This window comes from Brachyhypopomus gauderio, unplaced genomic scaffold (assembly GCF_052324685.1).
Source record: "Brachyhypopomus gauderio isolate BG-103 unplaced genomic scaffold, BGAUD_0.2 sc34, whole genome shotgun sequence".
In the NCBI taxonomy this organism is placed as follows: Eukaryota; Metazoa; Chordata; class Actinopteri; order Gymnotiformes; family Hypopomidae; genus Brachyhypopomus; species Brachyhypopomus gauderio.
In genome coordinates, this window is record NW_027506866.1 from 1,885,029 (window position 1) to 1,957,117 (window position 72,089).

The following is a 72,089-nucleotide window of genomic DNA, read 5'->3' on the forward strand; positions in this document are numbered from 1 at the left end:
TGGAATGCCACACACTGCTCTACAGCAGTAGTCTACTGTGATATGCATTCCATCACTATCCTCGTCTTCAGTTACGTAGTCACCTAGGTAATTTGGTGCCCTTCTATCTCTAGTTGGATACCGCCTACTCTCAGGATATAAAGTTACACAGGTCTAATAATTAGGAACAAACTAAAATACAAATTATTTATAATAAATACTTTTTATATATTATATTTTTTTATAATAAATTATTTTTGTTATCATTAAAAGTCAGTTTCCAGTCATTCAATTTCCCATGATGTAATTTATTGACATGAGACAGTACTCATGCATTTACTCACTACTTGAGTAGCTTTTTATCAAAGTGCTTTTTTACTTTTACTCAAGTAAATTTTTGGATGCATACTTTTACTTTTACTTGAGTAACATTTGGTTCAAGTAACAGTATTTTAACTTGAGTAAAATTGTTGAATACTCTACCCACCTCTGTCAGTGTGTGATGTTCATACATGCAGCCCTAATCCTGTAATTAGGCTTGTTGACGCAGCTCTAGTTAGTGATGCGCGGATCGATAATGAAATATCCATTCCATCGATACCAGGTCTTTATGTTGTAAAATCGATTTTCAAATCAAAATATCCATACTTTTGATACTTCAGTCATTTGAGGTAATGCAAAGCACTAACAGGAACACTGTGGAAGTAACAAAAATATTGAGATCTTGTCTAAATGATATGCGGTTGGTGGGAACTACTTTTTCTTCCGCCTGGGTCAGTGCATAATGCGTAAGTACTGCGGCACGCTCACACACACACACACACACACAGACGCTCACTCAGTGTACTAGGGCGCTGTACGTACGCTATGGCGGAACGCAAGAGAAGTCATGTGTGGAGCTATTTCAGCCCCACAAAGAGCCAAGATGCTGTTTGTGATTTGTGTAAAAAAAAAAACTATAAGGAGTTGTGGCAACACAAGAAATCTTGTTAAACACCTTAGGGTAAACCCAAAGGTCCAATATGAGGCTTTCATGCTTAGGCGGACAAAATAGGAGAGCACTGTGTCAGGTGGTGCTAAAGGTTGTAAAAAAAAATCGGTTGCAGGTCACTAGGAGCCCTTCATCCCTTCAATCGCATGCCATTACCATACGATTCCTTTCCAAGGGAGCGCAACATCTAGTGCTTCCTAACAACACATTTAATGTTGGCCATTTGTACAATATATATACCACTACACATTCGTATATGTCTCGATGACGGTATGCCAAAAAATATATTACCCTAAATATATATTAGGAAACAGAATAGTTCTATATTACATATATTTTAGTTCTACATTAACTGTTCAAACGTTATTTTATTTTTTCCCTGTGCAAAATAAGATTTCGCTACCAGAATGCGTTACTATTTTGCATATTGAGGCTACTAAACCAATCAGCTTGAAGTCGCCATATTACGCCCTCTGACGTTTCTAGAAAGTAAACAGGAAACTAACGAGCTAACTGTGATGACCGCTGTTCGTTTACAGAAGGCCACGCAGTTATAATTCAGCTCAATACCAGTTTCAAATGACAGCTAAATTGACTAATCATATCTTCCGTCTTAATGGGCGAGCTTAACTGTAGCCCGCTGTGGCGACGCTAGCTGTCGTTAGCGTACCACCGTTAGATAGTTTCCACTCGCGTTGTTTACATATTCCGCTCCCGAGGAACACGGAGCTGTGAACCTTATTTTGTTGGTACCTTATTTTTGCTTATCTAGTACATATGTTATTGGTTTATTGCGTTTTTAAAGCTGTAATGTCGTCTCAATTTTTATTATTTATTATTTTTTAATGGCTTAGGTGCACGCACCACTTCGTCGTTTGGTGTAAGGATGGTACCATATTTCCGGTTGGTATGCGGAAGTGCAGATGTTTATGGCCGAGTCTATGAAATTCACAAGGTGCCTCTTGGAGTTACCGAAATTTACCGTCAACGATGTGCGTCGTATTGTCAGAGCATCAAGTACAACGCCACAGAGTAAACTTGAAAAGGGTTTCAAGTTCTACGTTTCATCCTACCTCTGCAATTTTGAAGGTAAGTGGCTGACGCTAGTTAGCTAGCTAGCCTGAGGTGGCAGTCTAATGAAGTGATGTTGTTTTTAGTAACGAACCGACCTGTCCTAGTACTAGAAATGCCTTTTAAAAACATGTTTGTATTTCTGATGGAAGTATCAGGCAAAAGTAAGGCTAACGAGATAACAGTGAGGGCTCACTGCTACAGATCTATGAAGAAAACAGATACACCACACCAGCTGAGAGTTGGACTGGTTAAAATGACACGAGTTCTGTTCAGTGTCACGTTCAAAGTTCTGTTGAACAAGTTCAAAAGTTAGTTCAACACAAGTTCAATCTTTTATCCTTGCTCTTACTTCACGTAAGCTGTGATAGCCATAGGCATTGGTTTTCAAAGCTTACAATGGTAGCCAAATGCAGAGTAGCTGAGTGGGAATCATTAGCAGTCTGTTTTGCCTATAGTAAACAAATGGGAGTTTATTTTACAGTTCGAGCTATTGTTATCTACCTCTATGACTCAAAAGCAGAATATAGTCCACCTCAGCTATTCTTCAAACTGCATTTTCTAAAATCTGTCAATCTGTCTTTCATGTTAACATATGGCTTCAACACTTACACCTATTAACATATTCTGATAACACTCTTCAAGAAGCAGTTGAAGTAAAACCTGCACTGTTCTGTTGTTGGTGGTGGAAACAACAAAATAATATAAATATAAGTAGGCCTGTTTCACTCCTATGTGTAAGCATTTCATCTGGAGTGAAAATGAAGTTTAAATCTAAAATATATTTTATAGTTTATAGTTGCTCAGTGAACTAGTAGATTGAACCATGCACAACACTGTAGAATAGAACGACAGTATAGCCAAGTGTTTTAAGAGTGATGCAAAACAGCACAAACGTTACATGAGACAATAGACAAGTGACATTCACCACTAACAACATGATGGGACAGAAATTGCGCCTATTGACATTGCTCAAGTCTTCTTTTCAAGATATTACATTTTGCCTCTTGTGTATTTCAGATGACATTACGTGATTCAATGCCAGTTGTGCTCATTAACAGCAACTGCTCTTGTGTTGCTGGTTGCGGAATCTGCAACCACTTGGTTGCATTGCTTTTCCAGACTGCTCATTATTCTGAATCTGGCATGTCTGTCGTGCCTCCTGTCCTTTCATGCACACAGACAGAACAGAAGTGGCATAAACCACCAACAATGGTTTGTCTTATTTCATTATTTAATGTTAGTTAATGTATCACAGTCACTTTACTAACACCATCTTTTAAATTAATAGGGGGTGAAGCCTGGATCCGTGGTGGATGCCATGGTTGTCCTAAAGCCAAAACCAGGTGCTACTACAGCCAGTGGAGTTAGGTATGTAGTACCAAATTTAATAGGCAGATTACAGTGTGTGGTAAAAAAAATAAATGCTTTTGATCATCTGATAAGACCCTGTTCTCTTCAAAATTTAATTTAGCCTCGTTGTACTTCAGATGACATGTGATATGTGATTCACAATCAGTTGTGCTGGTGAACAGATTACAATGTGTAAAAATAAATGTTATTCACTCTTCTTTTAGTACAGTTTTCAAGGGCTACAGCGGTGAGCTCCCACACCGGGCCACCCTCAATCCTGGACCAGTCTACGCTGGAATGAAAGCAGATTCTCTTCCACTCATCTGCACAATGAACATCTCGCCTGACAAGCCACTTGTGGACTCCATCTTTGGGAAGGTACAAGTTGGCAGTGTATTGTCCTATCAACAACCACCACCTCCATCTGACAGTGTTGTCATACATGAGGATGCACCCCCATTCCCGAGTCTGCCACTAGAATGTTACCATCTAAGCCCACCTGAATATTCATTTGTGCCAACACACCAAGAACAGCTACACCTAAGCTCACTTTCTGTGACCTTGTCACAGTCACACCTTATTGAGGAGGCAACAAGATCCCAAAGTGCTACACCTGAGTGGCATTCACTTAGGAGAGAAAGAGTGACTGCCTCACATTTCAGAGAGGTGAGCCACGTTAGAGGTCCAGGTGCTGCAGAAAGCCTGGCAGAAAGGATAATCCGAGGGACACGACAAACAGCACACATGAAGAGGGGACTTGAAATGGAAACGGGGGCCTTAAAGGACTATGCAGTTCTGAAAAACTTGAACTTGACCAAGTGTGGGCTAGTGATTCATCCAGATGCATCTTGGCTGGGTGCATCACCTGATGGACTTGTATATGACCCACTTGAGCGTCCATCATTTGGGCTTGTTGAAATTAAGTGCCCAAATGCACAAAGCTATGTAGACTGCAAATTCCTCAAAGTGGCACAAGGCCTACACAGATTGAAGGAGAGCCATTGTTATTATTGGCAAATCCAGGGCCAGTTATTGATTACTGGTATGCAGTGGTGTGATTTAGTTATCTGTGCCCATGATGATATTTTTGTGCAGCGAGTTTACAGAGATAGCAGTGTATTAGAAGAGGTGAAAAGGAGGTGTGACATGTTTTTCTTTAACACTTACATGCCAAAATACCTCTCTATGCCCAAGCAATAGAAAATCATAATGAACTCATGAACTAAAACAATTAAAACAATTTCAAATTATTCTGTCAATTGTATTACTATTGTATTCATTTCATTTTTACAAATACAGTAAAAGTTAAGAAATACATAATTTTGTATTGTGTTGTCAATTTTACATATAAAAGTGAAAGCATTTTATACTATTTATCATATTGCACTGTACCTTAACATTGCAGCCAATATTTACAGACTAGCATGACCTAAAGCAGGGGTCGGCAAGCTTTTTGACTCGGAGCCACAAAAGCAAAATAATTGGAAATTTATTTCAGTGACGATGACATGTCACTCAAGCGAACCGAAACTAAATACTGGACATTTGTGAAATTCCACCCGAACATTTTTTAAGTCTCAAAAATATTATACGTTAATTAAATACTCATTAATTCTATTCAAAAGCTGAGCTGCACGAGGCTCTGGAGCCGCGGGTTGCCGACCCCTGACCTTAAAGGGATCATTTTAAGGTTAGAGAAAATATAAAATAATAATAAATCACCATCATTCACATTACATCATCTGTCTAATTCTGGATTGAGATTAGCCATTGTTTGCCCAGGCTTTTACCAAGGGGCCATTTTGATAATTCACCAAAAGACAGGCAACAGTAAAGAATTTGGTTTATGCTCCCTGTGATTGAAAGGGGGATCACTGTGCTGAATATTTTATGTTCTTTTACTCTGCGAATCACACGCTCAACATGGACTCTCAGTCTTGCAATGGACTGTGACGTTCTGATCTCTGACCTAGACAGTTGAGCTCTCTTTGACAGAAACGTGGGTATGTGGACTTTGCATGGAATGCAGTCTTCAACAAGGAAACCCTTGTCCACCATGATGGCCATAGATGGGTCAAGGAGGGCCACAATGCCAGACTGCTTTAAGATCTCTTTATCACTGATAGCACCTTGATAAAGAGAAGACACAAAGGTCACTGCGCCATGAGGGGCTATCCCAATCAACCCTTTGAATGTACAGTGTGATTTATAAGTGGAAAACACTTCACTCTGGAGGAGAAGGGAATTTGGAGTTTGACATCTCAGTTCTGTGCAATCTAAAATTATTTGAGTGTCAGCGTAGTCCTGAAACACATCTGGGAGGTGAGTTTTCACAGTGTCCACATCTAACCAAATAGAAACAGCTCCCAATACAGTATAAAGCAAGTTGGCCCAGGTGTTAATAATACGACTAACAGTTGACCGATGTATTCTAAATCTGTGGGCCAAATCCTTTTGCATCAGTCCCAATGACAGGTAGTTCATGAAGAGAAAAAACTCATCAATTGGTTGAAGAACCTGGGGAAAAAATACATTATCCTATTGTCATATTACATTATGACTATCAAAACTTCTTTTGATGTAAAGATTAATTTGAAAATGATGACATAACATGCTTTGTATGGACAAGACGAAAACATTTACCGTTGCACTGGCAGAGTGAGGGACCTGATCAGTCTTCTCAACAGTCTGTGCTCTTGTAACCCGTATGATGTGGGTGGCTGGCTCTATTTGCTTCCAAAAGCCCATGAGGTGGGCATGGCTTGCAAATCTGTGGAATATAAAAGTTATATATAAAGTTATATAATGGCTAATTCATTCACAATGTATTTCAGACACCAGAGAAGGCCCATCCGTGTACTGTGTCCTGCCATATTTTTTATTTACCTGGTAAAGAATCGTATGTCATCATCAGAGGCAGAAAACCGCTCCAAACAGAACGTGCTGCTGACAGTTAAGTCTTCGATTTGTTTTCAGAGCCTTGGTATCTCCTCGCGTAGCTCTTCATTTTCATTGAGGGAGAGATCAAGAGCAGCAGGCTCATTACTGACGCAGTAGTCATGTTCATGACACGGTAAGGGGTCATCATCATCATGGTCAGTCTGCATCTCTGTTAGATCAGTGTTGGGTGGACGCTCTGTTCTTTCCCATACTCCAGGTCGTGGAGTTGGAATAGTATAGTTATTCCATTGAAATAGTACAGGAAAAGCTCCAGGTCGCAGTCGTTGTCGTCCAGTAGGATTGGGAGGTTCGAGCAGCGATAAAATATCGCAAACACACACGGGAAGTACTCGTGATAATAAAATGATCTCTCCTGATCTTAACCACCCATTGTTTCTGCAGTTCTGAGTCCTTTGGAAAGGTGTGGAAGCTCAGGTAGGAATTACACCTTGTCGATGCTGTGCACAATGGTACACAGCAGTGGTGGTTGGACCTGCTGTCTGTACGTTGTTGAAACGATACTTTTTTTTGTTTAACTGTCATGTTTAGGACACGTAAACGGACAGGAGATGAAGGAAACTTCCAAGTAAATAACGGTAAATATACTCGTTACAAGACTGGTGAGGTGAATAGCTAGCACAGTGTACGCTTTCAATGGCTACCGGATGTCAACAACCATCCTAAACTTTTAGCAGAAATTACGTCACTTAACAGCGTGCTCATATGCCATTGTCCCCTGATTGTCCTCATGTATTATTGTTTGTGTGTATTTGTAACTTTCCATATTCCCCAGTAATTGTTCTAGGTAAAGACACTCTTGAACAGTAGAAGCAAGTGCCATATACTCTGCTTCGCATGTGGAAAGTGCAACAGTAGGTTGCTTCTTCGTCTTCCATGAAATAAGTGCGCTGTTCTCACTTAGGCTCACACAGTATCCTGTTGTACTGCGGCGATCACTGGTATCAGCTGCCCAGTCTGCATCGCTGTAGGCTTGTATACCAAGATTCTCAGAGTTGTTTCTCCTAAAGGTTAAACCTTTGTTTGATGTACCTTTAAGGTATCGCAGGACATGTTTCACAGTGACCCATTGCTCCTGTGTAGGCTCAGCTAGGTACTGTGACAGCCTGCTCACCACAAAACTCAGATCAGGCCTAGTGCAGGTTGTCAGGTATATCAGACTGCCCACGGCCTCTCTGTACATTCTGATGTCTGTCATTTTAACTGCATCATCACTGTATTCAAGCTTTTGCTCACAAGGAGTTTCTCTTACCCTACATTCTGACATGTTAAAACGCTGTAGAGTTTTGTTCGTGTACTTTTCTTGTGACATCTTAATACACCCACCAGAAAAATCAAAATGTATACCAAGAAAATGCTTGAGTTGCCCCAAATCCTTCATCTTGAATTGCTGTGCAAGCATCCCTTTCACTCTTTTCAATTAATTTCCATCCCTTGCAGCGATGATTAGATCATAGAACCATACAATTATGATCACTTTCCCTTCTTTTGACTCTTGAGAATATACACAATGGTCAGCTTGGTTTTGTGTGAATCCATTTTCTGTTAAACAATTATGTAAAACCCTATTCCAATTTCGTCCAGACTGTTTGAGTCCATAAAGTGATTTCTCCAGCTTATATACTGTAAGAACGCCGTTTTCACATCCATCTGGTGGACCAGTAAATGTTCCTGTACTGCCTTTTGTAACACAACTCTTATTACTCGTTAGGTCTGCTGTTGGTGAAAACGTTTCCCCATAGTCTACTCCCATTTTCTGGCTGTAGCCCTTAGCGGTAAATCGAGCCTTGTATTGGTCATTCCCATCTACACCAGACTTGATTGCGTAAACCCACCTACCCCCCACGGGTTTCTTGCCCACTGCTAGTGTTGTCGGGGTGAAGGTTTTGTCTCATTTAGAGATTGGATTTCTTCATCCATTGCTTTTCTCCATTCTTTTGAATTGTCTGATTGCATTGCTTCATCATAAGTCTGTGGAATGCCACACACTGCTCTACAGCAGTAGTCTACTGTGATATGCATTCCATCACTATCCTCGTCTTCAGTTACGTAGTCACCTAGGTAATTTGGTGCCCTTCTATCTCTAGTTGGATACCGCCTACTCTCAGGATATAAAGTTACACAGGTCTAATAATTAGGAACAAACTAAAATACAAATTATTTATAATAAATACTTTTTATATATTATATTTTTTTATAATAAATTATTTTTGTTATCATTAAAAGTCAGTTTCCAGTCATTCAATTTCCCATGATGTAATTTATTGACATGAGACAGTACTCATGCATTTACTCACTACTTGAGTAGCTTTTTATCAAAGTGCTTTTTTACTTTTACTCAAGTAAATTTTTGGATGCATACTTTTACTTTTACTTGAGTAACATTTGGTTCAAGTAACAGTATTTTAACTTGAGTAAAATTGTTGAATACTCTACCCACCTCTGTCAGTGTGTGATGTTCATACATGCAGCCCTAATCCTGTAATTTGGCTTGTTGACGCAGCTCTAGTTAGTGATGCGCGGATCGATACTGAAATATCCATTCCATCGATACCAGGTCTTTATGTTGTAAAATCGATTTTCAAATCAAAATATCCATACTTTTGATATTTCAGTCATTTGAGGTAATGCAAAGCACTAACAGGAAAACTGTGGAAGTAACAAAAATATTGAGATCTTGTCTAAATGATATGCGGTTGGTGGGAACTACTTTTTCTTCCGCCTGGGTCAGTGCATAATGCGTAAGTACTGCGGCACGCTCACACACACACACACAGACGCTCACTCAGTGTACTAGGGCGCTGTACGTACGCTATGGCGGAACGCAAGAGAAGTCATGTGTGGAGCTATTTCAGCCCCACAAAGAGCCAAGATGCTGTTTGTGATTTGTGTAAAAAAAAAAACTATAAGGAGTTGTGGCAACACAAGAAATCTTGTTAAACACCTTAGGGTAAACCCAAAGGTCCAATATGAGGCTTTCATGCTTAGGCGGACAAAATAGGAGAGCACTGTGTCAGGTGGTGCTAAAGGTTAAAAAAAATCGGTTGCAGGTCACTAGGAGCTCTTCATCCCTTCAATCGCATGCCATTACCATACGATTCCTTTCCAAGGGAGCGCAACATCTAGTGCTTCCTAACAACACGTTTAACTTTGGCCATTTGTACAATATATATATCACTATAAATTCATATATGTCTCGATGACGGTATGCCAAAAAATATATTAACCTAAATATATTTAGGAAACAGAATAGTTCTATATTACATATATTTTAGTTCTACATGAACTGTTCAAACGTTATTTTATTTTTTCCCTGTGCAAAATAAGATTTCGCTACCAGAATGCGTTACTATTTTGCATATTGAGGCTACTAAACCAATCAGCTTGAAGTCGCCATATTACGCCCTCTGACGTTTCTAGAAAGTAAACAGGAAACTAACGAGCTAACTGTGATGCCCGCTGTTCGTTTACAGAGGGCCACGCAGTTATAATTCAGCTCAATACCAGTTTCAAATGACAGCTAAATTGACTAATCATATCTTCCGTCTTAATGGGCGAGCTTAACTGTAGCCCGCTGTGGCGACGCTAGCTGTCGTTAGCGTACCACCGTTAGATAGTTTCCACTCGCGTTGTTTACATATTCCGCTCCCGAGGAACACGGAGCTGTGAACCTTATTTTGTTGGTACCTTATTTTTGCTTATCTAGTACATATGTTATTGGTTTATTGCGTTTTTAAAGCTGTAATGTCGTCTCAATTTTTATTCTTTATTATTTTTTAATGGCTTAGGTGCACGCACCACTTCGTCGTTTGGTGTAAGGATGGTACCATATTTCCGGTTGGTATGCGGAAGTGCAGATGTTTATGGCCGAGTCTATGAAATTCACAAGGTGCCTGTTGGAGTTTCCGAAGTTTACCGTCAACGATGTGCGTCGTATTGTCAGAGCATCAAGTACAACGCCACAGAGTACACTTGAAAAGGGTTTCAAGTTCTACGTTTCATCCTACCTCTGCAATTTTGAAGGTAAGTGGCTGACGCTAGTTAGCTAGCTAGCCTGAGGTGGCAGTCTAATGAAGTGATGTTGTTTTTAGTAACGAACCGACCTGTCCTAGTACTAGAAATGCCTTTTAAAAACATGTTTGTATTTCTGATGGAAGTATCAGGCAAAAGTAAGGCTAACGAGATAACAGTGAGGGCTCACTGCTACAGATCTATGAAGAAAACAGATAGCTACGCCACACCAGCTGAGAGTAGGACTGGTTAAAATGACACGAGTTCTGTTCAGTGTCACGTTCAAAGTTCTGTTGAACAAGTTCAAAAGTTAGTTCAACACAAGTTCAATCTTTTATCCTTGCTCTTACTTCACGTAAGCTGTGATAGCCATAGGCATTGGTTTTCAAAGCTTACAATGGTAGCCAAATGCAGAGTAGCTGAGTGGGAATCATTAGCAGTCTGTTTTGCCTATAGTAAACAAATGGGAGTTTATTTTACAGTTCGAGCTATTGTTATCTACCTCTATGACTCAAAAGCAGAATATAGTCCACCTCAGCTATTCTTCAAACTGCATTTTCTAAAATCTGTCAATCTGTCTTTCAAATCTTTTATCTTCTTTATTAACATATGGCTTCAACACTTACACCTATTAACATATTCTGATAACACTCTTCAAGAAGCAGTTGAAGTAAAACCTGCACTGTTCTGTTGTTGGTGGTGGAAACAACAAAATAATATAAATATAAGTAGGCCTGTTTCACTCCTATGTGTAAGCATTTCATCTGGAGTGAAAATGAAGTTTAAATCTAAAATATATTTTATAGTTTATAGTTGCTCAGTGAACTAGTAGATTGAACCATGCACAACACTGTAGAATAGAAAGACAGTATAGCCAAGTGTTTTAGGAGTGATGCAAAACAACACAAACGTTACATGAGACAATAGACAAGTGACATTCACCACTAACAACATGATGGGACAGAAATTGCGCCTATTGACATTGCTCAAGTCTTCTTTTTAAGATATTACATTTTGCCTCTTGTGTATTTCAGATGACATTACGTGATTCAATGCCAGTTGTGCTCATTAACAGCAACTGCTCTTGTGTTGCTGGTTGCGGAATCTGCAACCACTTGGTTGCATTGCTTTTCCAGACTGCTCATTATTCTGAATCTGGCATGTCTGTCGTGCCTCCTGTCCTTTCATGCACACAGACAGAACAGAAGTGGCATAAACCACCAACAATGGTTTGTCTTATTTCATTATTTAATGTTAGTTAATGTATCACAGTCACTTTACTAACACCATCTTTTAAATTAATAGGGGGTGAAGCCTGGATCCGTGGTGGATGCCATGGTTGTCCTAAAGCCAAAACCAGGTGCTACTACAGCCAGTGGAGTTAGGTATGTAGTACCAAATTTAATAGGCAGATTACAGTGTGTGGTAAAAAAAATAAATGCTTTTGATCATCTGATAAGACCCTGTTCTCTTCAAAATTTAATTTAGCCTCGTTGTACTTCAGATGACATGTGATATGTGATTCACAATCAGTTGTGCTGGTGAACAGATTACAATGTGTAAAAATAAATGTTATTCACTCTTCTTTTAGTACAGTTTTCAAGGGCTACAGCGGTGAGCTCCCACACCGGGCCACCCTCAATCCTGGACCAGTCTACGCTGGAATGAAAGCAGATTCTCTTCCACTCATCTGCACAATGAACATCTCGCCTGACAAGCCACTTGTGGACTCCATCTTTGGGAAGGTACAAGTTGGCAGTGTATTGTCCTATCAACAACCACCACCTCCATCTGACAGTGTTGTCATACATGAGGATGCACCCCCATTCCCGAGTCTGCCACTAGAATGTTACCATCTAAGCCCACCTGAATATTCATTTGTGCCAACACACCAAGAACAGCTACACCTAAGCTCACTTTCTGTGACCTTGTCACAGTCACACCTTATTGAGGAGGCAACAAGATCCCAAAGTGCTACACCTGAGTGGCATTCACTTAGGAGAGAAAGAGTGACTGCCTCACATTTCAGAGAGGTGAGCCACGTTAGAGGTCCAGGTGCTGCAGAAAGCCTGGCAGAAAGGATAATCCGAGGGACACGACAAACAGCACACATGAAGAGGGGACTTGAAATGGAAACGGGGGCCTTAAAGGACTATGCAGTTCTGAAAAACTTGAACTTGACCAAGTGTGGGCTAGTGATTCATCCAGATGCATCTTGGCTGGGTGCATCACCTGATGGACTTGTATATGACCCACTTGAGCGTCCATCATTTGGGCTTGTTGAAATTAAGTGCCCAAATGCACAAAGCTATGTAGACTGCAAATTCCTCAAAGTGGCACAAGGCCTACACAGATTGAAGGAGAGCCATTGTTATTATTGGCAAATCCAGGGCCAGTTATTGATTACTGGTATGCAGTGGTGTGATTTAGTTATCTGTGCCCATGATGATATTTTTGTGCAGCGAGTTTACAGAGATAGCAGTGTATTAGAAGAGGTGAAAAGGAGGTGTGACATGTTTTTCTTTAACACTTACATGCCAAAATACCTCTCTATGCCCAAGCAATAGAAAATCATAATGAACTCATGAACAATTAAAACAATTTCAAATTATTCTGTCAATTGTATTACTATTGTATTCATTTCATTTTTACAAATACAGTAAAAGTTAAGAAATACATAATTTTGTATTGTGTTGTCAATTTTACATATAAAAGTGAAAGCATTTTATACTATTTATCATATTGCACTGTACCTTAACATTGCAGCCAATATTTACAGACTAGCATGACCTAAAGCAGGGGTCGGCAAGCTTTTTGACTCGGAGCCACAAAAGCAAAATAATTGGAAATTTATTTCAGTGACGATGACATGTCACTCAAGCGAACCGAAACTAAATACTGGACATTTGTGAAATTCCACCCGAACATTTTTTAAGTCTCAAAAATATTATACGTTAATTAAATACTCATTAATTCTATTCAAAAGCTGAGCTGCACGAGGCTCTGGAGCCGCGGGTTGCCGACCCCTGACCTTAAAGGGATCATTTTAAGGTTAGAGAAAATATAAAATAATAATAAATCACCATCATTCACATTACATCATCTGTCTAATTCTGGATTGAGATTAGCCATTGTTTGCCCAGGCTTTTACCAAGGGGCCATTTTGATAATTCACCAAAAGACAGGCAACAGTAAAGAATTTGGTTTATGCTCCCTGTGATTGAAAGGGGGATCACTGTGCTGAATATTTTATGTTCTTTTACTCTGCGAATCACACGCTCAACATGGACTCTCAGTCTTGCAATGGACTGTGACGTTCTGATCTCTGACCTAGACAGTTGAGCTCTCTTTGACAGAAACGTGGGTATGTGGACTTTGCATGGAATGCAGTCTTCAACAAGGAAACCCTTGTCCACCATGATGGCCATAGATGGGTCAAGGAGGGCCACAATGCCAGACTGCTTTAAGATCTCTTTATCACTGATAGCACCTTGATAAAGAGAAGACACAAAGGTCACTGCGCCATGAGGGGCTATCCCAATCAACCCTTTGAATGTACAGTGTGATTTATAAGTGGAAAACACTTCACTCTGGAGGAGAAGGGAATTTGGAGTTTGACATCTCAGTTCTGTGCAATCTAAAATTATTTGAGTGTCAGCGTAGTCCTGAAACACATCTGGGAGGAGAGTTTTCACAGTGTCCACATCTAACCAAATAGAAACAGCTCCCAATACAGTATAAAGCAAGTTGGCCCAGGTGTTAATAATACGACTAACAGTTGACCGATGTATTCTAAATCTGTGGGCCAAATCCTTTTGCATCAGTCCCAATGACAGGTAGTTCATGAAGAGAAAAAACTCATCAATTGGTTGAAGAACCTGGGGAAAAAATACATTATCCTATTGTCATATTACATTATGACTATCAAAACTTCTTTTGATGTAAAGATTAATTTGAAAATGATGACATAACATGCTTTGTATGGACAAGACGAAAACATTTACCGTTGCACTGGCAGAGTGAGGGACCTGATCAGTCTTCTCAACAGTCTGTGCTCTTGTAACCCGTATGATGTGGGTGGCTGGCTCTATTTGCTTCCAAAAGCCCATGAGGTGGGCATGGCTTGCAAATCTGTGGAATATAAAAGTTATATATAAAGTTATATAATGGCTAATTCATTCACAATGTATTTCAGACACCAGAGAAGGCCCATCCGTGTACTGTGTCCTGCCATATTTTTTATTTACCTGGTAAAGAATCGTATGTCATCATCAGAGGCAGAAAACCGCTCCAAACAGAACGTGCTGCTGACAGTTAAGTCTTCGATTTGTTTTCAGAGCCTTGGTATCTCCTCGCGTAGCTCTTCATTTTCATTGAGGGAGAGATCAAGAGCAGCAGGCTCATTACTGACGCAGTAGTCATGTTCATGACACGGTAAGGGGTCATCATCATCATGGTCAGTCTGCATCTCTGTTAGATCAGTGTTGGGTGGACGCTCTGTTCTTTCCCATACTCCAGGTCGTGGAGTTGGAATAGTATAGTTATTCCATTGAAATAGTACAGGAAAAGCTCCAGGTCGCAGTCGTTGTCGTCCAGTAGGATTGGGAGGTTCGAGCAGCGATAAAATATCGCAAACACACACGGGAAGTACTCGTGATAATAAAATGATCTCTCCTGATCTTAACCACCCATTGTTTCTGCAGTTCTGAGTCCTTTGGAAAGGTGTGGAAGCTCAGGTAGGAATTACACCTTGTCGATGCTGTGCACAATGGTACACAGCAGTGGTGGTTGGACCTGCTGTCTGTACGTTGTTGAAACGATACTTTTTTTTGTTTAACTGTCATGTTTAGGACACGTAAACGGACAGGAGATGAAGGAAACTTCCAAGTAAATAACGGTAAATATGCTCGTTACAAGACTGGTGAGGTGAATAGCTAGCACAGTGTACGCTTTCAATGGCTACCGGATGTCAACAACCATCCTAAACTTTTAGCAGAAATTACGTCACTTAACAGCGTGCTCATATGCCATTGTCCCCTGATTGTCCTCATGTATTATTGTTTGTGTGTATTTGTAACTTTCCATATTCCCCAGTAATTGTTCTAGGTAAAGACACTCTTGAACAGTAGAAGCAAGTGCCATATACTCTGCTTCGCATGTGGAAAGTGCAACAGTAGGTTGCTTCTTCGTCTTCCATGAAATAAGTGCGCTGTTCTCACTTAGGCTCACACAGTATCCTGTTGTACTGCGGCGATCACTGGTATCAGCTGCCCAGTCTGCATCGCTGTAGGCTTGTATACCAAGATTCTCAGAGTTGTTTCTCCTAAAGGTTAAACCTTTGTTTGATGTACCTTTAAGGTATCGCAGGACATGTTTCACAGTGACCCATTGCTCCTGTGTAGGCTCAGCTAGGTACTGTGACAGCCTGCTCACCACAAAACTCAGATCAGGCCTAGTGCAGGTTGTCAGGTATATCAGACTGCCCACGGCCTCTCTGTACATTCTGATGTCTGTCATTTTAACTGCATCATCACTGTATTCAAGCTTTTGCTCACAAGGAGTTTCTCTTACCCTACATTCTGACATGTTAAAACGCTGTAGAGTTTTGTTCGTGTACTTTTCTTGTGACATCTTAATACACCCACCAGAAAAATCAAAATGTATACCAAGAAAATGCTTGAGTTGCCCCAAATCCTTCATCTTGAATTGCTGTGCAAGCATCCCTTTCACTCTTTTCAATTAATTTCCATCCCTTGCAGCGATGATTAGATCATAGAACCATACAATTATGATCACTTTCCCTTCTTTTGACTCTTGAGAATATACACAATGGTCAGCTTGGTTTTGTGTGAATCCATTTTCTGTTAAACAATTATGTAAAACCCTATTCCAATTTCGTCCAGACTGTTTGAGTCCATAAAGTGATTTCTCCAGCTTATATACTGTAAGAACGCCGTTTTCACATCCATCTGGTGGACCAGTAAATGTTCCTGTACTGCCTTTTGTAACACAACTCTTATTACTCGTTAGGTCTGCTGTTGGTGAAAACGTTTCCCCATAGTCTACTCCCATTTTCTGGCTGTAGCCCTTAGCGGTAAATCGAGCCTTGTATTGGTCATTCCCATCTACACCAGACTTGATTGCGTAAACCCACCTACCCCCCACGGGTTTCTTGCCCACTGCTAGTGTTGTCGGGGTGAAGGTTTTGTCTCATTTAGAGATTGGATTTCTTCATCCATTGCTTTTCTCCATTCTTTTGAATTGTCTGATTGCATTGCTTCATCATAAGTCTGTGGAATGCCACACACTGCTCTACAGCAGTAGTCTACTGTGATATGCATTCCATCACTATCCTCGTCTTCAGTTACGTAGTCACCTAGGTAATTTGGTGCCCTTCTATCTCTAGTTGGATACCGCCTACTCTCAGGATATAAAGTTACACAGGTCTAATAATTAGGAACAAACTAAAATACAAATTATTTATAATAAATACTTTTTATATATTATATTTTTTTATAATAAATTATTTTTGTTATCATTAAAAGTCAGTTTCCAGTCATTCAATTTCCCATGATGTAATTTATTGACATGAGACAGTACTCATGCATTTACTCACTACTTGAGTAGCTTTTTATCAAAGTGCTTTTTTACTTTTACTCAAGTAAATTTTTGGATGCATACTTTTACTTTTACTTGAGTAACATTTGGTTCAAGTAACAGTATTTTAACTTGAGTAAAATTGTTGAATACTCTACCCACCTCTGTCAGTGTGTGATGTTCATACATGCAGCCCTAATCCTGTAATTAGGCTTGTTGACGCAGCTCTAGTTAGTGATGCGCGGATCGATAATGAAATATCCATTCCATCGATACCAGGTCTTTATGTTGTAAAATCGATTTTCAAATCAAAATATCCATACTTTTGATACTTCAGTCATTTGAGGTAATGCAAAGCACTAACAGGAACACTGTGGAAGTAACAAAAATATTGAGATCTTGTCTAAATGATATGCGGTTGGTGGGAACTACTTTTTCTTCCGCCTGGGTCAGTGCATAATGCGTAAGTACTGCGGCACGCTCACACACACACACACACACACAGACGCTCACTCAGTGTACTAGGGCGCTGTACGTACGCTATGGCGGAACGCAAGAGAAGTCATGTGTGGAGCTATTTCAGCCCCACAAAGAGCCAAGATGCTGTTTGTGATTTGTGTAAAAAAAAAAACTATAAGGAGTTGTGGCAACACAAGAAATCTTGTTAAACACCTTAGGGTAAACCCAAAGGTCCAATATGAGGCTTTCATGCTTAGGCGGACAAAATAGGAGAGCACTGTGTCAGGTGGTGCTAAAGGTTAAAAAAAATCGGTTGCAGGTCACTAGGAGCTCTTCATCCCTTCAATCGCATGCCATTACCATACGATTCCTTTCCAAGGGAGCGCAACATCTAGTGCTTCCTAACAACACGTTTAACTTTGGCCATTTGTACAATATATATACCACTATAAATTCATATATGTCTCGATGACGGTATGCCAAAAAATATATTAACCTAAATATATTTAGGAAACAGAATAGTTCTATATTACATATATTTTAGTTCTACATGAACTGTTCAAACGTTATTTTATTTTTTCCCTGTGCAAAATAAGATTTCGCTACCAGAATGCGTTACTATTTTGCATATTGAGGCTACTAAACCAATCAGCTTGAAGTCGCCATATTACGCCCTCTGACGTTTCTAGAAAGTAAACAGGAAACTAACGAGCTAACTGTGATGCCCGCTGTTCGTTTACAGAGGGCCACGCAGTTATAATTCAGCTCAATACCAGTTTCAAATGACAGCTAAATTGACTAATCATATCTTCCGTCTTAATGGGCGAGCTTAACTGTAGCCCGCTGTGGCGACGCTAGCTGTCGTTAGCGTACCACCGTTAGATAGTTTCCACTCGCGTTGTTTACATATTCCGCTCCCGAGGAACACGGAGCTGTGAACCTTATTTTGTTGGTACCTTATTTTTGCTTATCTAGTACATATGTTATTGGTTTATTGCGTTTTTAAAGCTGTAATGTCGTCTCAATTTTTATTCTTTATTATTTTTTAATGGCTTAGGTGCACGCACCACTTCGTCGTTTGGTGTAAGGATGGTACCATATTTCCGGTTGGTATGCGGAAGTGCAGATGTTTATGGCCGAGTCTATGAAATTCACAAGGTGCCTGTTGGAGTTTCCGAAGTTTACCGTCAACGATGTGCGTCGTATTGTCAGAGCATCAAGTACAACGCCACAGAGTACACTTGAAAAGGGTTTCAAGTTCTACGTTTCATCCTACCTCTGCAATTTTGAAGGTAAGTGGCTGACGCTAGTTAGCTAGCTAGCCTGAGGTGGCAGTCTAATGAAGTGATGTTGTTTTTAGTAACGAACCGACCTGTCCTAGTACTAGAAATGCCTTTTAAAAACATGTTTGTATTTCTGATGGAAGTATCAGGCAAAAGTAAGGCTAACGAGATAACAGTGAGGGCTCACTGCTACAGATCTATGAAGAAAACAGATAGCTACGCCACACCAGCTGAGAGTAGGACTGGTTAAAATGACACGAGTTCTGTTCAGTGTCACGTTCAAAGTTCTGTTGAACAAGTTCAAAAGTTAGTTCAACACAAGTTCAATCTTTTATCCTTGCTCTTACTTCACGTAAGCTGTGATAGCCATAGGCATTGGTTTTCAAAGCTTACAATGGTAGCCAAATGCAGAGTAGCTGAGTGGGAATCATTAGCAGTCTGTTTTGCCTATAGTAAACAAATGGGAGTTTATTTTACAGTTCGAGCTATTGTTATCTACCTCTATGACTCAAAAGCAGAATATAGTCCACCTCAGCTATTCTTCAAACTGCATTTTCTAAAATCTGTCAATCTGTCTTTCAAATCTTTTATCTTCTTTATTAACATATGGCTTCAACACTTACACCTATTAACATATTCTGATAACACTCTTCAAGAAGCAGTTGAAGTAAAACCTGCACTGTTCTGTTGTTGGTGGTGGAAACAACAAAATAATATAAATATAAGTAGGCCTGTTTCACTCCTATGTGTAAGCATTTCATCTGGAGTGAAAATGAAGTTTAAATCTAAAATATATTTTATAGTTTATAGTTGCTCAGTGAACTAGTAGATTGAACCATGCACAACACTGTAGAATAGAAAGACAGTATAGCCAAGTGTTTTAGGAGTGATGCAAAACAACACAAACGTTACATGAGACAATAGACAAGTGACATTCACCACTAACAACATGATGGGACAGAAATTGCGCCTATTGACATTGCTCAAGTCTTCTTTTTAAGATATTACATTTTGCCTCTTGTGTATTTCAGATGACATTACGTGATTCAATGCCAGTTGTGCTCATTAACAGCAACTGCTCTTGTGTTGCTGGTTGCGGAATCTGCAACCACTTGGTTGCATTGCTTTTCCAGACTGCTCATTATTCTGAATCTGGCATGTCTGTCGTGCCTCCTGTCCTTTCATGCACACAGACAGAACAGAAGTGGCATAAACCACCAACAATGGTTTGTCTTATTTCATTATTTAATGTTAGTTAATGTATCACAGTCACTTTACTAACACCATCTTTTAAATTAATAGGGGGTGAAGCCTGGATCCGTGGTGGATGCCATGGTTGTCCTAAAGCCAAAACCAGGTGCTACTACAGCCAGTGGAGTTAGGTATGTAGTACCAAATTTAATAGGCAGATTACAGTGTGTGGTAAAAAAAATAAATGCTTTTGATCATCTGATAAGACCCTGTTCTCTTCAAAATTTAATTTAGCCTCGTTGTACTTCAGATGACATGTGATATGTGATTCACAATCAGTTGTGCTGGTGAACAGATTACAATGTGTAAAAATAAATGTTATTCACTCTTCTTTTAGTACAGTTTTCAAGGGCTACAGCGGTGAGCTCCCACACCGGGCCACCCTCAATCCTGGACCAGTCTACGCTGGAATGAAAGCAGATTCTCTTCCACTCATCTGCACAATGAACATCTCGCCTGACAAGCCACTTGTGGACTCCATCTTTGGGAAGGTACAAGTTGGCAGTGTATTGTCCTATCAACAACCACCACCTCCATCTGACAGTGTTGTCATACATGAGGATGCACCCCCATTCCCGAGTCTGCCACTAGAATGTTACCATCTAAGCCCACCTGAATATTCATTTGTGCCAACACACCAAGAACAGCTACACCTAAGCTCACTTTCTGTGACCTTGTCACAGTCACACCTTATTGAGGAGGCAACAAGATCCCAAAGTGCTACACCTGAGTGGCATTCACTTAGGAGAGAAAGAGTGACTGCCTCACATTTCAGAGAGGTGAGCCACGTTAGAGGTCCAGGTGCTGCAGAAAGCCTGGCAGAAAGGATAATCCGAGGGACACGACAAACAGCACACATGAAGAGGGGACTTGAAATGGAAACGGGGGCCTTAAAGGACTATGCAGTTCTGAAAAACTTGAACTTGACCAAGTGTGGGCTAGTGATTCATCCAGATGCATCTTGGCTGGGTGCATCACCTGATGGACTTGTATATGACCCACTTGAGCGTCCATCATTTGGGCTTGTTGAAATTAAGTGCCCAAATGCACAAAGCTATGTAGACTGCAAATTCCTCAAAGTGGCACAAGGCCTACACAGATTGAAGGAGAGCCATTGTTATTATTGGCAAATCCAGGGCCAGTTATTGATTACTGGTATGCAGTGGTGTGATTTAGTTATCTGTGCCCATGATGATATTTTTGTGCAGCGAGTTTACAGAGATAGCAGTGTATTAGAAGAGGTGAAAAGGAGGTGTGACATGTTTTTCTTTAACACTTACATGCCAAAATACCTCTCTATGCCCAAGCAATAGAAAATCATAATGAACTCATGAACAATTAAAACAATTTCAAATTATTCTGTCAATTGTATTACTATTGTATTCATTTCATTTTTACAAATACAGTAAAAGTTAAGAAATACATAATTTTGTATTGTGTTGTCAATTTTACATATAAAAGTGAAAGCATTTTATACTATTTATCATATTGCACTGTACCTTAACATTGCAGCCAATATTTACAGACTAGCATGACCTAAAGCAGGGGTCGGCAAGCTTTTTGACTCGGAGCCACAAAAGCAAAATAATTGGAAATTTATTTCAGTGACGATGACATGTCACTCAAGCGAACCGAAACTAAATACTGGACATTTGTGAAATTCCACCCGAACATTTTTTAAGTCTCAAAAATATTATACGTTAATTAAATACTCATTAATTCTATTCAAAAGCTGAGCTGCACGAGGCTCTGGAGCCGCGGGTTGCCGACCCCTGACCTTAAAGGGATCATTTTAAGGTTAGAGAAAATATAAAATAATAATAAATCACCATCATTCACATTACATCATCTGTCTAATTCTGGATTGAGATTAGCCATTGTTTGCCCAGGCTTTTACCAAGGGGCCATTTTGATAATTCACCAAAAGACAGGCAACAGTAAAGAATTTGGTTTATGCTCCCTGTGATTGAAAGGGGGATCACTGTGCTGAATATTTTATGTTCTTTTACTCTGCGAATCACACGCTCAACATGGACTCTCAGTCTTGCAATGGACTGTGACGTTCTGATCTCTGACCTAGACAGTTGAGCTCTCTTTGACAGAAACGTGGGTATGTGGACTTTGCATGGAATGCAGTCTTCAACAAGGAAACCCTTGTCCACCATGATGGCCATAGATGGGTCAAGGAGGGCCACAATGCCAGACTGCTTTAAGATCTCTTTATCACTGATAGCACCTTGATAAAGAGAAGACACAAAGGTCACTGCGCCATGAGGGGCTATCCCAATCAACCCTTTGAATGTACAGTGTGATTTATAAGTGGAAAACACTTCACTCTGGAGGAGAAGGGAATTTGGAGTTTGACATCTCAGTTCTGTGCAATCTAAAATTATTTGAGTGTCAGCGTAGTCCTGAAACACATCTGGGAGGTGAGTTTTCACAGTGTCCACATCTAACCAAATAGAAACAGCTCCCAATACAGTATAAAGCAAGTTGGCCCAGGTGTTAATAATACGACTAACAGTTGACCGATGTATTCTAAATCTGTGGGCCAAATCCTTTTGCATCAGTCCCAATGACAGGTAGTTCATGAAGAGAAAAAACTCATCAATTGGTTGAAGAACCTGGGGAAAAAATACATTATCCTATTGTCATATTACATTATGACTATCAAAACTTCTTTTGATGTAAAGATTAATTTGAAAATGATGACATAACATGCTTTGTATGGACAAGACGAAAACATTTACCGTTGCACTGGCAGAGTGAGGGACCTGATCAGTCTTCTCAACAGTCTGTGCTCTTGTAACCCGTATGATGTGGGTGGCTGGCTCTATTTGCTTCCAAAAGCCCATGAGGTGGGCATGGCTTGCAAATCTGTGGAATATAAAAGTTATATATAAAGTTATATAATGGCTAATTCATTCACAATGTATTTCAGACACCAGAGAAGGCCCATCCGTGTACTGTGTCCTGCCATATTTTTTATTTACCTGGTAAAGAATCGTATGTCATCATCAGAGGCAGAAAACCGCTCCAAACAGAACGTGCTGCTGACAGTTAAGTCTTCGATTTGTTTTCAGAGCCTTGGTATCTCCTCGCGTAGCTCTTCATTTTCATTGAGGGAGAGATCAAGCGCAGCAGGCTCATTACTGACGCAGTAGTCATGTTCATGACACGGTAAGGGGTCATCATCATCATGGTCAGTCTGCATCTCTGTTAGATCAGTGTTGGGTGGACGCTCTGTTCTTTCCCATACTCCAGGTCGTGGAGTTGGAATAGTATAGTTATTCCATTGAAATAGCACAGGAAAAGCTCCAGGTCGCAGTCGTCGTCGTCCAGTAGGATTGGGAGGTTCGAGCAGCGATAAAATATCGCAAACACACACGGGAAGTACTCGTGATAATAAAATGATCTCTCCTGATCTTAACCACCCATTGTTTCTGCAGTTCTGAGTCCTTTGGAAAGGTGTGGAAGCTCAGGTAGGAATTACACCTTGTCGATGCTGTGCACAATGGTACACAGCAGTGGTGGTTGGACCTGCTGTCTGTACGTTGTTGAAACGATACTTTTTTTTGTTTAACTGTCATGTTTAGGACACGTAAACGGACAGGAGATGAAGGAAACTTCCAAGTAAATAACGGTAAATATGCTCGTTACAAGACTGGTGAGGTGAATAGCTAGCACAGTGTACGCTTTCAATGGCTACCGGATGTCAACAACCATCCTAAACTTTTAGCAGAAATTACGTCACTTAACAGCGTGCTCATATGCCATTGTCCCCTGATTGTCCTCATGTATTATTGTTTGTGTGTATTTGTAACTTTCCATATTCCCCAGTAATTGTTCTAGGTAAAGACACTCTTGAACAGTAGAAGCAAGTGCCATATACTCTGCTTCGCATGTGGAAAGTGCAACAGTAGGTTGCTTCTTCGTCTTCCATGAAATAAGTGCGCTGTTCTCACTTAGGCTCACACAGTATCCTGTTGTACTGCGGCGATCACTGGTATCAGCTGCCCAGTCTGCATCGCTGTAGGCTTGTATACCAAGATTCTCAGAGTTGTTTCTCCTAAAGGTTAAACCTTTGTTTGATGTACCTTTAAGGTATCGCAGGACATGTTTCACAGTGACCCATTGCTCCTGTGTAGGCTCAGCTAGGTACTGTGACAGCCTGCTCACCACAAAACTCAGATCAGGCCTAGTGCAGGTTGTCAGGTATATCAGACTGCCCACGGCCTCTCTGTACATTCTGATGTCTGTCATTTTAACTGCATCATCACTGTATTCAAGCTTTTGCTCACAAGGAGTTTCTCTTACCCTACATTCTGACATGTTAAAACGCTGTAGAGTTTTGTTCGTGTACTTTTCTTGTGACATCTTAATACACCCACCAGAAAAATCAAAATGTATACCAAGAAAATGCTTGAGTTGCCCCAAATCCTTCATCTTGAATTGCTGTGCAAGCATCCCTTTCACTCTTTTCAATTAATTTCCATCCCTTGCAGCGATGATTAGATCATAGAACCATACAATTATGATCACTTTCCCTTCTTTTGACTCTTGAGAATATACACAATGGTCAGCTTGGTTTTGTGTGAATCCATTTTCTGTTAAACAATTATGTAAAACCCTATTCCAATTTCGTCCAGACTGTTTGAGTCCATAAAGTGATTTCTCCAGCTTATATACTGTAAGAACGCCGTTTTCACATCCATCTGGTGGACCAGTAAATGTTCCTGTACTGCCTTTTGTAACACAACTCTTATTACTCGTTAGGTCTGCTGTTGGTGAAAACGTTTCCCCATAGTCTACTCCCATTTTCTGGCTGTAGCCCTTAGCGGTAAATCGAGCCTTGTATTGGTCATTCCCATCTACACCAGACTTGATTGCGTAAACCCACCTACCCCCCACGGGTTTCTTGCCCACTGCTAGTGTTGTCGGGGTGAAGGTTTTGTCTCATTTAGAGATTGGATTTCTTCATCCATTGCTTTTCTCCATTCTTTTGAATTGTCTGATTGCATTGCTTCATCATAAGTCTGTGGAATGCCACACACTGCTCTACAGCAGTAGTCTACTGTGATATGCATTCCATCACTATCCTCGTCTTCAGTTACGTAGTCACCTAGGTAATTTGGTGCCCTTCTATCTCTAGTTGGATACCGCCTACTCTCAGGATATAAAGTTACACAGGTCTAATAATTAGGAACAAACTAAAATACAAATTATTTATAATAAATACTTTTTATATATTATATTTTTTTATAATAAATTATTTTTGTTATCATTAAAAGTCAGTTTCCAGTCATTCAATTTCCCATGATGTAATTTATTGACATGAGACAGTACTCATGCATTTACTCACTACTTGAGTAGCTTTTTATCAAAGTGCTTTTTTACTTTTACTCAAGTAAATTTTTGGATGCATACTTTTACTTTTACTTGAGTAACATTTGGTTCAAGTAACAGTATTTTAACTTGAGTAAAATTGTTGAATACTCTACCCACCTCTGTCAGTGTGTGATGTTCATACATGCAGCCCTAATCCTGTAATTTGGCTTGTTGACGCAGCTCTAGTTAGTGATGCGCGGATCGATACTGAAATATCCATTCCATCGATACCAGGTCTTTATGTTGTAAAATCGATTTTCAAATCAAAATATCCATACTTTTGATATTTCAGTCATTTGAGGTAATGCAAAGCACTAACAGGAAAACTGTGGAAGTAACAAAAATATTGAGATCTTGTCTAAATGATATGCGGTTGGTGGGAACTACTTTTTCTTCCGCCTGGGTCAGTGCATAATGCGTAAGTACTGCGGCACGCTCACACACACACACACAGACGCTCACTCAGTGTACTAGGGCGCTGTACGTACGCTATGGCCGAACGCAAGAGAAGTCATGTGTGGAGCTATTTCAGCCCCACAAAGAGCCAAGATGCTGTTTGTGATTTGTGTAAAAAAAAAAACTATAAGGAGTTGTGGCAACACAAGAAATCTTGTTAAACACCTTAGGGTAAACCCAAAGGTCCAATATGAGGCTTTCATGCTTAGGCGGACAAAATAGGAGAGCACTGTGTCAGGTGGTGCTAAAGGTTAAAAAAAATCGGTTGCAGGTCACTAGGAGCCCTTCATCCCTTCAATCGCATGCCATTACCATACGATTCCTTTCCAAGGGAGCGCAACATCTAGTGCTTCCTAACAACACGTTTAACTTTGGCCATTTGTACAATATATATACCACTATGAATTCATATATGTCTCGATGACGGTATGCCAAAAAATATATTAACCTAAATATATTTAGGAAACAGAATAGTTCTATATTACATATATTTTAGTTCTACATGAACTGTTCAAACGTTATTTTATTTTTTCCCTGTGCAAAATAAGATTTCGCTACCAGAATGCGTTACTATTTTGCATATTGAGGCTACTAAACCAATCAGCTTGAAGTCGCCATATTACGCCCTCTGACGTTTCTAGAAAGTAAACAGGAAACTAACGAGCTAACTGTGATGCCCGCTGTTCGTTTACAGAGGGCCACGCAGTTATAATTCAGCTCAGTACCAGTTTCAAATGACAGCTAAATTGACTAATCATATCTTCCGTCTTAATGGGCGAGCTTAACTGTAGCCCGCTGTGGCGACGCTAGCTGTCGTTAGCGTACCACCGTTAGATAGTTTCCACTCGCGTTGTTTACATATTCCGCTCCCGAGGAACACGGAGCTGTGAACCTTATTTTGTTGGTACCTTATTTTTGCTTATCTAGTACATATGTTATTGGTTTATTGCGTTTTTAAAGCTGTAATGTCGTCTCAATTTTTATTCTTTATTATTTTTTAATGGCTTAGGTGCACGCACCACTTCGTCGTTTGGTGTAAGGATGGTACCATATTTCCGGTTGGTATGCGGAAGTGCAGATGTTTATGGCCGAGTCTATGAAATTCACAAGGTGCCTCTTGGAGTTACCGAAGTTTACCGTCAACGATGTGCGTCGTATTGTCAGAGCATCAAGTACAACGCCACAGAGTACACTTGAAAAGGGTTTCAAGTTCTACGTTTCATCCTACCTCTGCAATTTTGAAGGTAAGTGGCTGACGCTAGTTAGCTAGCTAGCCTGAGGTGGCAGTCTAATGAAGTGATGTTGTTTTTAGTAACGAACCGACCTGTCCTAGTACTAGAAATGCCTTTTAAAAACATGTTTGTATTTCTGATGGAAGTATCAGGCAAAAGTAAGGCTAACGAGATAACAGTGAGGGCTCACTGCTACAGATCTATGAAGAAAACAGATAGCTACGCCACACCAGCTGAGAGTAGGACTGGTTAAAATGACACGAGTTCTGTTCAGTGTCACGTTCAAAGTTCTGTTGAACAAGTTCAAAAGTTAGTTCAACACAAGTTCAATCTTTTATCCTTGCTCTTACTTCACGTAAGCTGTGATAGCCATAGGCATTGGTTTTCAAAGCTTACAATGGTAGCCAAATGCAGAGTAGCTGAGTGGGAATCATTAGCAGTCTGTTTTGCCTATAGTAAACAAATGGGAGTTTATTTTACAGTTCGAGCTATTGTTATCTACCTCTATGACTCAAAAGCAGAATATAGTCCACCTCAGCTATTCTTCAAACTGCATTTTCTAAAATCTGTCAATCTGTCTTTCATGTTAACATATGGCTTCAACACTTACACCTATTAACATATTCTGATAACACTCTTCAAGAAGCAGTTGAAGTAAAACCTGCACTGTTCTGTTGTTGGTGGTGGAAACAACAAAATAATATAAATATAAGTAGGCCTGTTTCACTCCTATGTGTAAGCATTTCATCTGGAGTGAAAATGAAGTTTAAATCTAAAATATATTTTATAGTTTATAGTTGCTCAGTGAACTAGTAGATTGAACCATGCACAACACTGTAGAATAGAACGACAGTATAGCCAAGTGTTTTAAGAGTGATGCAAAACAGCACAAACGTTACATGAGACAATAGACAAGTGACATTCACCACTAACAACATGATGGGACAGAAATTGCGCCTATTGACATTGCTCAAGTCTTCTTTTCAAGATATTACATTTTGCCTCTTGTGTATTTCAGATGACATTACGTGATTCAATGCCAGTTGTGCTCATTAACAGCAACTGCTCTTGTGTTGCTGGTTGCGGAATCTGCAACCACTTGGTTGCATTGCTTTTCCAGACTGCTCATTATTCTGAATCTGGCATGTCTGTCGTGCCTCCTGTCCTTTCATGCACACAGACAGAACAGAAGTGGCATAAACCACCAACAATGGTTTGTCTTATTTCATTATTTAATGTTAGTTAATGTATCACAGTCACTTTACTAACACCATCTTTTAAATTAATAGGGGGTGAAGCCTGGATCCGTGGTGGATGCCATGGTTGTCCTAAAGCCAAAACCAGGTGCTACTACAGCCAGTGGAGTTAGGTATGTAGTACCAAATTTAATAGGCAGATTACAGTGTGTGGTAAAAAAAATAAATGCTTTTGATCATCTGATAAGACCCTGTTCTCTTCAAAATTTAATTTAGCCTCGTTGTACTTCAGATGACATGTGATATGTGATTCACAATCAGTTGTGCTGGTGAACAGATTACAATGTGTAAAAATAAATGTTATTCACTCTTCTTTTAGTACAGTTTTCAAGGGCTACAGCGGTGAGCTCCCACACCGGGCCACCCTCAATCCTGGACCAGTCTACGCTGGAATGAAAGCAGATTCTCTTCCACTCATCTGCACAATGAACATCTCGCCTGACAAGCCACTTGTGGACTCCATCTTTGGGAAGGTACAAGTTGGCAGTGTATTGTCCTATCAACAACCACCACCTCCATCTGACAGTGTTGTCATACATGAGGATGCACCCCCATTCCCGAGTCTGCCACTAGAATGTTACCATCTAAGCCCACCTGAATATTCATTTGTGCCAACACACCAAGAACAGCTACACCTAAGCTCACTTTCTGTGACCTTGTCACAGTCACACCTTATTGAGGAGGCAACAAGATCCCAAAGTGCTACACCTGAGTGGCATTCACTTAGGAGAGAAAGAGTGACTGCCTCACATTTCAGAGAGGTGAGCCACGTTAGAGGTCCAGGTGCTGCAGAAAGCCTGGCAGAAAGGATAATCCGAGGGACACGACAAACAGCACACATGAAGAGGGGACTTGAAATGGAAACGGGGGCCTTAAAGGACTATGCAGTTCTGAAAAACTTGAACTTGACCAAGTGTGGGCTAGTGATTCATCCAGATGCATCTTGGCTGGGTGCATCACCTGATGGACTTGTATATGACCCACTTGAGCGTCCATCATTTGGGCTTGTTGAAATTAAGTGCCCAAATGCACAAAGCTATGTAGACTGCAAATTCCTCAAAGTGGCACAAGGCCTACACAGATTGAAGGAGAGCCATTGTTATTATTGGCAAATCCAGGGCCAGTTATTGATTACTGGTATGCAGTGGTGTGATTTAGTTATCTGTGCCCATGATGATATTTTTGTGCAGCGAGTTTACAGAGATAGCAGTGTATTAGAAGAGGTGAAAAGGAGGTGTGACATGTTTTTCTTTAACACTTACATGCCAAAATACCTCTCTATGCCCAAGCAATAGAAAATCATAATGAACTCATGAACTAAAACAATTAAAACAATTTCAAATTATTCTGTCAATTGTATTACTATTGTATTCATTTCATTTTTACAAATACAGTAAAAGTTAAGAAATACATAATTTTGTATTGTGTTGTCAATTTTACATATAAAAGTGAAAGCATTTTATACTATTTATCATATTGCACTGTACCTTAACATTGCAGCCAATATTTACAGACTAGCATGACCTAAAGCAGGGGTCGGCAAGCTTTTTGACTCGGAGCCACAAAAGCAAAATAATTGGAAATTTATTTCAGTGACGATGACATGTCACTCAAGCGAACCGAAACTAAATACTGGACATTTGTGAAATTCCACCCGAACATTTTTTAAGTCTCAAAAATATTATACGTTAATTAAATACTCATTAATTCTATTCAAAAGCTGAGCTGCACGAGGCTCTGGAGCCGCGGGTTGCCGACCCCTGACCTTAAAGGGATCATTTTAAGGTTAGAGAAAATATAAAATAATAATAAATCACCATCATTCACATTACATCATCTGTCTAATTCTGGATTGAGATTAGCCATTGTTTGCCCAGGCTTTTACCAAGGGGCCATTTTGATAATTCACCAAAAGACAGGCAACAGTAAAGAATTTGGTTTATGCTCCCTGTGATTGAAAGGGGGATCACTGTGCTGAATATTTTATGTTCTTTTACTCTGCGAATCACACGCTCAACATGGACTCTCAGTCTTGCAATGGACTGTGACGTTCTGATCTCTGACCTAGACAGTTGAGCTCTCTTTGACAGAAACGTGGGTATGTGGACTTTGCATGGAATGCAGTCTTCAACAAGGAAACCCTTGTCCACCATGATGGCCATAGATGGGTCAAGGAGGGCCACAATGCCAGACTGCTTTAAGATCTCTTTATCACTGATAGCACCTTGATAAAGAGAAGACACAAAGGTCACTGCGCCATGAGGGGCTATCCCAATCAACCCTTTGAATGTACAGTGTGATTTATAAGTGGAAAACACTTCACTCTGGAGGAGAAGGGAATTTGGAGTTTGACATCTCAGTTCTGTGCAATCTAAAATTATTTGAGTGTCAGCGTAGTCCTGAAACACATCTGGGAGGTGAGTTTTCACAGTGTCCACATCTAACCAAATAGAAACAGCTCCCAATACAGTATAAAGCAAGTTGGCCCAGGTGTTAATAATACGACTAACAGTTGACCGATGTATTCTAAATCTGTGGGCCAAATCCTTTTGCATCAGTCCCAATGACAGGTAGTTCATGAAGAGAAAAAACTCATCAATTGGTTGAAGAACCTGGGGAAAAAATACATTATCCTATTGTCATATTACATTATGACTATCAAAACTTCTTTTGATGTAAAGATTAATTTGAAAATGATGACATAACATGCTTTGTATGGACAAGACGAAAACATTTACCGTTGCACTGGCAGAGTGAGGGACCTGATCAGTCTTCTCAACAGTCTGTGCTCTTGTAACCCGTATGATGTGGGTGGCTGGCTCTATTTGCTTCCAAAAGCCCATGAGGTGGGCATGGCTTGCAAATCTGTGGAATATAAAAGTTATATATAAAGTTATATAATGGCTAATTCATTCACAATGTATTTCAGACACCAGAGAAGGCCCATCCGTGTACTGTGTCCTGCCATATTTTTTATTTACCTGGTAAAGAATCGTATGTCATCATCAGAGGCAGAAAACCGCTCCAAACAGAACGTGCTGCTGACAGTTAAGTCTTCGATTTGTTTTCAGAGCCTTGGTATCTCCTCGCGTAGCTCTTCATTTTCATTGAGGGAGAGATCAAGAGCAGCAGGCTCATTACTGACGCAGTAGTCATGTTCATGACACGGTAAGGGGTCATCATCATCATGGTCAGTCTGCATCTCTGTTAGATCAGTGTTGGGTGGACGCTCTGTTCTTTCCCATACTCCAGGTCGTGGAGTTGGAATAGTATAGTTATTCCATTGAAATAGTACAGGAAAAGCTCCAGGTCGCAGTCGTTGTCGTCCAGTAGGATTGGGAGGTTCGAGCAGCGATAAAATATCGCAAACACACACGGGAAGTACTCGTGATAATAAAATGATCTCTCCTGATCTTAACCACCCATTGTTTCTGCAGTTCTGAGTCCTTTGGAAAGGTGTGGAAGCTCAGGTAGGAATTACACCTTGTCGATGCTGTGCACAATGGTACACAGCAGTGGTGGTTGGACCTGCTGTCTGTACGTTGTTGAAACGATACTTTTTTTTGTTTAACTGTCATGTTTAGGACACGTAAACGGACAGGAGATGAAGGAAACTTCCAAGTAAATAACGGTAAATATACTCGTTACAAGACTGGTGAGGTGAATAGCTAGCACAGTGTACGCTTTCAATGGCTACCGGATGTCAACAACCATCCTAAACTTTTAGCAGAAATTACGTCACTTAACAGCGTGCTCATATGCCATTGTCCCCTGATTGTCCTCATGTATTATTGTTTGTGTGTATTTGTAACTTTCCATATTCCCCAGTAATTGTTCTAGGTAAAGACACTCTTGAACAGTAGAAGCAAGTGCCATATACTCTGCTTCGCATGTGGAAAGTGCAACAGTAGGTTGCTTCTTCGTCTTCCATGAAATAAGTGCGCTGTTCTCACTTAGGCTCACACAGTATCCTGTTGTACTGCGGCGATCACTGGTATCAGCTGCCCAGTCTGCATCGCTGTAGGCTTGTATACCAAGATTCTCAGAGTTGTTTCTCCTAAAGGTTAAACCTTTGTTTGATGTACCTTTAAGGTATCGCAGGACATGTTTCACAGTGACCCATTGCTCCTGTGTAGGCTCAGCTAGGTACTGTGACAGCCTGCTCACCACAAAACTCAGATCAGGCCTAGTGCAGGTTGTCAGGTATATCAGACTGCCCACGGCCTCTCTGTACATTCTGATGTCTGTCATTTTAACTGCATCATCACTGTATTCAAGCTTTTGCTCACAAGGAGTTTCTCTTACCCTACATTCTGACATGTTAAAACGCTGTAGAGTTTTGTTCGTGTACTTTTCTTGTGACATCTTAATACACCCACCAGAAAAATCAAAATGTATACCAAGAAAATGCTTGAGTTGCCCCAAATCCTTCATCTTGAATTGCTGTGCAAGCATCCCTTTCACTCTTTTCAATTAATTTCCATCCCTTGCAGCGATGATTAGATCATAGAACCATACAATTATGATCACTTTCCCTTCTTTTGACTCTTGAGAATATACACAATGGTCAGCTTGGTTTTGTGTGAATCCATTTTCTGTTAAACAATTATGTAAAACCCTATTCCAATTTCGTCCAGACTGTTTGAGTCCATAAAGTGATTTCTCCAGCTTATATACTGTAAGAACGCCGTTTTCACATCCATCTGGTGGACCAGTAAATGTTCCTGTACTGCCTTTTGTAACACAACTCTTATTACTCGTTAGGTCTGCTGTTGGTGAAAACGTTTCCCCATAGTCTACTCCCATTTTCTGGCTGTAGCCCTTAGCGGTAAATCGAGCCTTGTATTGGTCATTCCCATCTACACCAGACTTGATTGCGTAAACCCACCTACCCCCCACGGGTTTCTTGCCCACTGCTAGTGTTGTCGGGGTGAAGGTTTTGTCTCATTTAGAGATTGGATTTCTTCATCCATTGCTTTTCTCCATTGTTTTGAATTGTCTGATTGCATTGCTTCATCATAAGTCTGTGGAATGCCACACACTGCTCTACAGCAGTAGTCTACTGTGATATGCATTCCATCACTATCCTCGTCTTCAGTTACGTAGTCACCTAGGTAATTTGGTGCCCTTCTATCTCTAGTTGGATACCGCCTACTCTCAGGATATAAAGTTACACAGGTCTAATAATTAGGAACAAACTAAAATACAAATTATTTATAATAAATACTTTTTATATATTATATTTTTTTATAATAAATTATTTTTGTTATCATTAAAAGTCAGTTTCCAGTCATTCAATTTCCCATGATGTAATTTATTGACATGAGACAGTACTCATGCATTTACTCACTACTTGAGTAGCTTTTTATCAAAGTGCTTTTTTACTTTTACTCAAGTAAATTTTTGGATGCATACTTTTACTTTTACTTGAGTAACATTTGGTTCAAGTAACAGTATTTTAACTTGAGTAAAATTGTTGAATACTCTACCCACCTCTGTCAGTGTGTGATGTTCATACATGCAGCCCTAATCCTGTAATTTGGCTTGTTGACGCAGCTCTAGTTAGTGATGCGCGGATCGATACTGAAATATCCATTCCATCGATACCAGGTCTTTATGTTGTAAAATCGATTTTCAAATCAAAATATCCATACTTTTGATATTTCAGTCATTTGAGGTAATGCAAAGCACTAACAGGAAAACTGTGGAAGTAACAAAAATATTGAGATCTTGTCTAAATGATATGCGGTTGGTGGGAACTACTTTTTCTTCCGCCTGGGTCAGTGCATAATGCGTAAGTACTGCGGCACGCTCACACACACACACACACAGACGCTCACTCAGTGTACTAGGGCGCTGTACGTACGCTATGGCGGAACGCAAGAGAAGTCATGTGTGGAGCTATTTCAGCCCCACAAAGAGCCAAGATGCTGTTTGTGATTTGTGTAAAAAAAAAAACTATAAGGAGTTGTGGCAACACAAGAAATCTTGTTAAACACCTTAGGGTAAACCCAAAGGTCCAATATGAGGCTTTCATGCTTAGGCGGACAAAATAGGAGAGCACTGTGTCAGGTGGTGCTAAAGGTTAAAAAAAATCGGTTGCAGGTCACTAGGAGCTCTTCATCCCTTCAATCGCATGCCATTACCATACGATTCCTTTCCAAGGGAGCGCAACATCTAGTGCTTCCTAACAACACGTTTAACTTTGGCCATTTGTACAATATATATACCACTATAAATTCATATATGTCTCGATGACGGTATGCCAAAAAATATATTAACCTAAATATATTTAGGAAACAGAATAGTTCTATATTACATATATTTTAGTTCTACATGAACTGTTCAAACGTTATTTTATTTTTTCCCTGTGCAAAATAAGATTTCGCTACCAGAATGCGTTACTATTTTGCATATTGAGGCTACTAAACCAATCAGCTTGAAGTCGCCATATTACGCCCTCTGACGTTTCTAGAAAGTAAACAGGAAACTAACGAGCTAACTGTGATGCCCGCTGTTCGTTTACAGAGGGCCACGCAGTTATAATTCAGCTCAATACCAGTTTCAAATGACAGCTAAATTGACTAATCATATCTTCCGTCTTAATGGGCGAGCTTAACTGTAGCCCGCTGTGGCGACGCTAGCTGTCGTTAGCGTACCACCGTTAGATAGTTTCCACTCGCGTTGTTTACATATTCCGCTCCCGAGGAACACGGAGCTGTGAACCTTATTTTGTTGGTACCTTATTTTTGCTTATCTAGTACATATGTTATTGGTTTATTGCGTTTTTAAAGCTGTAATGTCGTCTCAATTTTTATTCTTTATTATTTTTTAATGGCTTAGGTGCACGCACCACTTCGTCGTTTGGTGTAAGGATGGTACCATATTTCCGGTTGGTATGCGGAAGTGCAGATGTTTATGGCCGAGTCTATGAAATTCACAAGGTGCCTGTTGGAGTTTCCGAAGTTTACCGTCAACGATGTGCGTCGTATTGTCAGAGCATCAAGTACAACGCCACAGAGTACACTTGAAAAGGGTTTCAAGTTCTACGTTTCATCCTACCTCTGCAATTTTGAAGGTAAGTGGCTGACGCTAGTTAGCTAGCTAGCCTGAGGTGGCAGTCTAATGAAGTGATGTTGTTTTTAGTAACGAACCGACCTGTCCTAGTACTAGAAATGCCTTTTAAAAACATGTTTGTATTTCTGATGGAAGTATCAGGCAAAAGTAAGGCTAACGAGATAACAGTGAGGGCTCACTGCTACAGATCTATGAAGAAAACAGATAGCTACGCCACACCAGCTGAGAGTAGGACTGGTTAAAATGACACGAGTTCTGTTCAGTGTCACGTTCAAAGTTCTGTTGAACAAGTTCAAAAGTTAGTTCAACACAAGTTCAATCTTTTATCCTTGCTCTTACTTCACGTAAGCTGTGATAGCCATAGGCATTGGTTTTCAAAGCTTACAATGGTAGCCAAATGCAGAGTAGCTGAGTGGGAATCATTAGCAGTCTGTTTTGCCTATAGTAAACAAATGGGAGTTTATTTTACAGTTCGAGCTATTGTTATCTACCTCTATGACTCAAAAGCAGAATATAGTCCACCTCAGCTATTCTTCAAACTGCATTTTCTAAAATCTGTCAATCTGTCTTTCAAATCTTTTATCTTCTTTATTAACATATGGCTTCAACACTTACACCTATTAACATATTCTGATAACACTCTTCAAGAAGCAGTTGAAGTAAAACCTGCACTGTTCTGTTGTTGGTGGTGGAAACAACAAAATAATATAAATATAAGTAGGCCTGTTTCACTCCTATGTGTAAGCATTTCATCTGGAGTGAAAATGAAGTTTAAATCTAAAATATATTTTATAGTTTATAGTTGCTCAGTGAACTAGTAGATTGAACCATGCACAACACTGTAGAATAGAAAGACAGTATAGCCAAGTGTTTTAGGAGTGATGCAAAACAACACAAACGTTACATGAGACAATAGACAAGTGACATTCACCACTAACAACATGATGGGACAGAAATTGCGCCTATTGACATTGCTCAAGTCTTCTTTTTAAGATATTACATTTTGCCTCTTGTGTATTTCAGATGACATTACGTGATTCAATGCCAGTTGTGCTCATTAACAGCAACTGCTCTTGTGTTGCTGGTTGCGGAATCTGCAACCACTTGGTTGCATTGCTTTTCCAGACTGCTCATTATTCTGAATCTGGCATGTCTGTCGTGCCTCCTGTCCTTTCATGCACACAGACAGAACAGAAGTGGCATAAACCACCAACAATGGTTTGTCTTATTTCATTATTTAATGTTAGTTAATGTATCACAGTCACTTTACTAACACCATCTTTTAAATTAATAGGGGGTGAAGCCTGGATCCGTGGTGGATGCCATGGTTGTCCTAAAGCCAAAACCAGGTGCTACTACAGCCAGTGGAGTTAGGTATGTAGTACCAAATTTAATAGGCAGATTACAGTGTGTGGTAAAAAAAATAAATGCTTTTGATCATCTGATAAGACCCTGTTCTCTTCAAAATTTAATTTAGCCTCGTTGTACTTCAGATGACATGTGATATGTGATTCACAATCAGTTGTGCTGGTGAACAGATTACAATGTGTAAAAATAAATGTTATTCACTCTTCTTTTAGTACAGTTTTCAAGGGCTACAGCGGTGAGCTCCCACACCGGGCCACCCTCAATCCTGGACCAGTCTACGCTGGAATGAAAGCAGATTCTCTTCCACTCATCTGCACAATGAACATCTCGCCTGACAAGCCACTTGTGGACTCCATCTTTGGGAAGGTACAAGTTGGCAGTGTATTGTCCTATCAACAACCACCACCTCCATCTGACAGTGTTGTCATACATGAGGATGCACCCCCATTCCCGAGTCTGCCACTAGAATGTTACCATCTAAGCCCACCTGAATATTCATTTGTGCCAACACACCAAGAACAGCTACACCTAAGCTCACTTTCTGTGACCTTGTCACAGTCACACCTTATTGAGGAGGCAACAAGATCCCAAAGTGCTACACCTGAGTGGCATTCACTTAGGAGAGAAAGAGTGACTGCCTCACATTTCAGAGAGGTGAGCCACGTTAGAGGTCCAGGTGCTGCAGAAAGCCTGGCAGAAAGGATAATCCGAGGGACACGACAAACAGCACACATGAAGAGGGGACTTGAAATGGAAACGGGGGCCTTAAAGGACTATGCAGTTCTGAAAAACTTGAACTTGACCAAGTGTGGGCTAGTGATTCATCCAGATGCATCTTGGCTGGGTGCATCACCTGATGGACTTGTATATGACCCACTTGAGCGTCCATCATTTGGGCTTGTTGAAATTAAGTGCCCAAATGCACAAAGCTATGTAGACTGCAAATTCCTCAAAGTGGCACAAGGCCTACACAGATTGAAGGAGAGCCATTGTTATTATTGGCAAATCCAGGGCCAGTTATTGATTACTGGTATGCAGTGGTGTGATTTAGTTATCTGTGCCCATGATGATATTTTTGTGCAGCGAGTTTACAGAGATAGCAGTGTATTAGAAGAGGTGAAAAGGAGGTGTGACATGTTTTTCTTTAACACTTACATGCCAAAATACCTCTCTATGCCCAAGCAATAGAAAATCATAATGAACTCATGAACAATTAAAACAATTTCAAATTATTCTGTCAATTGTATTACTATTGTATTCATTTCATTTTTACAAATACAGTAAAAGTTAAGAAATACATAATTTTGTATTGTGTTGTCAATTTTACATATAAAAGTGAAAGCATTTTATACTATTTATCATATTGCACTGTACCTTAACATTGCAGCCAATATTTACAGACTAGCATGACCTAAAGCAGGGGTCGGCAAGCTTTTTGACTCGGAGCCACAAAAGCAAAATAATTGGAAATTTATTTCAGTGACGATGACATGTCACTCAAGCGAACCGAAACTAAATACTGGACATTTGTGAAATTCCACCCGAACATTTTTTAAGTCTCAAAAATATTATACGTTAATTAAATACTCATTAATTCTATTCAAAAGCTGAGCTGCACGAGGCTCTGGAGCCGCGGGTTGCCGACCCCTGACCTTAAAGGGATCATTTTAAGGTTAGAGAAAATATAAAATAATAATAAATCACCATCATTCACATTACATCATCTGTCTAATTCTGGATTGAGATTAGCCATTGTTTGCCCAGGCTTTTACCAAGGGGCCATTTTGATAATTCACCAAAAGACAGGCAACAGTAAAGAATTTGGTTTATGCTCCCTGTGATTGAAAGGGGGATCACTGTGCTGAATATTTTATGTTCTTTTACTCTGCGAATCACACGCTCAACATGGACTCTCAGTCTTGCAATGGACTGTGACGTTCTGATCTCTGACCTAGACAGTTGAGCTCTCTTTGACAGAAACGTGGGTATGTGGACTTTGCATGGAATGCAGTCTTCAACAAGGAAACCCTTGTCCACCATGATGGCCATAGATGGGTCAAGGAGGGCCACAATGCCAGACTGCTTTAAGATCTCTTTATCACTGATAGCACCTTGATAAAGAGAAGACACAAAGGTCACTGCGCCATGAGGGGCTATCCCAATCAACCCTTTGAATGTACAGTGTGATTTATAAGTGGAAAACACTTCACTCTGGAGGAGAAGGGAATTTGGAGTTTGACATCTCAGTTCTGTGCAATCTAAAATTATTTGAGTGTCAGCGTAGTCCTGAAACACATCTGGGAGGTGAGTTTTCACAGTGTCCACATCTAACCAAATAGAAACAGCTCCCAATACAGTATAAAGCAAGTTGGCCCAGGTGTTAATAATACGACTAACAGTTGACCGATGTATTCTAAATCTGTGGGCCAAATCCTTTTGCATCAGTCCCAATGACAGGTAGTTCATGAAGAGAAAAAACTCATCAATTGGTTGAAGAACCTGGGGAAAAAATACATTATCCTATTGTCATATTACATTATGACTATCAAAACTTCTTTTGATGTAAAGATTAATTTGAAAATGATGACATAACATGCTTTGTATGGACAAGACGAAAACATTTACCGTTGCACTGGCAGAGTGAGGGACCTGATCAGTCTTCTCAACAGTCTGTGCTCTTGTAACCCGTATGATGTGGGTGGCTGGCTCTATTTGCTTCCAAAAGCCCATGAGGTGGGCATGGCTTGCAAATCTGTGGAATATAAAAGTTATATATAAAGTTATATAATGGCTAATTCATTCACAATGTATTTCAGACACCAGAGAAGGCCCATCCGTGTACTGTGTCCTGCCATATTTTTTATTTACCTGGTAAAGAATCGTATGTCATCATCAGAGGCAGAAAACCGCTCCAAACAGAACGTGCTGCTGACAGTTAAGTCTTCGATTTGTTTTCAGAGCCTTGGTATCTCCTCGCGTAGCTCTTCATTTTCATTGAGGGAGAGATCAAGCGCAGCAGGCTCATTACTGACGCAGTAGTCATGTTCATGACACGGTAAGGGGTCATCATCATCATGGTCAGTCTGCATCTCTGTTAGATCAGTGTTGGGTGGACGCTCTGTTCTTTCCCATACTCCAGGTCGTGGAGTTGGAATAGTATAGTTATTCCATTGAAATAGCACAGGAAAAGCTCCAGGTCGCAGTCGTCGTCGTCCAGTAGGATTGGGAGGTTCGAGCAGCGATAAAATATCGCAAACACACACGGGAAGTACTCGTGATAATAAAATGATCTCTCCTGATCTTAACCACCCATTGTTTCTGCAGTTCTGAGTCCTTTGGAAAGGTGTGGAAGCTCAGGTAGGAATTACACCTTGTCGATGCTGTGCACAATGGTACACAGCAGTGGTGGTTGGACCTGCTGTCTGTACGTTGTTGAAACGATACTTTTTTTTGTTTAACTGTCATGTTTAGGACACGTAAACGGACAGGAGATGAAGGAAACTTCCAAGTAAATAACGGTAAATATGCTCGTTACAAGACTGGTGAGGTGAATAGCTAGCACAGTGTACGCTTTCAATGGCTACCGGATGTCAACAACCATCCTAAACTTTTAGCAGAAATTACGTCACTTAACAGCGTGCTCATATGCCATTGTCCCCTGATTGTCCTCATGTATTATTGTTTGTGTGTATTTGTAACTTTCCATATTCCCCAGTAATTGTTCTAGGTAAAGACACTCTTGAACAGTAGAAGCAAGTGCCATATACTCTGCTTCGCATGTGGAAAGTGCAACAGTAGGTTGCTTCTTCGTCTTCCATGAAATAAGTGCGCTGTTCTCACTTAGGCTCACACAGTATCCTGTTGTACTGCGGCGATCACTGGTATCAGCTGCCCAGTCTGCATCGCTGTAGGCTTGTATACCAAGATTCTCAGAGTTGTTTCTCCTAAAGGTTAAACCTTTGTTTGATGTACCTTTAAGGTATCGCAGGACATGTTTCACAGTGACCCATTGCTCCTGTGTAGGCTCAGCTAGGTACTGTGACAGCCTGCTCACCACAAAACTCAGATCAGGCCTAGTGCAGGTTGTCAGGTATATCAGACTGCCCACGGCCTCTCTGTACATTCTGATGTCTGTCATTTTAACTGCATCATCACTGTATTCAAGCTTTTGCTCACAAGGAGTTTCTCTTACCCTACATTCTGACATGTTAAAACGCTGTAGAGTTTTGTTCGTGTACTTTTCTTGTGACATCTTAATACACCCACCAGAAAAATCAAAATGTATACCAAGAAAATGCTTGAGTTGCCCCAAATCCTTCATCTTGAATTGCTGTGCAAGCATCCCTTTCACTCTTTTCAATTAATTTCCATCCCTTGCAGCGATGATTAGATCATAGAACCATACAATTATGATCACTTTCCCTTCTTTTGACTCTTGAGAATATACACAATGGTCAGCTTGGTTTTGTGTGAATCCATTTTCTGTTAAACAATTATGTAAAACCCTATTCCAATTTCGTCCAGACTGTTTGAGTCCATAAAGTGATTTCTCCAGCTTATATACTGTAAGAACGCCGTTTTCACATCCATCTGGTGGACCAGTAAATGTTCCTGTACTGCCTTTTGTAACACAACTCTTATTACTCGTTAGGTCTGCTGTTGGTGAAAACGTTTCCCCATAGTCTACTCCCATTTTCTGGCTGTAGCCCTTAGCGGTAAATCGAGCCTTGTATTGGTCATTCCCATCTACACCAGACTTGATTGCGTAAACCCACCTACCCCCCACGGGTTTCTTGCCCACTGCTAGTGTTGTCGGGGTGAAGGTTTTGTCTCATTTAGAGATTGGATTTCTTCATCCATTGCTTTTCTCCATTCTTTTGAATTGTCTGATTGCATTGCTTCATCATAAGTCTGTGGAATGCCACACACTGCTCTACAGCAGTAGTCTACTGTGATATGCATTCCATCACTATCCTCGTCTTCAGTTACGTAGTCACCTAGGTAATTTGGTGCCCTTCTATCTCTAGTTGGATACCGCCTACTCTCAGGATATAAAGTTACACAGGTCTAATAATTAGGAACAAACTAAAATACAAATTATTTATAATAAATACTTTTTATATATTATATTTTTTTATAATAAATTATTTTTGTTATCATTAAAAGTCAGTTTCCAGTCATTCAATTTCCCATGATGTAATTTATTGACATGAGACAGTACTCATGCATTTACTCACTACTTGAGTAGCTTTTTATCAAAGTGCTTTTTTACTTTTACTCAAGTAAATTTTTGGATGCATACTTTTACTTTTACTTGAGTAACATTTGGTTCAAGTAACAGTATTTTAACTTGAGTAAAATTGTTGAATACTCTACCCACCTCTGTCAGTGTGTGATGTTCATACATGCAGCCCTAATCCTGTAATTTGGCTTGTTGACGCAGCTCTAGTTAGTGATGCGCGGATCGATACTGAAATATCCATTCCATCGATACCAGGTCTTTATGTTGTAAAATCGATTTTCAAATCAAAATATCCATACTTTTGATATTTCAGTCATTTGAGGTAATGCAAAGCACTAACAGGAAAACTGTGGAAGTAACAAAAATATTGAGATCTTGTCTAAATGATATGCGGTTGGTGGGAACTACTTTTTCTTCCGCCTGGGTCAGTGCATAATGCGTAAGTACTGCGGCACGCTCACACACACACACACAGACGCTCACTCAGTGTACTAGGGCGCTGTACGTACGCTATGGCCGAACGCAAGAGAAGTCATGTGTGGAGCTATTTCAGCCCCACAAAGAGCCAAGATGCTGTTTGTGATTTGTGTAAAAAAAAAAACTATAAGGAGTTGTGGCAACACAAGAAATCTTGTTAAACACCTTAGGGTAAACCCAAAGGTCCAATATGAGGCTTTCATGCTTAGGCGGACAAAATAGGAGAGCACTGTGTCAGGTGGTGCTAAAGGTTAAAAAAAATCGGTTGCAGGTCACTAGGAGCCCTTCATCCCTTCAATCGCATGCCATTACCATACGATTCCTTTCCAAGGGAGCGCAACATCTAGTGCTTCCTAACAACACGTTTAACTTTGGCCATTTGTACAATATATATACCACTATGAATTCATATATGTCTCGATGACGGTATGCCAAAAAATATATTAACCTAAATATATTTAGGAAACAGAATAGTTCTATATTACATATATTTTAGTTCTACATGAACTGTTCAAACGTTATTTTATTTTTTCCCTGTGCAAAATAAGATTTCGCTACCAGAATGCGTTACTATTTTGCATATTGAGGCTACTAAACCAATCAGCTTGAAGTCGCCATATTACGCCCTCTGACGTTTCTAGAAAGTAAACAGGAAACTAACGAGCTAACTGTGATGCCCGCTGTTCGTTTACAGAGGGCCACGCAGTTATAATTCAGCTCAGTACCAGTTTCAAATGACAGCTAAATTGACTAATCATATCTTCCGTCTTAATGGGCGAGCTTAACTGTAGCCCGCTGTGGCGACGCTAGCTGTCGTTAGCGTACCACCGTTAGATAGTTTCCACTCGCGTTGTTTACATATTCCGCTCCCGAGGAACACGGAGCTGTGAACCTTATTTTGTTGGTACCTTATTTTTGCTTATCTAGTACATATGTTATTGGTTTATTGCGTTTTTAAAGCTGTAATGTCGTCTCAATTTTTATTCTTTATTATTTTTTAATGGCTTAGGTGCACGCACCACTTCGTCGTTTGGTGTAAGGATGGTACCATATTTCCGGTTGGTATGCGGAAGTGCAGATGTTTATGGCCGAGTCTATGAAATTCACAAGGTGCCTCTTGGAGTTACCGAAGTTTACCGTCAACGATGTGCGTCGTATTGTCAGAGCATCAAGTACAACGCCACAGAGTACACTTGAAAAGGGTTTCAAGTTCTACGTTTCATCCTACCTCTGCAATTTTGAAGGTAAGTGGCTGACGCTAGTTAGCTAGCTAGCCTGAGGTGGCAGTCTAATGAAGTGATGTTGTTTTTAGTAACGAACCGACCTGTCCTAGTACTAGAAATGCCTTTTAAAAACATGTTTGTATTTCTGATGGAAGTATCAGGCAAAAGTAAGGCTAACGAGATAACAGTGAGGGCTCACTGCTACAGATCTATGAAGAAAACAGATAGCTACGCCACACCAGCTGAGAGTAGGACTGGTTAAAATGACACGAGTTCTGTTCAGTGTCACGTTCAAAGTTCTGTTGAACAAGTTCAAAAGTTAGTTCAACACAAGTTCAATCTTTTATCCTTGCTCTTACTTCACGTAAGCTGTGATAGCCATAGGCATTGGTTTTCAAAGCTTACAATGGTAGCCAAATGCAGAGTAGCTGAGTGGGAATCATTAGCAGTCTGTTTTGCCTATAGTAAACAAATGGGAGTTTATTTTACAGTTCGAGCTATTGTTATCTACCTCTATGACTCAAAAGCAGAATATAGTCCACCTCAGCTATTCTTCAAACTGCATTTTCTAAAATCTGTCAATCTGTCTTTCATGTTAACATATGGCTTCAACACTTACACCTATTAACATATTCTGATAACACTCTTCAAGAAGCAGTTGAAGTAAAACCTGCACTGTTCTGTTGTTGGTGGTGGAAACAACAAAATAATATAAATATAAGTAGGCCTGTTTCACTCCTATGTGTAAGCATTTCATCTGGAGTGAAAATGAAGTTTAAATCTAAAATATATTTTATAGTTTATAGTTGCTCAGTGAACTAGTAGATTGAACCATGCACAACACTGTAGAATAGAACGACAGTATAGCCAAGTGTTTTAAGAGTGATGCAAAACAGCACAAACGTTACATGAGACAATAGACAAGTGACATTCACCACTAACAACATGATGGGACAGAAATTGCGCCTATTGACATTGCTCAAGTCTTCTTTTCAAGATATTACATTTTGCCTCTTGTGTATTTCAGATGACATTACGTGATTCAATGCCAGTTGTGCTCATTAACAGCAACTGCTCTTGTGTTGCTGGTTGCGGAATCTGCAACCACTTGGTTGCATTGCTTTTCCAGACTGCTCATTATTCTGAATCTGGCATGTCTGTCGTGCCTCCTGTCCTTTCATGCACACAGACAGAACAGAAGTGGCATAAACCACCAACAATGGTTTGTCTTATTTCATTATTTAATGTTAGTTAATGTATCACAGTCACTTTACTAACACCATCTTTTAAATTAATAGGGGGTGAAGCCTGGATCCGTGGTGGATGCCATGGTTGTCCTAAAGCCAAAACCAGGTGCTACTACAGCCAGTGGAGTTAGGTATGTAGTACCAAATTTAATAGGCAGATTACAGTGTGTGGTAAAAAAAATAAATGCTTTTGATCATCTGATAAGACCCTGTTCTCTTCAAAATTTAATTTAGCCTCGTTGTACTTCAGATGACATGTGATATGTGATTCACAATCAGTTGTGCTGGTGAACAGATTACAATGTGTAAAAATAAATGTTATTCACTCTTCTTTTAGTACAGTTTTCAAGGGCTACAGCGGTGAGCTCCCACACCGGGCCACCCTCAATCCTGGACCAGTCTACGCTGGAATGAAAGCAGATTCTCTTCCACTCATCTGCACAATGAACATCTCGCCTGACAAGCCACTTGTGGACTCCATCTTTGGGAAGGTACAAGTTGGCAGTGTATTGTCCTATCAACAACCACCACCTCCATCTGACAGTGTTGTCATACATGAGGATGCACCCCCATTCCCGAGTCTGCCACTAGAATGTTACCATCTAAGCCCACCTGAATATTCATTTGTGCCAACACACCAAGAACAGCTACACCTAAGCTCACTTTCTGTGACCTTGTCACAGTCACACCTTATTGAGGAGGCAACAAGATCCCAAAGTGCTACACCTGAGTGGCATTCACTTAGGAGAGAAAGAGTGACTGCCTCACATTTCAGAGAGGTGAGCCACGTTAGAGGTCCAGGTGCTGCAGAAAGCCTGGCAGAAAGGATAATCCGAGGGACACGACAAACAGCACACATGAAGAGGGGACTTGAAATGGAAACGGGGGCCTTAAAGGACTATGCAGTTCTGAAAAACTTGAACTTGACCAAGTGTGGGCTAGTGATTCATCCAGATGCATCTTGGCTGGGTGCATCACCTGATGGACTTGTATATGACCCACTTGAGCGTCCATCATTTGGGCTTGTTGAAATTAAGTGCCCAAATGCACAAAGCTATGTAGACTGCAAATTCCTCAAAGTGGCACAAGGCCTACACAGATTGAAGGAGAGCCATTGTTATTATTGGCAAATCCAGGGCCAGTTATTGATTACTGGTATGCAGTGGTGTGATTTAGTTATCTGTGCCCATGATGATATTTTTGTGCAGCGAGTTTACAGAGATAGCAGTGTATTAGAAGAGGTGAAAAGGAGGTGTGACATGTTTTTCTTTAACACTTACATGCCAAAATACCTCTCTATGCCCAAGCAATAGAAAATCATAATGAACTCATGAACTAAAACAATTAAAACAATTTCAAATTATTCTGTCAATTGTATTACTATTGTATTCATTTCATTTTTACAAATACAGTAAAAGTTAAGAAATACATAATTTTGTATTGTGTTGTCAATTTTACATATAAAAGTGAAAGCATTTTATACTATTTATCATATTGCACTGTACCTTAACATTGCAGCCAATATTTACAGACTAGCATGACCTAAAGCAGGGGTCGGCAAGCTTTTTGACTCGGAGCCACAAAAGCAAAATAATTGGAAATTTATTTCAGTGACGATGACATGTCACTCAAGCGAACCGAAACTAAATACTGGACATTTGTGAAATTCCACCCGAACATTTTTTAAGTCTCAAAAATATTATACGTTAATTAAATACTCATTAATTCTATTCAAAAGCTGAGCTGCACGAGGCTCTGGAGCCGCGGGTTGCCGACCCCTGACCTTAAAGGGATCATTTTAAGGTTAGAGAAAATATAAAATAATAATAAATCACCATCATTCACATTACATCATCTGTCTAATTCTGGATTGAGATTAGCCATTGTTTGCCCAGGCTTTTACCAAGGGGCCATTTTGATAATTCACCAAAAGACAGGCAACAGTAAAGAATTTGGTTTATGCTCCCTGTGATTGAAAGGGGGATCACTGTGCTGAATATTTTATGTTCTTTTACTCTGCGAATCACACGCTCAACATGGACTCTCAGTCTTGCAATGGACTGTGACGTTCTGATCTCTGACCTAGACAGTTGAGCTCTCTTTGACAGAAACGTGGGTATGTGGACTTTGCATGGAATGCAGTCTTCAACAAGGAAACCCTTGTCCACCATGATGGCCATAGATGGGTCAAGGAGGGCCACAATGCCAGACTGCTTTAAGATCTCTTTATCACTGATAGCACCTTGATAAAGAGAAGACACAAAGGTCACTGCGCCATGAGGGGCTATCCCAATCAACCCTTTGAATGTACAGTGTGATTTATAAGTGGAAAACACTTCACTCTGGAGGAGAAGGGAATTTGGAGTTTGACATCTCAGTTCTGTGCAATCTAAAATTATTTGAGTGTCAGCGTAGTCCTGAAACACATCTGGGAGGTGAGTTTTCACAGTGTCCACATCTAACCAAATAGAAACAGCTCCCAATACAGTATAAAGCAAGTTGGCCCAGGTGTTAATAATACGACTAACAGTTGACCGATGTATTCTAAATCTGTGGGCCAAATCCTTTTGCATCAGTCCCAATGACAGGTAGTTCATGAAGAGAAAAAACTCATCAATTGGTTGAAGAACCTGGGGAAAAAATACATTATCCTATTGTCATATTACATTATGACTATCAAAACTTCTTTTGATGTAAAGATTAATTTGAAAATGATGACATAACATGCTTTGTATGGACAAGACGAAAACATTTACCGTTGCACTGGCAGAGTGAGGGACCTGATCAGTCTTCTCAACAGTCTGTGCTCTTGTAACCCGTATGATGTGGGTGGCTGGCTCTATTTGCTTCCAAAAGCCCATGAGGTGGGCATGGCTTGCAAATCTGTGGAATATAAAAGTTATATATAAAGTTATATAATGGCTAATTCATTCACAATGTATTTCAGACACCAGAGAAGGCCCATCCGTGTACTGTGTCCTGCCATATTTTTTATTTACCTGGTAAAGAATCGTATGTCATCATCAGAGGCAGAAAACCGCTCCAAACAGAACGTGCTGCTGACAGTTAAGTCTTCGATTTGTTTTCAGAGCCTTGGTATCTCCTCGCGTAGCTCTTCATTTTCATTGAGGGAGAGATCAAGAGCAGCAGGCTCATTACTGACGCAGTAGTCATGTTCATGACACGGTAAGGGGTCATCATCATCATGGTCAGTCTGCATCTCTGTTAGATCAGTGTTGGGTGGACGCTCTGTTCTTTCCCATACTCCAGGTCGTGGAGTTGGAATAGTATAGTTATTCCATTGAAATAGTACAGGAAAAGCTCCAGGTCGCAGTCGTTGTCGTCCAGTAGGATTGGGAGGTTCGAGCAGCGATAAAATATCGCAAACACACACGGGAAGTACTCGTGATAATAAAATGATCTCTCCTGATCTTAACCACCCATTGTTTCTGCAGTTCTGAGTCCTTTGGAAAGGTGTGGAAGCTCAGGTAGGAATTACACCTTGTCGATGCTGTGCACAATGGTACACAGCAGTGGTGGTTGGACCTGCTGTCTGTACGTTGTTGAAACGATACTTTTTTTTGTTTAACTGTCATGTTTAGGACACGTAAACGGACAGGAGATGAAGGAAACTTCCAAGTAAATAACGGTAAATATACTCGTTACAAGACTGGTGAGGTGAATAGCTAGCACAGTGTACGCTTTCAATGGCTACCGGATGTCAACAACCATCCTAAACTTTTAGCAGAAATTACGTCACTTAACAGCGTGCTCATATGCCATTGTCCCCTGATTGTCCTCATGTATTATTGTTTGTGTGTATTTGTAACTTTCCATATTCCCCAGTAATTGTTCTAGGTAAAGACACTCTTGAACAGTAGAAGCAAGTGCCATATACTCTGCTTCGCATGTGGAAAGTGCAACAGTAGGTTGCTTCTTCGTCTTCCATGAAATAAGTGCGCTGTTCTCACTTAGGCTCACACAGTATCCTGTTGTACTGCGGCGATCACTGGTATCAGCTGCCCAGTCTGCATCGCTGTAGGCTTGTATACCAAGATTCTCAGAGTTGTTTCTCCTAAAGGTTAAACCTTTGTTTGATGTACCTTTAAGGTATCGCAGGACATGTTTCACAGTGACCCATTGCTCCTGTGTAGGCTCAGCTAGGTACTGTGACAGCCTGCTCACCACAAAACTCAGATCAGGCCTAGTGCAGGTTGTCAGGTATATCAGACTGCCCACGGCCTCTCTGTACATTCTGATGTCTGTCATTTTAACTGCATCATCACTGTATTCAAGCTTTTGCTCACAAGGAGTTTCTCTTACCCTACATTCTGACATGTTAAAACGCTGTAGAGTTTTGTTCGTGTACTTTTCTTGTGACATCTTAATACACCCACCAGAAAAATCAAAATGTATACCAAGAAAATGCTTGAGTTGCCCCAAATCCTTCATCTTGAATTGCTGTGCAAGCATCCCTTTCACTCTTTTCAATTAATTTCCATCCCTTGCAGCGATGATTAGATCATAGAACCATACAATTATGATCACTTTCCCTTCTTTTGACTCTTGAGAATATACACAATGGTCAGCTTGGTTTTGTGTGAATCCATTTTCTGTTAAACAATTATGTAAAACCCTATTCCAATTTCGTCCAGACTGTTTGAGTCCATAAAGTGATTTCTCCAGCTTATATACTGTAAGAACGCCGTTTTCACATCCATCTGGTGGACCAGTAAATGTTCCTGTACTGCCTTTTGTAACACAACTCTTATTACTCGTTAGGTCTGCTGTTGGTGAAAACGTTTCCCCATAGTCTACTCCCATTTTCTGGCTGTAGCCCTTAGCGGTAAATCGAGCCTTGTATTGGTCATTCCCATCTACACCAGACTTGATTGCGTAAACCCACCTACCCCCCACGGGTTTCTTGCCCACTGCTAGTGTTGTCGGGGTGAAGGTTTTGTCTCATTTAGAGATTGGATTTCTTCATCCATTGCTTTTCTCCATTGTTTTGAATTGTCTGATTGCATTGCTTCATCATAAGTCTGTGGAATGCCACACACTGCTCTACAGCAGTAGTCTACTGTGATATGCATTCCATCACTATCCTCGTCTTCAGTTACGTAGTCACCTAGGTAATTTGGTGCCCTTCTATCTCTAGTTGGATACCGCCTACTCTCAGGATATAAAGTTACACAGGTCTAATAATTAGGAACAAACTAAAATACAAATTATTTATAATAAATACTTTTTATATATTATATTTTTTTATAATAAATTATTTTTGTTATCATTAAAAGTCAGTTTCCAGTCATTCAATTTCCCATGATGTAATTTATTGACATGAGACAGTACTCATGCATTTACTCACTACTTGAGTAGCTTTTTATCAAAGTGCTTTTTTACTTTTACTCAAGTAAATTTTTGGATGCATACTTTTACTTTTACTTGAGTAACATTTGGTTCAAGTAACAGTATTTTAACTTGAGTAAAATTGTTGAATACTCTACCCACCTCTGTCAGTGTGTGATGTTCATACATGCAGCCCTAATCCTGTAATTTGGCTTGTTGACGCAGCTCTAGTTAGTGATGCGCGGATCGATACTGAAATATCCATTCCATCGATACCAGGTCTTTATGTTGTAAAATCGATTTTCAAATCAAAATATCCATACTTTTGATATTTCAGTCATTTGAGGTAATGCAAAGCACTAACAGGAAAACTGTGGAAGTAACAAAAATATTGAGATCTTGTCTAAATGATATGCGGTTGGTGGGAACTACTTTTTCTTCCGCCTGGGTCAGTGCATAATGCGTAAGTACTGCGGCACGCTCACACACACACACACACAGACGCTCACTCAGTGTACTAGGGCGCTGTACGTACGCTATGGCGGAACGCAAGAGAAGTCATGTGTGGAGCTATTTCAGCCCCACAAAGAGCCAAGATGCTGTTTGTGATTTGTGTAAAAAAAAAACTATAAGGAGTTGTGGCAACACAAGAAATCTTGTTAAACACCTTAGGGTAAACCCAAAGGTCCAATATGAGGCTTTCATGCTTAGGCGGACAAAATAGGAGAGCACTGTGTCAGGTGGTGCTAAAGGTTAAAAAAAATCGGTTGCAGGTCACTAGGAGCTCTTCATCCCTTCAATCGCATGCCATTACCATACGATTCCTTTCCAAGGGAGCGCAACATCTAGTGCTTCCTAACAACACGTTTAACTTTGGCCATTTGTACAATATATATACCACTATAAATTCATATATGTCTCGATGACGGTATGCCAAAAAATATATTAACCTAAATATATTTAGGAAACAGAATAGTTCTATATTACATATATTTTAGTTCTACATGAACTGTTCAAACGTTATTTTATTTTTTCCCTGTGCAAAATAAGATTTCGCTACCAGAATGCGTTACTATTTTGCATATTGAGGCTACTAAACCAATCAGCTTGAAGTCGCCATATTACGCCCTCTGACGTTTCTAGAAAGTAAACAGGAAACTAACGAGCTAACTGTGATGCCCGCTGTTCGTTTACAGAGGGCCACGCAGTTATAATTCAGCTCAATACCAGTTTCAAATGACAGCTAAATTGACTAATCATATCTTCCGTCTTAATGGGCGAGCTTAACTGTAGCCCGCTGTGGCGACGCTAGCTGTCGTTAGCGTACCACCGTTAGATAGTTTCCACTCGCGTTGTTTACATATTCCGCTCCCGAGGAACACGGAGCTGTGAACCTTATTTTGTTGGTACCTTATTTTTGCTTATCTAGTACATATGTTATTGGTTTATTGCGTTTTTAAAGCTGTAATGTCGTCTCAATTTTTATTCTTTATTATTTTTTAATGGCTTAGGTGCACGCACCACTTCGTCGTTTGGTGTAAGGATGGTACCATATTTCCGGTTGGTATGCGGAAGTGCAGATGTTTATGGCCGAGTCTATGAAATTCACAAGGTGCCTGTTGGAGTTTCCGAAGTTTACCGTCAACGATGTGCGTCGTATTGTCAGAGCATCAAGTACAACGCCACAGAGTACACTTGAAAAGGGTTTCAAGTTCTACGTTTCATCCTACCTCTGCAATTTTGAAGGTAAGTGGCTGACGCTAGTTAGCTAGCTAGCCTGAGGTGGCAGTCTAATGAAGTGATGTTGTTTTTAGTAACGAACCGACCTGTCCTAGTACTAGAAATGCCTTTTAAAAACATGTTTGTATTTCTGATGGAAGTATCAGGCAAAAGTAAGGCTAACGAGATAACAGTGAGGGCTCACTGCTACAGATCTATGAAGAAAACAGATAGCTACGCCACACCAGCTGAGAGTAGGACTGGTTAAAATGACACGAGTTCTGTTCAGTGTCACGTTCAAAGTTCTGTTGAACAAGTTCAAAAGTTAGTTCAACACAAGTTCAATCTTTTATCCTTGCTCTTACTTCACGTAAGCTGTGATAGCCATAGGCATTGGTTTTCAAAGCTTACAATGGTAGCCAAATGCAGAGTAGCTGAGTGGGAATCATTAGCAGTCTGTTTTGCCTATAGTAAACAAATGGGAGTTTATTTTACAGTTCGAGCTATTGTTATCTACCTCTATGACTCAAAAGCAGAATATAGTCCACCTCAGCTATTCTTCAAACTGCATTTTCTAAAATCTGTCAATCTGTCTTTCAAATCTTTTATCTTCTTTATTAACATATGGCTTCAACACTTACACCTATTAACATATTCTGATAACACTCTTCAAGAAGCAGTTGAAGTAAAACCTGCACTGTTCTGTTGTTGGTGGTGGAAACAACAAAATAATATAAATATAAGTAGGCCTGTTTCACTCCTATGTGTAAGCATTTCATCTGGAGTGAAAATGAAGTTTAAATCTAAAATATATTTTATAGTTTATAGTTGCTCAGTGAACTAGTAGATTGAACCATGCACAACACTGTAGAATAGAAAGACAGTATAGCCAAGTGTTTTAGGAGTGATGCAAAACAACACAAACGTTACATGAGACAATAGACAAGTGACATTCACCACTAACAACATGATGGGACAGAAATTGCGCCTATTGACATTGCTCAAGTCTTCTTTTTAAGATATTACATTTTGCCTCTTGTGTATTTCAGATGACATTACGTGATTCAATGCCAGTTGTGCTCATTAACAGCAACTGCTCTTGTGTTGCTGGTTGCGGAATCTGCAACCACTTGGTTGCATTGCTTTTCCAGACTGCTCATTATTCTGAATCTGGCATGTCTGTCGTGCCTCCTGTCCTTTCATGCACACAGACAGAACAGAAGTGGCATAAACCACCAACAATGGTTTGTCTTATTTCATTATTTAATGTTAGTTAATGTATCACAGTCACTTTACTAACACCATCTTTTAAATTAATAGGGGGTGAAGCCTGGATCCGTGGTGGATGCCATGGTTGTCCTAAAGCCAAAACCAGGTGCTACTACAGCCAGTGGAGTTAGGTATGTAGTACCAAATTTAATAGGCAGATTACAGTGTGTGGTAAAAAAAATAAATGCTTTTGATCATCTGATAAGACCCTGTTCTCTTCAAAATTTAATTTAGCCTCGTTGTACTTCAGATGACATGTGATATGTGATTCACAATCAGTTGTGCTGGTGAACAGATTACAATGTGTAAAAATAAATGTTATTCACTCTTCTTTTAGTACAGTTTTCAAGGGCTACAGCGGTGAGCTCCCACACCGGGCCACCCTCAATCCTGGACCAGTCTACGCTGGAATGAAAGCAGATTCTCTTCCACTCATCTGCACAATGAACATCTCGCCTGACAAGCCACTTGTGGACTCCATCTTTGGGAAGGTACAAGTTGGCAGTGTATTGTCCTATCAACAACCACCACCTCCATCTGACAGTGTTGTCATACATGAGGATGCACCCCCATTCCCGAGTCTGCCACTAGAATGTTACCATCTAAGCCCACCTGAATATTCATTTGTGCCAACACACCAAGAACAGCTACACCTAAGCTCACTTTCTGTGACCTTGTCACAGTCACACCTTATTGAGGAGGCAACAAGATCCCAAAGTGCTACACCTGAGTGGCATTCACTTAGGAGAGAAAGAGTGACTGCCTCACATTTCAGAGAGGTGAGCCACGTTAGAGGTCCAGGTGCTGCAGAAAGCCTGGCAGAAAGGATAATCCGAGGGACACGACAAACAGCACACATGAAGAGGGGACTTGAAATGGAAACGGGGGCCTTAAAGGACTATGCAGTTCTGAAAAACTTGAACTTGACCAAGTGTGGGCTAGTGATTCATCCAGATGCATCTTGGCTGGGTGCATCACCTGATGGACTTGTATATGACCCACTTGAGCGTCCATCATTTGGGCTTGTTGAAATTAAGTGCCCAAATGCACAAAGCTATGTAGACTGCAAATTCCTCAAAGTGGCACAAGGCCTACACAGATTGAAGGAGAGCCATTGTTATTATTGGCAAATCCAGGGCCAGTTATTGATTACTGGTATGCAGTGGTGTGATTTAGTTATCTGTGCCCATGATGATATTTTTGTGCAGCGAGTTTACAGAGATAGCAGTGTATTAGAAGAGGTGAAAAGGAGGTGTGACATGTTTTTCTTTAACACTTACATGCCAAAATACCTCTCTATGCCCAAGCAATAGAAAATCATAATGAAGACATGAACTCATGAACAATTAAAACAATTTCAAATTATTCTGTCAATTGTATTACTATTGTATTCATTTCATTTTTAGAGAAGGCCCATCCGTGTACTGTGTCCTGCCATATTTTTTATTTACCTGGTAAAGAATCGTATGTCATCATCAGAGGCAGAAAACCGCTCCAAACAGAACTTGCTGCTGACAGTTAAGTCTTCGATTTGTTTTCGGAGCCTTGGTATCTCCTCGCGTAGCTCTTCATTTTCATTGAGGGAGAGATCAAGAGCAGCAGGCTCATTACTGACGCAGTAGTCATGTTCATGACACGGTATGGGGTCATCATCATCATGGTCAGTCTGCATCTCTGTTAGATCAGTGTTGGGTGGACGCTCTGTTCTTTCCCATACTCCAGGTCGTGGAGTTGGAATAGTATAGTTATTCCATTGAAATAGCACAGGAAAAGCTCCAGGTCGCAGTCGTCGTTGTCCAGTAGGATTGGGAGGTTCGAGCAGCGATAAAATGTTGCGAACACACTCTGGAAGTACTCGTGATAATAAAATGATCTCTCGTGATCTTAACCACCCATTGTTTCTGCAGTTCTGAGTCCTTTGGAAAGGTGTGGAAGCTCAGGTAGGAATTACACCTTGTCGATGCTGTGCGGAATGGCACACAGCAGTGGTGGTTGGATCTGCTGTCTGTATGTTGTTGAAACGATACTTTTTTTTGTTTAACTGTCATGTTTAGGACACGTAAACGGACAGGAGATGAAGGAAACTTCCAAGTAAATAACGGTAAATATGCTCGTTACAAGACTGGTGAAGTGAATAGCTAGCACAGTGTACGCTTTCAATGGCTACCGGATGTCAACAACCATCCTAACCTTTTAGCGGAAATTACGTCACTTAACAGCGTGCACATAGGCCATTGTCCCCTGATTGTCCTCATGTATTATTGTTTGTGTGTATTTGTAACTTTCCATATTCCCCAGTAATTGTTCTAGGTAAAGACACTCTTGAACAGTAGAAGCAAGTGCCATATACTCTGCTTCGCATGTGGAAAGTGCAACAGTAGGTTGCTTCTTCGTCTTCCATGAAATAAGTGCGCTGTTCTCACTTAGGTTCACACAGTATCCTGTTGTACTGCGGCGATCACTGGTATCAGCCACCCAGTCTGCATCGCTGTAGGCTTGTATACCAAGATTCTCAGTGTTGTTTCTCCTAAAGGTTAAACCTTTGTTTGATGTACCTTTAAGGTATCACAGGACATGTTTCACAGTGACCCATTGCTCCTGTGTAGGCTCAGCTAGGTACTGTGACAGCCTGCTCACCACAAAACTCAGATCAGGCCTAGTGCAGGTTGTCAGGTATATCAGACTGCCCACGGCCTCTCTGTACATTCTGATGTCTGTCATTTTAACTGCATCATCACTGTATTCAAGCTTTTGCTCACAAGGAGTTTGTGACACTTGGTTTTGTGTGAATCCATTTTCTGTTAAACAATTATGTAAAACCCTATTCCAATTTCGTCCAGACTGTTTGAGTCCATAAAGTGATTTCTCCAGCTTGTATACTACACCCTCTTTTTCTTGATAACCCTCTGGTGTATTTATGTAGACCTCATAGTCGATGGGGGCGTGTAAGAACGCCGTTTTCACATCCATCTGGTGGACCAGTAAATTTTCCTGTACTGCCTTTTGTAACACAACTCTTATACTCGTTAGGTCTGCTGTTGGTGAAAACGTTTCCCCATAGTCTACTCCCATTTTCTGGCTGTAGCCCTTAGCGGTAAATCGAGCCTTGTATTGGTCATTCCCATCTACACCAGACTTGATTGCGTAAACCCACCTACCCCCCACGGGTTTCTTGCCCACTGCTAGTGTTGTTGGGGTGAAGGTTTTGTTCTCATTCAGAGATTGGATTTCTTCATCCATTGCTTTTCTCCATTCTTTTGAATTGTCTGATTGCATTGCTTCATCATAAGTCTGTGGAATGCCACACACTGCTCTACAGCAGTAGTCTACTGTGATATGCATTCCATCACTATCCTCGTCTTCAGTTACGTAGTCACCTAGGTAATTTGGTGCCCTTCTATCTCTGGTTGGATTTTTTGTGCTCGAATGGCTGTTTCCTAATCTCCTTGCTGCTTATAGCCACTAACCGTTAGATGGCGCGATTTAAACAAAAACAGGAGCACAAATGTAGCAAGGCTGCCCCCTTGTGGCGCAAAAGAGAATTAAAATGTTCACCAACTGGGATTAAACAAACTAACAAATCCCGCTGCAAGTGTGCGGGACAGAACAAATACATTATTGCTTATGTCATGTTTATCAAAATGTGTTGTACGTATTGTCTGTTGAATTGTCTTACTCTCCAAAACATTTAGACCCAACACCTGGGTCATTAGATGCAAAAGTGCTGAACATGTCGTCATAATCTCTAAGGCATAATTTTACTTCTTTTTTTTTTTGTCGTTACATTTTGGTAATTTTTTCCTAACTTGATTAAATTATTCGCAGGTGAACATTCAGATACAGTAAAAAAGGGAATTTGTGAAGGTTTAGATCAACCAATGGTCTCAACTACAGGTCAGAGGTGCGTCTCATGAACCCTAACTGTAATTGGCAAACATTATTGCAGAGGCTAAACACTGCAGTATCACAAAGTCTCATAATGGAAACACAAGGCCATGTGCAGGGTGAACAGCCAAGAAGAGGAGTAAGACTGTGTGGTGTAAGGCTGAGGGGACAAAACAGTGAAATAAGGGCAACAATTGTGGACCATGTTGTACATGTAAGTCATGGTTTTACAATGGCTGAAGCTGGTCACTGGGTGCAGCTGAATATTGGAAGAACAACTGTGTCTGTGTTCAATTGTTCAAACATTTCATAGAGAAAATGTATGTAAATTCAGAAATGTGTATATTCTCTGGAGGCTGTATGTGCTCAGGTTGTTTTGAATGTGTAGAATAAGTTTCTTCTAATTTTGCAGTTTTTCCAGTCAGCTGTCTGTCTTTTCTGAATTTCAATCAGATTTGTTTTTGTCAACAAATTGCAGTGCAAACAATACAGTCAAACAATATTGCTGTACAAAATTGATTCCAGCCCAATTACTTTCTATCAGTCTCCCAAATACAGTCATGTGTAACTTTGTGTTCTGTGTAACTTTGTATTTTGTGTGTAAAATGTATTGTTTCATTTGATATACCACAGCATGTGCAGCATTCTTGAAATCAAAAGCTTAGCTAGTTTCCATCAGAATGTACTTACAGTCTGCACTGACTGTGACTTGTGACTGTAACGGGCCGCCCAATGGATGGGTTCCCTTTTGAGTCTTGGTCCTCCCGAGGTTTCTTCCTATTCCCCACCATCATAGGGAGTTTTTCCTCACCACTGTCGCCTTTGGCTTGCTCATTAGGGATATGGACCCATAGTATTGTTAACCATGTAAATCCTGTAAAGCTGCTTTGTGACAACATGTGTTGTGAAAAGCGTTATATAAATAAATTTGACTTTGACTTATAGTTGCACTGACAACATGACAACATAATTATTTTGACTGCCTTGTTCATAGGCAATGGCACACAGACTAGATACTCTGATGGCACTGACAAATTGACTGACCTAAATATTTGCTTTTGAAGCAAAAACAAAGAATTTTGAGTGAATTATGTGCTTTGCAACTGTTTTGAAAATCATGATGAAAGAAATGTACCAAATCGACTGAGAAAAACTGTAAATCAAATCTAGCTACCACCAACTCTCTATCTCCACAAATATGGACTTGTGCTAAAGGGCCGCCCAGTGGAGGATGGGTTCTCTTTTGAGTCTTGGTCCTCCCGAGGTTTCTTCCTAATCTCCACCATCATGTTTTTCCTCGCCACTGTTGCCTTTGGCTTGCTCATTAGGGATCTGGACCCATATGATTGTAAAGCTGCTTTGTGACAACATGTTTTGTAAAATGCGCTATATAAATAAATTTGACTTGACTATCTATCTCTATCTCTCTCTCTATCTATCTATCTCTCTATCTATCTATCTATCTATCTATCTATCTTTCTCTCCAGAGATGGGTAGAGGTTCACCAATCTGTCAATATTGCATCTAAATATTTTCTAAAAAGAAGTGCAAATATTTTAGCCAAGACTGTATACAGTTTTATATTATTAGTCAAAAACGTTCTAATCACTTACTTTAAGTCAATACAATGAATAAGATATTAACTGATTTTAAATAAGAACCCTGATTACAAAATGCAAAACAGAATGTACATTTCCTAGGACATATGTTATGAAGGTGCAGTTGGTGCAGTGAGATTGCTGTTTATCCATTTCTATTTTTATTGTGCTTTATTTCAGACCAACATGCTGTCACTAAGTGGAGGCCACACAATAAAGAGAACGATATGGTGGATCTCCAGCAAGGTCTTCACCCCAAACCTGGCAAAAAGCCTTAACTGGTGTGGCAGGGGACACAAGCGAGTATTAAAACAGACAGCCTGTGGACAGCTTGTTATTGGTGAGTATATTGGAACGACTTACATGTTACATTTTTAGCTTTAGCATGAAGCGCATAGCATTTACGGACTCTTATAGGTCATGTGGTTTTTAAAGTTTTACGGCAAAATGACTGGTAAATAACAACACCTTTGTATATTTTGGAAAATACTACTCCTCCTCCAATTACTTACTATGCTTGTAACCTAATACCTTAAGCCTAGCCTAATAACAGATACATTAGATGATTTATTTCTTACATGCAGTTTACTTAATGTATTCAGGGTAATATAACTGATAAATGTGTAGCCCTTATGCCTCTTTAACAAGAATAGTAATAATATTCTACATTTTGACACACAGCTGCCGCAGTGAAGAACCCAGCGCTACCCGCTCCCATGAAAGCAGAGGCTGAAAAATGCCTAAAAGACTACCTCCACCTGGCACCAGCAAGACGCTCATCTTTAATTTGTTAATTACACGTTTGTTGCATATTGTTGATTTTCTGTTAAATAAACATGTTAACTGAAAATCCCTTTCACTTAATTTTGTTTTGTGGTAATAATATTAATAATATTAATTAATTACATAAAATAATATAGCATAATTTTCCAGTGTATATTTCTGTTTGAGTCTTTAGGCTTCTTAGTGGCTCATACGATCGCGCTGCTTGTGTATTTCGTAGCTTTAACTTAGGGAGGAAGAAGAATATAAAATCTAGCTTTAATTGTAATTCAATCTGGTTTGATTTTAAATGCCACATTCACAGGGTTGCCAACTTTTGACGTTCGCTTGGAGTGAGATTTTAACCTGGAGCCGGTGGCGAGTGTATTTTGTTGAGCGGGGGGTGGCGAACGTAAAATGGACACAGATTCCGGTGGATGGCGCCAGAGCTAGCGAACTAGTAACGTATTGAATCATATATGTGGATCTGGGGTAAATAAACTGGATATTTTTTTTCTGTGTGAGATATCGGAAGTGTGGCGTGAGAGCGTGTGAAAACGGTCAAATGCGTGTGTCTCACGCTCAATGCGTGAGAGTTGGCAACCCTGCATTCAGGTACGTTCAGATGCTGCATTTTAGCTATAGGCCTACTGTACATATAAGTCTGGAATGCAGCGTATGAACGTCATTTTGGCATCCAAGCCTGCCGTTTAAAAGACGTACTACAGATGAGTAAACGCCGTATTAAATAGTCTAGGAGAGATCTCATAAGCGTCTCCGAGACGCAGGCGCGATCATGACGCAGCCAGGTAGGTCTGTAATGCAGCTGCTGGAGGTCTTTCACGATCCACCACAGACTATCAGAGACGTGTTGGCGATGAGCACGCGCTCTTAAATACGTATTCCAGACGAACTGTGTTACATCCAGCAGAGTCTCTGAGATGTACATGTGCTATCAGTTTATCCTTCTATACAACCCCCTTCACCAAGCGTTCGGCTGAAGAATTAAAAGCATAAAGGAGTTTGTAGTGGACAGACCCAATTTTAGAGTTCGTACGACTGCTTGAAATACTTGGAAATACTTTCATTTTAATGTTGCTTTTTCAGATTAAAAAAAAAGTGTTGGATATTGGCTAAAGCATTTGAAGATGCTTGAAATGAACTGTGTTTCGTTTCGCAACAAATAGCTATTTGACTGAATGGTTCGCTTATATAACGTTACAAATATATAAGTTACAAATACATAAGAAATGTATCAACCTCTTGTAATTCCAGCGGTAAACTCGAGAGTGCATTAAGACGTTAAGATTGTGTGCTTTGAAAATAAACTACCATTAAATAAAATATTGCTAGATTGTTAGGTAAGGTAGAGCTACTGGATTAAATCCTACCCAAACGAGCATATATCTTAACTACATATTAATACGCCAACGTGATCGTTTGGGGGGGGGGGGGGGGGGTGGTTAGGTAATAGCTAGCGAGCGAATTAGAGAAAAAGCAAAACTGTAGCTGGCTACCCAAACACGCACATTTAAAACAGTGCTGTTGTTTTGTGTATTGTTTTGAAATTAATCGACCTTATATTTGATCTTATATGCTAATAAAGCAGCGCTGCGTAGCGCGTTGTGGTGCCTGTTACCACGTCACAATCGTAGAATTCGAATTGAGCTTCCATGGAAACCGCTAGTTTACATTACGCGTTGTCATAGTGATGTGCAAACAGAACAACATTTACGGTCGACTACGAATGAATTCCGTGTCGTTTTCTTCTGCTTTTTATTCAAAAAGTTTGTTCTGAGGTTAGTTAACCCAGATAACTAAATAAGATATTCAGATTGGTTAAATCTCTACCACCTGGTCCATGGCGTACTTTGACTCCATGGCTACAAGCAGCAGTTTCCTCAGCATGGACGACTACCGTCTAGTGCAGCACGAGGTCCTCTGCTCTGCCTCCAACAGATACGAGGTGCTGGAGTTCCTTGGCCGCGGGACTTTTGGCCAGGTGGCCAAGTGCTGGAAGCGCGGCACCAGTCAATCTGTCGCCATCAAGATCCTGAAAAATCACCCTGCCTATGCCCGCCAGGGCCTGATCGAGGTGGGGAAATTATGGTAGATTTAAAAGAGGTTTTGAGAATCAATGTGTCAGGGCTGGCTCGGCTGCCACTCCCTCTACCACCAGGAGTTGCGGGACGTAATCAGCAATGATCCGTTTCAGCTGTCTGAAGTTTTGTTTATTGTTTTACCGTGCTCTCACGGCTTATATTGTTTCTCTTTTCACACGTCAAGTACCTCCCTGTACTCCCGCGTTACACAATTGTAGCCCTGATTGTGATGTTGCTTTGTTCCTGCTCTAATAAGATGTAATAGGCTGATATTGGCTAACACTGCAATTTGTAATCAGGGGCAGTGGCGGCTGGTCAATATGGGGCGCTGGGGCGCCGCCCCCTTAATATTGTTCCGATATTAAAATGAGTTCATTATAAACTGCGATAGTGAGGAAATTATTTAGTGACACTGTGTGTCTAATTGCCATGTTTGAATTTATTAAAAGTGTAAACACATAATTGTATTTAATTGGTTACATTGTGCACACTTCCTGTGTGCGGGGCACCGGTCTAATGAGAGTGCATGGAGAGGCATAAACTTTTGCCAAGCACTGATCTGAGGCTGCAGTTTAATTGGTCGGTTTCAGACACACCCACTCTTGTTGGACACACCCACTCTTGTTGGTAGTGTCAGTCAGCTGCGGTTCGTTAAAGCTGGTTTATACTTTCGCGAGTGATCGTAGGGCGAGACTCCGCCCACCTCGCGCGAACCTCCAACGTAAATCGGTTCATGTTGAATATCAGCAGGCTGGAGCAGCAGCTCATACAAAATGAGAGAAAATTCAGTTTTATCTTTACAAAATAATCTTCTCACAAAGCATTCACTTGAAGAACGTTAGGGCAAAATTCATGTTCAAATAAATAAAGGGCAATAAGACTGCTTTATTTGTTTTTAATTTGTTTACACCCCCCTCAATTATTTGTGCACCAGCCGCCACTGATCAGGGGTCATTTCCCTCTGGAAAAGAGCATCTGCCAAATATAGCAAAAGTAAATGTCTGAAGGGAGCCATGCAGTAACTGGGCTGATGCTATTGAAGTTACGTAGCATATTAGCCCTTGAATGCTGTGCCCACATAACTTAACGCCTGTCCCATCTTCCCCCATCTGCTCAGATGAGCATCCTGAGCCGTCTCAACAAGGAGAACGTAGACGAGTTCAACATTGTTCGCTCGTACGAGTGCTTCCAGCACAGGAACCACTTATGCCTGGTGTTTGAGATGCTGGGGCAGAGCCTGCAGGACTTCGTCAAGCACAGCCCGCTGCCGCTGAAGTGCATCCGGCCCATAGTGCAGCAGTTGGCCATGGCGCTCCTGAAGATGAAGAGTCTGGGCCTGATCCACACCGACCTCAAGCCTGACAACATCATGCTGGTGGACCCCGTCAGGCAGCCGTACCGGGTCAAGGTCATCGACTTCGGCTCCGCCACCCACGTCTCCAAGGCCGTGTGCTCCTCCTACCTGCAGACCAGATACTACCGGTGAGTGGCGCGGCCTAAGGCATATTGGAAACAGATGCATGGTTGTGGGAATCGCTTCCGCTCGAGTGTGCTTGAGAGGTGAACTGCCCGTTGTGGATGGCTATGGTGACACGGCTGCACATTAAGATTGTGATAAGCATTACGATGAACTGCAACGCGTTTGATTGCCATTTGATTTATAAATGATGTATTTTTAACTGGATCATGTAAGTGTTGTCATTTATCCAAACACCAAAGAATATCTTAATATCTTCAGTGCCTGAGAAGTTAAGATGCTCTCAGCACACATAAAAATATTTTTTTGGTTGGTTTTATGCTTCAGGCTTTGGTAATATCAGTACAGGGTACCCGCACTGCTCCATTGTAGTTACACCATGGCAGTGTTGTTCTGTATTTACGTAGTGGAGAACAGCACATCAGTATGTAGTGTCAGTGTGTCAGTGTAGTGTCAGTGTCAGGTTACACTACAGTAGTAGATGGGTAATGCACAGGCCAGTATTGTGCTACCAATTTACCAAAAGAATATTTCAGGTAGTAAAAAAAATACTTCTTAAAGCTTTTACATTTTCACACATTAATTCATCACTCTGTGTTAAAGTGAGTACCTTTGAATCACCACAAACCACAGTATCATGTTAAACGTGATGATGGACGTTTTTGTCTTTTTGGTCCAGATCGCCCGAGATCATCCTGGGTCTCCCGTTCTGCGAGGCCATCGATATGTGGTCCCTGGGCTGTGTCATCGCCGAGCTCTTCCTGGGCTGTCCCCTGTATCCTGGAGCATCTGAATACGATCAGGTCAGCCCACGGGCCTCGGACCCGAACCTCGCCTTTCTCACGCTTCTGTCTTTATTCACGAAGCATCGAAGAACAGTGCTGATTTAGAGTCTGCTTTCCCACCTCCTTTCCAGAACTTCCTCGCTGTGTAATAAAGATGTAAATCTTGTTTGGGAGAAGAGTGGAGTTGCTAACAGTGATGGCCACCTTTATTCTAACTATGCAGCTTGCTAGCTGTTCTGTAATGACTGGCAAAGAAGAGACTATGAATGATTTTTGGGGAACCAACAAAACAATTAACTCAAATGTGTTGAGAGTGTGATCTGTGGGCCCTTTAGGCCTGAGATGTGTTTGCTGGCTATAATTGGTAATCTAATAAGAGCTCTTTAGAGTAGTGCTAGGAATACTGTCTTGCAGTGGGAAAAAATCTCAGGTTTGCATGACAGTGGAATTCTAAGATGGGTCCAGGTGAAGCTCCCAGTACAACAGGGTTGACTGGTGCAAGGTGTTTTAGGAAAGCGAAGCCCTTACTGTGTTAGAGGTGCAGACCCATGGTGGCTTTGTGGCTGTAGGGGCATGTAGGGTTTGGATAGAGTAGTTGTCTTTGCTAGCTCGTCTTCAGGATCAATATATGAACATAAAATAAAGTCATCCCATCATACCATAAAATCATCCCTCCTGTACGCTGTCGCCGCAGATCCGGTACATCTCCCAGACGCAGGGCCTTCCAGCAGAGAACCTCCTGAGTGCGGGAACCAAGACCAGATGCTTCTTCCACAGGGGCTCTGGCTCCAGCTACCATCTGTGGAGACTCAAGGTCCCCCATCCTTCTTGTGCCATGTGTTCGGTTCATAAGAGATCTGTAATGGCACCTGACAGTACACCTGAACGTTTTTTCTCCTTCTATGTTCCCCAGACGCCTTTAGAGCATGAGGTGGAGCTTGGCGTCAAGTCCCAAGAGACCAGGAGATACATTTTCGACCGTGTCGATGACATGAAGCAGGTTATTTGTGCTCTTGTACACCTTATTGCACGCTTAGCATCACTGCTGTGACATGCAAATGAAGAACAAAGCGCACCAGCTGCTGGTGGAGCATGTAGAGCAAGGTCTTGGTTTTGAGTTCAAGGGTTCGAGGGTTCGTGCTGTCATAATAAGAAGTGTATGTAAGTCACAACAGCGCCTGTGAAATGCAGAGGAACACACGGCAATGTTGCTGCTGAAACAGCGTCTTAGGCACATCGCCGCCCTCTGCTGGCACATAATATGACCTACCCGTTCGTCTCCCATGCAGGTCAACATGCCCATTCTGGAAGGCACAGACGTTCAGGTGGAGAAGGCTGACCGGTGGGAGTTCATCAACCTGCTTAAAAAGATGCTGACGCTGGACGCAGGGAAACGGATCACGCCATTGGAGACTCTCAAACACCCATTCGTCACCATGGCTCACCTCTCTCACTACCCTCACAGTGCACAGTGAGTATGTACAGGGCCGTCCCTCCGTCTCACACAGTCCAGCCTGTGTTCCAGCTCCGACGCGGGCAGGATGGTTTGCGTGTCGATCATTATGCAGGGCTGGGCGCTCCATAATTTGCTTCTTTCGTGTTAAATGTATTCAGACAAGGAGCTAAGAATTCCAACTGGAAGCACACTAAAGTTGCATGCAAATGGAAGAAAACCCCAAAGAGCTCTTTTTAAGGAACGCCATCTTATTGTAACTTGCTGTAGCACAGTGCTGTAACTCACCTCTTTCTGTCTCACTGACTCTGTGTGTCACTCTCGTTGTCTGTCTCACTCTCTGTCTCTCTCACTTTGCAGTGTAAAGTCTTGCTTCCAGAACATGGAGATCTGTAAGCGGAGGTGCACGGGCTTCGACGGCAGCAGAGGCCTGTTCGGCAGTGGGGGTGTGGCTGGGGGCGGGGCTGGGGGCGGGGGCCAGCACCAACTCCAACCTTCCAGTCACCTTCAGCAGCCAGCCCGACCAACACAGCCAGGTGGGCCTGCCAGCACAAGCTTGTCGTGTGTTGCACCAGTATCCCCAAACCTACAGCTCACATTAAACACTGCAGGTGTTCAGATAAGAAATTACTCACCGGAAATGTGCTTTTCAGCTATGTTTGAAGGGTCTTGCCATTAAGTACATGTGACCTGTTTGTTGGTTGTGTGTGTGTCCTCTGCCACGCACTCATCTCAGCCCATCGTCATCTCGGACACACTCCACCCCGCTGTCAGAATAATCACCATCTCCAGCGAGACCGAGGGCAAGGACAATCCCACCAGGTGCCCTCCCCACGAACTCCTTTGCTCCGCCTCCTGTGCCTCTGAGCTCTGTGTTTGCTCTGTGTTGAAACGGTCACCCTTCTGTTTGCTCACTTTGTGGATTTAAACACTCCTCCCTAGCTGCGGCGTGAACAAGCGGGTGGACGTCAACAGCTGTGTGACCGTGCGGGACTCGGACACCTGCAGCCCGCTCAGCCCCAGGCGCCTGCCCACCTTTGTGGAAAACGCCGCCACCCTGCCCAAGTCGCTGGCCATGGTCATCCCACCGGGTGAGTCCCACGCGCTCTGCCTCTCCCTCCCCTCCGGCTCTGTCGACAGGTCGCAGTCGTTGATCACTGTCTCGCATCTCCTTATAGAATAGAGCGCCGCGGCCTCCGGGATGGTCCAAAAAGACCTCGGTTGTGCCTTCTGCCAGAGCAGCCCTGCCCGGCGCCGAGAGACACAGAGCCGCGTCCTCCAAGTTTCAGCCTCTCTGAGCCAGGTAGAGCGTCTGTAGAGCAGTTTGCCTTCTCACGCTGCAGCTGCCGTCACACTTCACACTGCCCCATAGAAAATCTTATCTTTGCCCTGTTGTCTTATCCACATGCTGCAACCAGGTGTAGTCCAGAGAGTAGTTCAGCTGGGAGTATTGATATCTCACTGCCATTTTGTGTCTTGGCTCCTCCTACAGGTCCAGGATCTGTTGTGATCTCATGACAGTTCAGGAGGCAGATCCCCCTGGCACCAGTCCACCAGTCAGGAGGATCAACTCACTCCCTGCTCTTTCTTCAATTTGCACTCCTGTTACATTTGCACATTATATTTCTAATTCATTGCATACGTTCACTTTAATCGTAATTACACCAGATTCCTCATACATTCACTTTGCACATACAGTATGTTTACTTACTGCTGCATACGCCACTTACTTGAATGTAAATTTCAGAGACCTCTATTTATTTTATTATATATATAAACAACTCAGCTATATTTTTATCTTTACTATTGTACTTACCGTTACTATTGTACTATTCCTTTTTTTACTGTTTTAGTTAATGTTAATTTTAAGTAAATGTTTACCGCTGCACTATGGAGTCTGAGAGTAACGTAATTTCAATCCTGTGTATGTCCTGCACGTATCACAGATTTGACAATAAAGTTGACTTTGACTTTGAACTACCCCTCAGCAGGCTCTTCTTACCTGAAAAAAATGACTTTATTACAGAATTTCAATACTGCAGTGTCTGGGCTTTTTTGTTTGTTTGTTAGTCCATTTTTGTTTGTTTTAGCCTATTTTAGTATCTTGTTTTTAAATTATGTTTATTTCAGATGCATCATCTGTTTTATATATTTATTTTTATTTAACATTTATTCAACCAGGAGGAATCTCACTGAGTTACAATAACTCTTCTCCCAGGGAGTCCTGGCCAATATTTGCAGAACAAAACAATTATACACAATGACACACAATACTTCTATACACAACACAATTTCAGAGAGGGTAAGAAGCCTAGGTTTAAGACAGCTTGACGCTCATTCCAAACATAAGGCGCATACAATGAAAAAGCCATTTTCCCCAACTCAATCAATCAATCAATCAAATTTTATTTATATAGCACTTTTTACAACAGTTGTTGTCACAAAGCAGCTTTACAAGTGCCGAGTCCTAGCCCCCAGTGAGCAAGCCAAGGGCAACAGTGGCAAGGAAAAACTCCCTAGTTTTTTGCATGAGGAAGAAACCTTGAGAGGAACCAAGACTCAGGGGGGGAACCCATCCTCCTCTGGCCGACACCGCTCACCATGACCAACTCTGTTCTTTCTAATGGGCTATCTAAGAGCAACTTATTTTGTGATTTTGTATTATATAAATAAGATAAATTAGATTGAAATGGAAGTAGATTAGAAATATATAAAGGTATTTTCCCCATTAGGGCCTTTGCAATAAAAAATCAATACATGATACTTCCTACTAATAATTCTATCCACTGAATTTCTGTGACATTACATGTACACCGTATACGTCCTGTGTGTGGGGCGCCGAACTAATTCGTGTCTATTAAACTTTTGGCAAACACGTGACTTGGAGAAGCTTTTTAACATTGTGTGATAATGCAGACACAAAATAAAGACAATTGTATTCTTCATCACAGCTGTGGCGTTATGGTGAAATATCTGATCGGTTGGAGCAGTTCTTAACCAATTAGATTGTGTGGCAGGAACTAACTCTTTTATACATGTGCTAGCAATGTATTAATTTGGATAGATTGCTGATAATGCTAGCTTGCTGCTAACGTTAGCAAGCATTTTATTGCTCAAAAATAACTTTATTATAGAAACTCTGTTCATGTCACGTTATAGCCTATGTCTTGTCATTCACTTGATCTTTTGTATGAAGCACACTGTTTTGCTTTTGACTGAAAGCAGTAATGGTTTAAAATGTTATTTGATGCCAAATGATAATAAACAAGTTCATATCTATGAAACCAGTGTTGTCAGTGAAGTTCATTTACAATAATTATAACAATTAAGTATTAATAATAAAAAATCTCATAAGTAAAAGTATTAAAAACTTGATGTATTAACTGTAAGCAGTTCTTTCTTAATAGTTTAAGGTATTTGTAATTGTGTAGTTAAATTAACAAGTAAAAGCAACTGAGTAATTTTAAATTGAGTAATTTCAACTTTTAATTAGTTCACTCTATTTAAATCATATAAGTATGAATTGTATCCATACAACTCAATACCTCTGTTTTTTAATGTAGATTGAGCTTATTAGGGTTAACAGTGTGTGATAATGCAGACACGAAATAAAGACGACTATTGTATTCTTCATCACAGCTGTGGCGTTATGGTGAAATATCTGATCGGTTAGAGCAGTTCTTAACCAATTAGATTGTGTGGCAGGAATGAACTGTTTTATACATGTGTTAGCAATGTATTAATTTGGATAGATTGCTGATAATGCTAGCTTGCTGCTAACGTTAGCATTCAGTAAATGTGTTGCTGTGTTAGAGTTTTAAAAATGTATCTCAAGTATTGGGAAACGCATGTTAGCAGTCGTAAAAAAACTAAAGGATTTCTTAGAATTTAGCAGAAATTTTAGTTAGAAATACACTCACTACCAGCAGGATGTAAAGTTGGTGTTTATTTTAGCTTGTTTGAAGTAAATAAATGAAAATGCTTCCTCTCTCTCTCTCTCTCTCTCTCTAATTTTATGTTGTGCAAGGCAAGCATTTTATTGCTCAAAAATAACTTTATTGCTTAAAAGCACTGATTTGAGGAATCTCTGTTCATGTCACGTTATAGCCTATGTCTTGTCATTCACTTGATCTTTTGTATGAAGCACACTGTTTTGCTTTTGACTGAAAGCAGTAATGGTTTAAAATGTTATTTGATGCCAAATGATAATAAACAAGTTCATATCTATGAAACCAGTGTTGTCAGTGAAGTTCATTTACAATAATTATAACAATTAAGTATTAATAATAAAAAATCTCATAAGTATCTCTTAAGTTATTTGTAACTGTGTAGTGATTAATACTGTAGCAGGAACCACATACCAAAATTATAGCAATAGCAAAAATGCCTTTATTAAAACAGAGATATCTCTGGGGATCTCACATTCTAACATCAGAGAGACCCAACAAGTGTTTGTACATGCCGTCTTTATATACGATTTCTCCACGCCCCAAACTCACAGATCTGCTTCTATGCCTTACATGGTATTGTTGTTCGAACAAACAAGACTTCTCTCTTTGTCTCCAAACCTAACATCTCTTATACATATGGTTCCTGTCTCTGGACTGTCTGCTTGACCCGAGGTCACCATACATCAGGATGTCATACATTCATGTTTCACCCATGTCAGCATTATTAGTTCACCACTTCTGCTTGAGCAATCACCTTCTCGTTTAAACTCCTTACGCATCATGATTTCCTAAGGCCCCTCTCTCGGGTTCACAGCTCGGACACATTTAAAACAATAGTTACATTTAATTCCTATATTATGTTTAAAGGGTAAGCAAAATATATTGTTGCTAATGCTAGTGCTAAGCAAAAAACTCAAAATCATAACAAAAGTTAAATTAACAAGTAAAAGAAACTGAGTAATTTAAAATTGAGTAAATTGAGTAATTTCAACTTTTGATTAGTTCACTCTATTTAAATCATATAAGTATGAGTTGTATCCATACAACTCAATTATATTAGTTTTGACAGAAGCCATTACTAAATTTTTTTGAGGCAACGAGTTACCTCTGTTTTTTAAGTAGATTGAACTTATTAGGGTTAATTGGTTGCCTTGAAGTTTGCGGTGGGGAGCAAAGACACGCGGGACACGCCTACTTTTTTGGTAGCCTATCAGTATAGTTAATTATATTTCCTCTTATGTGACTGGATTATCCTGGATGATTTGCGTTAGCGTTTGGATAGCTCGTTAGCTGACCAGGGGGCTATTCCACGAAGCGAGCTTATGAAAGCGGCGCTTATTAGAGTGAGCCTCGCTTGAGTTAGCCAAACAGTTCACTTCCGTCTAGTTCCGTTCCACTAACGAAATCCAGACGCAACCTATTCCCGCTAATTCAAGCCAGGCTTTTGTAATTGGCAATCATGCGCGTGCACACAGTATTTACACAGCCTCACTAATCGATATTCGAAAAGGCAAGAAAATGTCGAAAGAGCTGAAGAAACGAGCAGCTTTTTTTTTCTTCTGCTGAACAGGAGCTGCTCATACGTCTTTATGAGGAATATAAACACGTTATTATGAAGAAAGGCAACACATCCTGTATTAATAAAGCCAGAGAAGCTGCTTGGCATAATATTGCAGACAGATTAAATGCGTGAGCATATACACTACCGTTCAAAAGTTTGGGGTCACCTAGACAATTTTGTGTTTTCCCTGAAATCTCATACTTTTATTTATCAAATGAGTTGCAAAATGAATAGAAATATAGTCCAGACATTGACAAGGTAGAAATAATGTTTTTTTTTTTTAATTTGAAATAATTTTCTACTTTAAACTTTGCTTTCGTCAAAGAATGCTCCCTTAGCAGCAATTACAGCATTGCAGACCTTTGGCATTTTAGCTGTTAATTTGCTGAGGTAATCTGGAGAAATTTCACCCCATGCTTCCAGAAGCCGCTCCCACAAGTTTGATTGGGTTAATGGGCACTTTTTTCGTACCATACGGTCAAGCTGCTCCCACAACAGCTCAATGGGGTTGAGATCTGGTGACTGCGCTGGCCACTCCATTACCGATAAAACACCAGCTGCCTGCTTCTTCTCTAAATAGTTTGTGCATAATTTGGAGGAGTGCTTTGGGTCATTGTCCTGTTGCAGGATGAAATTGGCTCCAATCAAGCGCTGTCCACAGGGTATGGCATGGTGTTGCAAAATGGAGTGATAGCCTTCCTTATTCAAAATCCCCTTTACCTTGTTCAAATCTGCCACTTTACCAGCACCAAAGCAACCCCAGACCATCACATTACCTCCACCATGTTTGACAGATGGTGTCAGGCACTCTTCCAGCATCTTTTCAGTTGTTCTGCGTCTCACAAATGTTCGTCTGTGTGATCCAAACACCTCAAACTTTGATTCATCTGTCCATAACACTTTTTTCCAATCTTCCTCTGTCCAATGTCTGTGTTATTTTGCCCATATTAATCTTTTTCTTTGCCACTCTGCCCTGAAGGCCAGCATCCCGGAGTCGCCTCTTCACTGTAGACGTTGACACTGGCATTTTGCGGGTACTATTTAATGAAGCTGCCAGTTGAGGACCTGTGAGGCGTCGATTTCTCAAACCTGAGACTCTAATGTACTTGTCTTCTTGCTCAGTTGTGCAGCGGTGCCTTCCACTTCTCCTTCTACTCTGGTTAGAGCCTGTCTGTGCTCTCCTCTGAAGGGAGTAGTACACACCATTGTAGGAAATCTTCAGTTTCTTGCAAAATGTCTTGCATGGAATAGACTTCATTT

General features: G+C 40.6%; 6 long non-coding RNA genes across 6 annotated transcripts; all 6 read left to right on the forward strand.

Moving 5' to 3' along the window:
• Positions 1 to 9,788: 9,788 nt before the first annotated feature.
• LOC143485427 (uncharacterized) lies at positions 9,789 to 12,717 on the forward strand. Its single transcript, XR_013122879.1, has 3 exons — positions 9,789 to 10,602; positions 11,398 to 11,748; positions 11,955 to 12,717. It is a non-coding gene; the product is annotated as an uncharacterized LOC143485427 (long non-coding RNA).
• Positions 12,718 to 18,124: 5,407 nt separating this feature from the next.
• Positions 18,125 to 21,053, forward strand: LOC143485429 (uncharacterized). The gene is made up of 3 exons (XR_013122881.1): positions 18,125 to 18,938; positions 19,734 to 20,084; positions 20,291 to 21,053. It is a non-coding gene; the product is annotated as an uncharacterized LOC143485429 (long non-coding RNA).
• A 5,428-nt stretch (positions 21,054 to 26,481) lies between these two features.
• LOC143485439 (uncharacterized) lies at positions 26,482 to 29,251 on the forward strand. Its single transcript, XR_013122885.1, has 3 exons — positions 26,482 to 27,268; positions 28,048 to 28,398; positions 28,605 to 29,251. It is a non-coding gene; the product is annotated as an uncharacterized LOC143485439 (long non-coding RNA).
• Positions 29,252 to 34,776: 5,525 nt separating this feature from the next.
• LOC143485428 (uncharacterized) lies at positions 34,777 to 37,705 on the forward strand. The gene is made up of 3 exons (XR_013122880.1): positions 34,777 to 35,590; positions 36,386 to 36,736; positions 36,943 to 37,705. It is a non-coding gene; the product is annotated as an uncharacterized LOC143485428 (long non-coding RNA).
• A 5,428-nt stretch (positions 37,706 to 43,133) lies between these two features.
• LOC143485440 (uncharacterized) lies at positions 43,134 to 45,903 on the forward strand. The gene is made up of 3 exons (XR_013122886.1): positions 43,134 to 43,920; positions 44,700 to 45,050; positions 45,257 to 45,903. It is a non-coding gene; the product is annotated as an uncharacterized LOC143485440 (long non-coding RNA).
• Positions 45,904 to 51,427: 5,524 nt separating this feature from the next.
• Positions 51,428 to 54,240, forward strand: LOC143485438 (uncharacterized). The gene is made up of 3 exons (XR_013122884.1): positions 51,428 to 52,241; positions 53,037 to 53,387; positions 53,594 to 54,240. It is a non-coding gene; the product is annotated as an uncharacterized LOC143485438 (long non-coding RNA).
• Positions 54,241 to 72,089: the final 17,849 nt, after the last annotated feature.